Source organism: Hoplias malabaricus, chromosome 14, assembly GCF_029633855.1.
Source record: "Hoplias malabaricus isolate fHopMal1 chromosome 14, fHopMal1.hap1, whole genome shotgun sequence".
NCBI lineage: Eukaryota > Metazoa > Chordata > Actinopteri > Characiformes > Erythrinidae > Hoplias > Hoplias malabaricus.
In genome coordinates, this window is record NC_089813.1 from 33,959,317 (window position 1) to 34,031,405 (window position 72,089).

The window sequence follows — 72,089 nt, forward strand, 5'->3', positions numbered from 1 at the left end:
TATTGTACATTGAAGCTGGACATCATTCTTACAGACTTAAAATAGTAAGCTGCAGTGACTCAGCATTTTGTCTTGGTTTGCTAGTCTATTTGTCCTCGAACCTATATCTGCACAAGTTAAAACAGTGATATAGCAGACTTCACAATGAGGACTAAATCATGATGGAGCTGGAGGGTTATTTAATGAGTATTTGGATGTATAAAAGGAATATGTTTTACTGACTTGCTCTTGTAAAAATGGTCTTGGAATGCTGTAACATGCCTCCAGGTTTAGGGTTATGTTGAGTACAAAAGTTGCACAATACTTCAGGTGCAAACAATGGAACACAAACTCTCTGTTAGTAGACTATATTTACATCACAGGCATAGTTAGTTTAAAAGCTGCATGGACTTGGAATCCAGATCTTCTTGTTTCTTTAACAAGATTTTCTTGTTTCTTGTTTTTTTTAATCAACCTTTTCCCTTTATCTGCTGATCTGTCACTAATCAACACATTCCATCATTTTGTACTCTCATTATCAGTTACTGACGCAGTGTGCACAGCCTCTTTTACCCATTACAAAAGACTGTATGGTTCAGATGTTAATCTTGAGCTTACACTTAAGTCATTACCGCAAATGATTCAGCAAATACTATTAAATTAACAAGGTTGATATTTTTGACATTAATGAACAGAAGTGAGGATCTGTATATGAACACTTGCAAATTAAACTGATCTAAACCTGTGGTCTTATTATTCAGCTATTCCTATTAATATAGAACTCAAATTTTGTATAATCTATGGTCCTACAAATTTGGTGCAGCAGGTAGTGTTGCAGTCACACAGCTCCAGGGGCCTGGAGGTTGTGGGTTCGATTCCCGCTCCGGGTGACTGTCTGTGAGGAGTTGGTGTGTTCTCCCCATGTCCGCGTGGGTTTCCTCTGGGTGCTCCGGTTTCCTCCTACAGTCCAAAAACACATGTTGGTAGGTCAATTGGAGACTCAAAAGTGTCTGTAGGTGTAAGTGTGTGAGTGAATGTGTGTGTGTTGCCCTGTGAAGGACTGGCGCCCCCTCCAGGGTGTATACCCGCCTTGCGCCCATTGATTCCAGATAGGCTCTCGATCCACTGCGACCCTGAACTGGATAAGGGTTACAGATAATTAATGAAATTAATAATAATCAGTGAAATAGATATGATTCACAATACTTAATAAAATATTAATTTCCATGAAGTCATTTTTTCCTGTAATTTTAAGAGATTGTGACAGCTACAAATAAGTGATTTAACTTAACTGTTTTGGAGATGCTTGTTGTTTTTGGAGAGTGATCAAGTGTGTGACCTCTTGAGAATGAAGATGCACGGTGATAATCTCCACAGCTGATCACACCCTTCTTTTCTGGGAGACGTGCCTGCCCAGTCAAACATTCATATATAAATAGGAAACATGACTTCAGTTTGGAGCTTGTGGGGAAAGTTAAACCTAATGAAGCATCCGATCGAATAGCAGGAGAGGCTGTCAGAGTAAGACTTTTCAAATGTTTACACTTTATCAACAAATAGGTCTTCAACATATGAAATATATTGGTATTTCTATATTTTAGAAAACTGTTAGACCGCAACGTATTGAAAAATCAAGTCAGATATTGACTGTTAAAAAATGACGTAGCAAACAAATATTTGTAGCATGTTTATCCCACAGATGGAACTGTAATGAATGTGAAAATTGCAGAATATCATAACAGCAAATTTGTTGTTTTAATAATTACTGTTAGACTTATTGATTATGGAACAATCTAACCATCTACCTGAGGCAATAGAGATGTTCAATCAAATAATGTTTATTTAAAATAAAAAATACAGGGGCATGTGGTAGTCAGTTAAAGTAATAGTCATCTTAATTTCATTCATTGCTCTTTGATATTATTAGAAGTTGTCATTTTCACAACACTGAGTCGGAGTAGAACTCATGAATACGTACTTTCTTCAGACTTATATATCAGACTCAGTATATCACCTGATGGTTTATTTGTGGCTGGTGTTTGATTCTTTGTTTCAGCTTCTTTGTCTAGGAGGAGAAATGCTGGAGTTTCAGCTGGTGATGCAGAGTAGAGTATAAATTTCATCAGAAGGTCTCCTTAGGGTGAAATTTAAATTTGAGGTTCTAAACATTTATCAACTCTTCTGAACTCAGAGCAGCAGTGACTAAAGAAACTTTGGCATGAACACCACAGCCAAGATGACTTGCAGCTTGAAGATTTTAGTTTTTGCTGCTATGCTCTCCCTACATTTTGAACTGTGTTTTTGTGAGTGTTCCAAGTCTTCACATGAAGAAGATGGAGACTGTTGCCCCACGTGTGATACTGGTAAGCCAAAATCTGATCCTTACAGGAGATATGGAATGGGATATTAGAACTGTGAATTTGTAGAAGTGAGGAGTGTTAAATACAAAATCGTAATCTATTTACAAATTCAAAGTTGCCACAGCTAGGTAAAAACATGAAGGAATTTCCAAAGCCGTGAGTTTAGACTACACGTTAAATGGATGGCTTTTGTTATTTTAACATCAGTTGAAACCATGTGTTGCTTTTACAAACTGGTAAAATTTCATAAAATACAGACAAAAAAAGTAAGTCTCTAATAATATATTATAGTAAAAAGGATGATGTTTCTACCAACAGAGATTTTAACTAGAACACGTAGGCTTTGACGTCCTAAGCCTCAGAGATGCAATTCAGATGCATTCTCCTCTCATGTTGTGTATGAAACTGGTGCATGAGCCTAAAGGCATAGTTTATGGAGTAACTCTTCACTGGCATGAAAATCATGCAAGAAATTTGTGGAAATATTACAGATTCTGCTTTATCTATTAATCTTTGAATAACATTGCCCTCTTTTGGAGAACCTTTGTCATATAACATGTGTAGGTAAGTGCACCAGTGAGTGTGTGAGATATATGCCAGTTCCGTGACTTTCAGACTTCAGAAGCTGATTTCTTTCACTGTACATGCAAAGTTTGAAGTTGTCATATAAAAATAAAATGTTGTGTAAAGAAAATACAATATTTGGAAAAATAAAAAAATAAATTGGAAAAATGTGTGTGTTCCATTATCTTAACAATACAGATGCCTTAAAATTGTATTTTTTCTGGTAGCTTATTTTTGGCATATTTCTAGGACACCGTGTTCATAGTCACTGCAGTGAGGATTCAAGAACTAGCTGTGTTCCATGTCCTAAATTGACATACATGGTAGAACCCAATGGTCTCAAAGAATGTGCAAAATGTACAGTGTGTGACCGTGGAAGGTCTGTCGTTTGTAGGGTTTTTGTATTTTGTGTAATTGAAACTACATTCATTCACACACTTCACTTCACTGAATGTGATGGACTTATATCAGGAAGCTACATGTTTTCAATATTATGTGTTTTGCACAGTTCAGGGTTTAAAAGTAAAGATTTCCTGTACACAGTCATCCAACACAGTGTGTGAACCTCTAAATGGACACTACTGCACTGACCATTTCGAGGGTAATTGTGTACATGCTTCAGAATATACAAAATGCCTCCCTGGACAATACATAAAGCAAAGAGGTTGGTGTAATATATTTCTCTTTTACTACAAACATTTGATTATCTCATTTTTATTAGTGGTTTATAGGTGGTTTGTATATTTGCAGGAACACAATTTACAGACCATGAATGTGCTGACTGTCCAAAGGCTACTTATTCAGATGGTTCCTTTTCAACTTGTAAACCATATACAAAGTAAGTCTTGTGTTACTAGTTTAATATAATATAATTATAGATCATTTGCTAATCATATTATGACATATGGCTGACGCTCTTATCCAGAGCAACTTGCTCATTTAACAGAGACTGGCCAATATAGTATTAGAAATCTTGCACAAGGATTCTTACTCACCCAGACCAGGATTCAACCGCCGTCTCCCACATGGTGTGGTGCCATACTAGAAAATAGAAAAGCTGTCTGTTGCATCACACCAAACACCAAATTAGTCCACCGCTAGATTCTAACTCAGCCCATCCAGTTTCATTGTCAACCACCACCTGATCACTCCACTTGTGGCACAGCAGTTGAGTAAATCATGATTTGACCAATGATGATTGGACCAATAGAAATGTTGCAAGATTACTTGGAATCATTTTCTCTACATTAACTTAAACAGAAAGTTAAACCAGTTTATTCTTTCTGCTGTGAAGTTACTATTTTGGAGGTGCAGTTTTTTTTGTCAGATATATATGTCACAAGAGTTTGTATTAGAGGGCAAAAATACACCTGAAAATATAATTTCACTTTTATCATGTGTTTCTTTCATGTATTTGATTTCACTCTCACAGCTGTACAGCTCTGGGACGAAAAGAAATAAAGCCAGGCACACCATCCTCTGACGCTGAATGCAACACTCCAGTAGCTCTGATCGTTGGAATTGTAGTTGGTTCAGTTTTGTTTGTGGCTATATTAGTGGCTATAGTGGTAGTAAGCATTATTATGTGCCTCAGAGTGAAACAAAAGTCTGTCCAAAATGCAGGTGAGATATTAAATTTATTTATATATTTAAAAAAATATGAAGCATTTGTATATATTTGTCTGTTAAAAATGTTATTTTGTTTTCAGCTGCTGTACCTGAGAATGATCAGACACAAGTAAGAATAATTTTCATTGGTTTTATTGTGATTAATAATAATATTTACTTCATAAATTTATTTGGATAAAATTAGCATTAGCATTATTACCAAGATTAGCATTGTTGTTTTCATGATACGTATGTTTTGTATTTATTGAATTTTAGATGTGATTAATACTTGTAAATATTTCTCACACTGTATATCCAAATGTTTCTAGGCAAATGTATAATTAGAAAATGTAGATAATATACTATGTGCCCACTGTGGTTGTCTATGGAAGGAGGAATCTGCAGCAGTTGCACATGAGCCTAATGTCAGGAGACTCAATGCCAGGTGTTGGCAGGAATGGTATAAAGTCCTACAGCATTAGGCTGTGGAGCAGTGGCAACTGCTTTTTCTGTAATGATGGAGCTCAGTCCTGTAACACTAGGATATGTCTTGTGGATGAATGCAATCTACTTATCACAACAATGTTCCAGACACTGCCCCAGAAGTACAGGACATGTTACTGCAGCAAATTGGGGCAAACTACCTATTAATTGTTGACAAATATCTGGTATCATAGTGTGTATATATCACAGTAAATGAAGTCCAGTTACAAATGTTCTGTTCATGTCCTGATCCAGGGACTGCAAAATAGGGGTTAGATGCATTTTCACAAAAAATAAGTTTAAAGTAACCCAAAATGTTAAAGCTTCTTAAGAACAATAATAGCCTTTCTTCTCTTTCAGTGGAAAACCGAAAGCAGTTTTTCGTGGCATGTGATCAAGGTCTTCATTCAGAAATACATTAATAAACCGGACTGTGATGATACTTTGAAAAGTGTAGAGAACTGAAGAGTGTAAAATGGATGGAGTGCCCTGCCTAGTGTGTTCTGCCAGTAAGAACACATTCTTATCTGACAGTTATTTAATCACTTTTTATGCAAAACAGTGTAAGACGATGAATGAAAGGTAGTTTTGTACAACTGTACATTAAGGCTGTGCTGTACAACAGTGTGAGAAATTTACTTTGACTGTGTAATGTAATGGAAACTATTATCCACTGTGGACACATAAGATGACTTAGTGAATTAATAAATAAATATTAAGTGTTTGTGATTAATGTGAACACATACGGAGTTCATTTTATTACAAAAATATTTTCAATATAATATATATAGTTACATTTATAGAGAAAAAATACTTAAACATGTCTGGAAAGATTTTGAATTTGTTTGTCTTTGAATCCTCTACTTGATGAAGAACACTGGCAGTTTTATACTTTGACATGGCTTACATAAGCTGTGTGCATACTGAGTATGGTCTGTGTTCTATACTACATGTGTGTGTTCACTTGTTTGTTGTGGAAAAAACTTCTTTACTGACAAGAGAGGAAAGAAAATAAACAGCTGGTTATTTTAAATTAATATTTATTCATTTATTCATTGTCTGTAACCGCTCATACAGTTCAGGGTCGTGGATGGTCTGGAGCCTACCTGGAATCACTGGTGCAGGGCAGAAACATGCCCTGGAGGGGACGCCAGTCCTTCACATACACACACATTCACACTCACAACTATGGACACTTTTTGAGTCACCAATCCACCTACCAACGTGTGTTTTTGGACCATGGGAGTAAACTGAAGCAACTCCTCACAGACAGTCACCCAGAGCAGGACTTCAACCCACAACCTCCAGGTCCCTGGCGCCACCGCGCCGCCCTTGAAATTAATATTATTTACACATTTTTGCCTCGTTGCTTCAGTTATTTCAAAATGTACTGCCTTTCTTGTACTTTTCCATTAGTCCTGCAGTTGGACAACAGAATAAATAGTGACCACAATAAAAGGACAGTTAGAGCTTGGTGAAACTGAATAGTCCCTTACTCAACAGCTGGGTATGAGCCAGTTAGGTTCCTCAAGAACTACATTTTTCATAAATTATGTTTGATATATTTTGATGGACAAAAAGTACTGACTGCTCCTTTAACAATGTGCTAAGTATCTCAAGTGGTTGTGAGAGCCAAGTACTGAAAATGAGTCGGGTCAGTTCTTTGAAACTGAACAAGTAGTGGTCTATGTCCTTAAAGGAACGCTAGGTAAGATTTTTTATTAATTTATTTTGCTCTAGGGGCTCCCTGGTGTAATTCCTTTTTACAGCACTGTACTAAAACCAATGGGAATAGGGAGGGAGGAGGGTATTTTCCTACCCTCCTCCAAAAGTTATATAGTGCAGTTTCAGGTTCAGGTCAGTGAAACACCACAAGGATTAATCTCATTTTATGGTGAAAATATTGCATAGTGTTCCTTTAAGAGGATGCTTGTGAGCCACTGTGTGGAATCCAGTTTTTGACCTTCACCATTACACTATAATGTTCAGTGCCATTCTTTTCATTCTTTTTTATTCATTCATTGTCTGTAACCACTTATCCAGTTCAGGGCCACACTGGGTCTGAGGAAAAGTGGGGAAAAAATCAAACAGACATCATGCACTGTACACTTGGGTTAAGTCTTACATGTACATGGTGTGAAAAAGTGTTTGCTTCCTTCGTGATGTCTTACTTTTCTCGCATGTTTATCACTATTAAATGTTTCAGATTATCAAACTAATTCAAATATTGGTCAAAGACAACAGAAGTAAACACAAAATGCAGTTTTTAAAAGTGAAGTTTAAAAAAGTTAAGGTTTTTATTATTAAGGAAAAAAAAAAAACCTACATGGCCCTGTGTGAAAAAGTGTTTGAGTTAAAACATAACTTATCTGTGGTTTATAACACCTGAGTTCAATGTCCCTAGCCACACCCAGGCCTGATTACAGCCACAACTGTTCACTTAAATAGGACCTGCCTGACAAAGCGAAGTAGACCAAATGATCCTCGAAGGCTAAACATCATGCCAAGATCCAGAGAAATTGAGGAACAAATGAGAAAGAAAGTAATTGAGATCCATGTCTGGAAAAGGTTATAAAGCCATTCTAAAATTTTGGGACTCCAGCGAACCACAGTGAGAGCCATTATCCACAAATGGTGAAAACGTGGAATAGTGGTGAACCTTCCCAGGAGTGGCCGGCCGACCAAAATTACCCCAAGAGGGCAGCAACTACTCATCCAAGAGTTCACAAAAGACACCACAACAACATCCAAAGAACTGCAGGCCTCACTTACCTCAGTTAAGGTCAACATTCATGACTCCACCATAAGAAAGAGACTGGATGAAATGGCCTGCATGGCAGAATGCCAACACGGAAACCACTGCTGAGCAAAAAGAACATTAAGTCTCGTCTCAATTTTGCCAGAAAACATCTTGAAGATCCGCAAGACTTTTGGGAAAATACTCTTTGAACTGATGAAACTAAAGATTTTGGAAGATGTGTGTCCTATTACATCTGGTGTGAAAGTAACACCGCATTTCAGAAAAAGAACATCATACCCGCAGTAAAACTCAGGACCTGGAAGACTGTGATAAATGGAACCATGAATTCCGCTGTCTACGAAAATATCCTGAAGGAGAATGTCCGGCACCTGTTCGTGATCTCAAGCTGAAACAAACTTGAGTTCTGCAGCAGGACAATGATCCAAAACACACCAACAAGTCCACCTCTGAATGGCTGAGAAACAACAAAGTGAAAATTTTGGAGGGACCTAGTCAATATCCTGTCCTGAATCCTACTGAGATGCTGTGGCAAGACCTTAAAAAGGCCATTCATGCTCAAAAACCCTCCAATGTGGCTGAATTACAACAATTCTGCAAAGAAGAGTGGGCCATAATTCCTCCACAGCTCTGTGAAAGACTCATTGTAAGTTACTGCAAACACTTGATTGCAGTTGTTGCTGCTAAGGGCGGCCCAACCAGTTAAGTTCAGGGGCAAACACTCTTTCACACAGGGCTATGTAGGATTGTATTTTTTTTCCCTCCCTTAATGATAACCTTCATTTAAAAAAACTGCATATTGTGTGTACTTGTGTTGTCTTTGACTAATATTTAAATTAGTTTGATGAATTGAAACATTTAAGAATGACACACGCAAAAAATAAAAAGGGGCAAACACTTTCCCACCACTGTATAAATGTATGTAAACTAATGGGGTTTTGTGTTGTGAAAGAAAGACATTGCAGACAATTATCCACCAGGTGACGAAAATGTCACGGAAAACCAAGTAAACAACTTCATACATGAAAAAACTAATCTCATTGTCTTTTAACTGCTGTAAAAGCGGAGTGAGTTACATATACACAACGTTATCTGAATCTGATAAATATCAGACAGTTTCTACTTTGACTGTGTTTTCGAAGCTTCTAACAAACAGTGAAATATTGTTTTACACTTAGTTTACATTATTTGCTGTTTTATCACAGCAGGAGAAAAAACTTCTTTAAAAGAAGTTTTTTTTTTTTTTTTGCTAATACAAAATGCTGTATATGAGCAGCAGAAACACTCTTAAATTATACCTACATTCAGTGGTTCATTTAAAAGAATATAAACAGGAAACACCTTTTAGTTTGGCACAATATCACAAACGCATAGCAGCTGCAAGTAATTGTTTGCCAAACCCACAGCCTTTGTATTTTTTTTTTTTTTTTTTTTTTGACTGCGTGCCTTTGTATTTTTGGTATGTTTACAGGTGGTGGCCTAGCTGCTATATTTCATAATGCTATGAATGTCAAACAGTTGGACTTTCATGTTGTTAAAACCTTTGAATAATTACCTCTGAAAGTTATTTCATTAATTCTACTATTGTAATTTATTTAACGCCCTCCCAAATCATCTGCTAATAATTTTATATCATAACTGAGTGAATTACTTATCACTACTATAGTTACATCTATGTCTCTGGTTATCATGTTGCTGGGTGACTTTAATTTTCATGTAGACTCCAGCTGTGTATTATCCACTGAACTGAATGTTTTTTAATGTTTAGGTCTCACTCAGCATGTTGACTTCCCTACTCATATTCATGGTCATACACTTGACCTGCTTTGTACTTGTGGCTTAAATGATGTTTCAGTGCTTGGTTCAGCTATTGGCGTCTGTGACCATAAGTTCATTGAGTGTTGTCTTGTAACTCCTCCTCTCAAATCTTGTGAGAAAGTGACAATTACCTGTTGTAGTCTTCTTTTCCTACTCATAACTTTTCTAGTCTTCTCCAGACCTCTGTATTATCCCCTGTCATCCCCTGAAGATTTAGTTATACTCTATAATAATAGTCTCTTTTATATTCAATACTCTTGAACCTCTTAGGACCAGATTAGTTCCTGCTAATCATACGTCTCCATGGTACACATCAGAGCTTAGACTTATAAAAGTTAAAGTCAGGTGTTAGGAAGTCTGTAAAAGAAAACTGGTCTCTCTGTCCATTTTTCTCTTTTTACAGAGCAAGTTTCCAAATATAAAAAAAATGTATATATAAACTCTGGTAGTCACAGGCCTAAAACTCTTTTTCATACTATTAACAGACTTCCTCAACCTACTTCTCCACCAATCACTAATACATCTGTTCAGTGTCGAGCATTTATGGAAACAAGGAATCGAAATATTAAACAAGGCTAAACATTAAACAAGGACTATACAGAACTAAGGGGCTAAAAACAGAGCAAGGCTAAGGACCGGCGACATCAATCAGAGAACGCAAACATACGTACAATGACCCACAAACCACTGACAAGGATTAGACCTGGTGTTTGGCGACTTCAATAGACTTCAGAGTCGCCGAGCAGCTGAATAGGGGAAACGAATGCCCGACGCGTTCTGCTGTTCAAACACCAGTCCAAGCTTCAGTTGATGTTGCTTTATTTTATCAAATCTTCAACGTTCAAACATTAAAGTATCAATGAATCGGTCCACAGAAATCCACGATCGACAACGGTATAAAATTCAATTCAATCAGTTCACAGGCAAAAAATATTTACATCGGCCAAGGTTACAGCGTTTTGGACGGTCAGCAAAAAGTAGGCTTCCCCCATCACCCACTCACTTCCCCTCATCTAACGAGTGAACAGGTGATATTACAGACCATTACCGCCACCAACACCACGTGACCCAGTTAGCGCACGTCATCCCTTAGGTGCACACAAACCCAAAAAAAAACCCAAGCCTATGCCTGTCCTCAACATTCCGGCCCCTAATTATTACATTACCACGCAGTAATAATTATACATCTAACACCACAATCAAACACACAAAAAACACATTACATCACAGATTCTCAATGAAAAGGAAGAGAATCATAATAATAATAATAATAATAATAATACAATGCACTTAAAAATCCATCCAAGTTATTTCTTTTCTTCTTCTTCTTGTCAGTCAGTCATAGGCCAGAGGTTACCAGCACTTAGCCTAAATATCAAGTCAGTTTGTGACATATATCTGTAGTGTTGTCAACATCAAGTCATATTGTAGTCCTATCAAGTTGGTTCCAATATGTTGTCATAAGTCAGAAGCCTCCTGAAGAAGGCATAGCTTCGTGATCGGTCTACGTACAAGGCTGGTTGAGGTCTTAACCCAGACCTGACGTACAAGTCCTTTCTTGTCTGGTGCAACTGCCGTGACTCTGCCAATTATCCAGGAACCACGAGGGGCAGAGTCATCCACTATGAGAACCACATCTCCAGGAGTAAAGTTGCGTTTATTCTGTGCCCATTTCTGGCGCTGTTGAAGTTGTGGCAAATATTCTTTAACCCATCTTTTCCAGAAGAGGTCAGATATGTATTGGACCTGTCTCCATCTCTTACGTGCATAAAGATCATTTTTCTGGAACAGACCAGGTGGTAAGCATGGATTAGACTTGAGAAGGAGGAGGTGATTTGGTGTTAAAGCTTCCAAATCATTTGGATCATTGGATTCCTGTGTAATGGGCCTACTATTCAGGATTGACTCCACTTCACACAGAACAGTTTGAAGGCCCTCCTCATCCAAATACTGTGTCTGCAAGGTGGAGTTGAGAACCTTTCTGATGGAGCGAATCAACCGCTCCCATGCTCCTCCATGATGCGATCCAGTTGGAGGGTTAAAATTCCATTTAACCCCCTTCAAGGCCAATGCATCAGCAATCCTTTCCTGATTCCACTCTTCCATAGCTTGTCTCAGCTCATGCTCTGCCCCCACAAAGTTGGTACCATTGTCGGAATGCAGTTCTTGAACCTGGCCTCGTCTCGCAATGAAACGGCGTAAAGCGTTAATAAAAGAGTCAGTATCAAGAGATGAGGCAACCTCAATATGTACAGCTCTAATCGCCAAACACGTAAAGATGGCTCCATAACGCTTCACAATACTTCTCCCACGCTTTATTTCAAATGGGCCAAAATAATCCACTCCAACAAAACTAAAGGGAGGTTTCTCAGGGGTCACTCTACTTTCAGGCAAGTCAGCCATTTGCTGCTGGCCTAAGGATCCATGAAGCCGTCTGCAGACCACACACCTTGACATGATGCTTCTTATCAAGGTGCCCGCACCAGGAATCCAATATTTCTGATACAGCCTTGAGAGAATATGGTTCCTACCATTATGACCCACCTCTTTATGGATATGCTGTAAAATGAGATTAGAAATATGAAGATCCTTAGCGATTATGGCAGGATGTTTGGAATTTTCTGACATAACAGCCCTACTAAGACGTCCGCCAACTCTGAGCACACCATCCTCCAAAACAGGATTCAGTTTATAGATGTGGCTGCTTCGTTTCACGCTCTCTCCCCTTTGGAGGCAGGAGATTTCTTCAGCATACCTTTTCCACTGACAGAACTTTATTATTTGCATCTCAGCATCCTTAATCTCTTCCAATGAGAGAAAGTCGTTACGGAACTCCACCTTGCGATGAGCATCCTTACGCTGAGCTGCATCCGATAAAGGCTGAAAACGTGCCTTGTCCTTTCCATAATGCAAAAACAATGTCTTAAACCTCAGGATCCAACCCATCACCCTAACAAGGCGTATCCAAGAAGAGGTACGACTAATTAAATCAGTCAATGGGCCACCATCATCATCTGCTTGCAAAACATTAATAGCGGCAGACACTTTGACTTCAGGATCTTCATGTGGAAGTTCCTGCATGTTCTCTGGGTTTACAGGCCATTCTTTCTCTGGCTGCATAAGAAATGCGGGACCAGATATCCATTCAGTGTTAATTAAAAAGGGCTCTGCCCTCATACCTCTGGAAACAAGGTCTGCCGGGTTGTGTGTTGTGTTCACATATCTCCACTGGGAGGCCCTGGAAACCTTTAAAATCTCGGACACTCGGTTCGCTACAAAAACACGAAACCTAGATGTCTCATTATTAATATATTTCAACACCGAGGTACTATCTGTCCAAAACACTGAATCTAAGAGAGATAGCCTTAGCTCCCTCCTCCACAGTATATCCATACGAGCTGCCACCACAGCTGCCGTCAATTCCATACGAGGAATCGTTACTAGTTTTAGGGGTGCCACCCTGGACTTCCCCATTATAAAGGAACTGTGGGTGCGTGAGCAACTGTTACGCAGGAGCAGGTAAGTAACAGCACCATACCCCTTCTCACTTGCATCTGCAAAGTGATGTAACTGAGCAGTGGTCACCTCTCCAAAGTCAGGAGGTTTTAAACATCTTCTGATGCTAATGTTGTCCAACAGATGCAACTCTCCCACCCAGTCTTTCCATTCTTGGGAAACTGCGAGTGGTATAACGTCGTCCCATCCTATCCCCTTCTGGCACAGATCTTGAAGAATCTTCTTGGCTGTGAAAATAACGGGAGCAAGAAATCCCAGAGGGTCATAAAAGGAGCTCACTGTAGAAAGGATTCCTCTGCGGGTCATTGGCCTGTTTGGGATGGATATGCAGAACTTAAATGCATCTGACTGCACACACCACCGCACTCCCAACGCTCGCTCAACGGGTAAAAGATCACAGTCCAAGTCTAAGTTTTTAACTTCCTTTGCCCTTTCCTTCTCAGGTATCACGGCAAGAACACGGCGGCTATTACTTATCCACTTTGTCAGGCGGAAGCCGCCCTTAGCGCAGATGTCTCCAAGGTCCTTATAAAGGGATATGGCTTCCTCTTCTGAGGCTATTGAGGCGAGACAATCATCCACATAAAAACTGTATAGGATGGTGTCAATCACCTGCTGGCTAAACTGTGCTTTGTTATCTTCTGCACATTTCCGTAGAGCATAGTTAGCACAGCTGGGAGAAGAAGTCGCCCCAAACAAATGAACACCCATCCTATATTCTTGCATGCTCTGACTGAAATCGCCACCAGGCCACCAGAGAAATCTCAAAAGGTCAGCATCTTCCTCTGGCACACGCACTTGGTGAAACATGGCTTCAATATCAGACATCAACACAACTGGCTCCTTCCTAAACCTAGTCAACACACCAACCAATGCATTCGTCAAGTCAGGACCACTCAGAAGTTGTGCATTAAGAGAAACACCTTGAAATGATGCTGCACAGTCGAAGACAACCCGGAGTTTCCCTTTAAAAGGATGGTAAACCCCATGATGGGGAACATACCAAACCTTACCCTCACTGCACTCCAAGTCTTCGATTGGCACTCTTTGCGCGTACCCCCTGGATATAAGATCTTCCATGAAAGCGGTGTAAACCTCGTGAAAGTCTTTATCTCTGATGAACCTTCTCTTCAAACTTAAGGTGCGTTGTTCCACAATCGCACGGTTGTCAGGCATTCTCATATCTCTGTCCTTCAGAGGCAGGGCAATACTGTAGTGCCCATCACTCAGAATCGTGGTCTCACTAACCAACTTCAAGAACTTGGAATCTTCCCTTGATAGTCCCAGCTGCTCATCCTGGCTGCTCTCAGGGAAGTCCATCTTAAACTGCTGTTTCCATAACTTGTCAAGCGTAACAGCAGAAATTCTGTTGGCGGTGACTGTTGACGAACATCCTGGCCTTCCACAGCACTCCCTGCCAAGTGGCCCGTTTACCGTCCAACCAAGCACAGTCTTAATGGCAAAAGGTCCATCATCTACACTCTGGACGACCTCCAGAGGTTCCAACGCTCTGGGCATGTTCATGCCAATCAAAAGCTCCACTTGTGCCTCAATTTCTGGCAAATAAACATGCTTCAAGTGTGGCCAGTCATCCAGATCTTGTTGTCTTGGGATGTTACACACATTAACTGGCATTCTATGTTGAGTGAAGAGAGCAGGCATTTCACAGTAAACATCACTCTCCAACCCAGCAACTTCTAATCCAGTCACAACGAAACTTTCCACTACTTTCTCTTGTCCCATGGTACGCAAGAGAATCTTGGTCTTTCTTCCAGCAAGATTCAGTTTGTCCAGAAGACCCACTGTACAAAATGACGCTGAACTTCCCTGGTCCAAGAAGGCATACGTTTCCACTGTTCTTCGGCCTTTCTTTGATTTTACTTTAACTGGTACAATGGCAAGCTTACAGTCTTGTTCACCGGCCCCAGTAAGACCACTAGTCTGAACTGTAACGGGAATGTTATCTGCTTCAGTGTCAGACTCGACCTCTTTTTCCTCCTCGTGATGGATATGAAGGATACTTGGATGTCTGAAACCACAAATTTTACATAAAAGGCGTTTTCTACATTCTTTGCTGATGTGCCCAATACACAAACAGCCAAAACAAATACCATTCCTTTTAAGAAAGGAAATCTTTTCATTTTGAGGTTTCTTATCAAGCAGAGAGCATGACTCCAGCATATGTCCACCCTTACAGAACAAACAAATCTCCACAGAAGTGTGATGATCTTGGGCCTCTGTTTGATTTTTTCTCCCAAATGCAATAGCAGTTGTACCAAAGCTACTTCCTTTAACTCTTGGATAAGAACGTTTCCCTCCATCACTATCTTTTACTGTTAAATGTGTTGGAGGAGTGTCGCATAGACTTCCGAAGACAGGATCTGTTGCAATTTTAACTTGACGCTCAAGAAAGAAAACAATATCAACGAATGTAGCTCTGCGATGCTGCCTCTCCTGGACATCACACGCTACTGTTCGCCATTTGTCTTTCAACTTATATGGTAACCTTTTAATCACAGCAAGCATATTGGCAGGCGTGTTCAATTCAGAGAGGCCATGAACCTCTTCCATCGCATTGCAACACCCACGTAGAAACAAACAGTATGCTTGAAGAGCCTTTCCATCCTCTGATCTGATTAATGGCCATGAGTGGACCTTGTTCAGATAAGCAGATGCAATTACATGTTCATTTCCAAAATGATCATACAGCAGTGTCTTCGCCTTTATATATCCAGTACCATCAGACATATGTTGACAGCTCTTGACGAGTTCATTGGGCTGCCCCCTGGTATACTGTGCGAGGTAATGCAGGCAATCGTCAGCATTGCCTGTTTTTGCTTCTATGACCTGTTCAAACGAACGCATGAAGGCATGGAAGTGCAGAGGATTGCCATCAAAGACTGGAATTTCTCTTTTAGGCAGTAATGAAAGACTTTGTTGATAGACCAGCATACTAGTTAATTCACTTTGTTTCTCCATAATGGAAAAAAGATTTTCACTGGTTGCTGGGCGAACGGTTGGCTGCAGTGGCAAACCTGGGATTGCGCTACATGGTCTTAAAGGATCAGAAGGCCCCCTTAAGAGAGGTGCAGGCTTATCCCTTTTCATGCTTTGCTGCACTGGCTTAACCATAGGCTTCACATTTCTAATAGTTGTATTTCCTTTTAAATTAATTGTCTGTGGAAAAAAGGTCTCTGCATCAGTATTGAGGATTTCAAAAATTTTTTCCTTCATTTCAAAATATGATTCCATTCCATTGGATTTCCGTGAAGCTGTACTACGCGCAGTGGATCCAATTCTCAGCACATTGACCTTTGCAACAGTTGCGGCGATGTCTGCTTCAAGTTGAAGTTGTTCTTTCTTTCTCCTCAATTTCTCCTCCTGTTCTTCAATTGCATGTTTTTCCTTGAGCATACGTTGACGTGCGAGCAAGGCAGCCATTTCTGCTTCTGCCTTGAGATGTGCAGACGTAGCTGACGATACCTTTGAGCTTAACTTGCTGCCTTGATTTGATACACTATCGGATGGCAACACATCATCATAGATGTCATGCTGAAGATTAGGAAACAATTGAGGTTCCTTTTCAGCGTGGTCTTGAAAACCCATTTCCCCCTCTAATGGGGTTTCTTGGGATGGCACAGTGTCAAAAAATGGCCTGCTTGAACATTTATCGACCTCAGAAAGCCATATTTTAACATCCTCAATAAACCCTTTATTGTACTTTATGATGCTTGAAAACCATGCATTTTGCTTATCTTTCTCATCAGATGGAATTAAAGGCAGCAAGGATTCATGCAGTGCACTGGCATCCTCAAACAGATGCATTAATTCATCAAGCTGTGATTTAACCTGTGAATCATTTTTATCATCCTTCATTAGCTCTTTAAGAGACAGAATTACCCTTTTCATTTTATTCACATGCCTTTTTCTTCCTGTCTGAATTATTTCAATTTTATTTGCAATGGCTTTCCCAGTAAGAACAACTGATCTTTTATCCTGTTCAGTTTTCCCAACGACAGATGCAGCTTGTGATCCGCTCATTTTTAGCATTCAAACAAAGAACATGCAAAACCAGCTTAAAGGCGCCTTCAGTATCAGTAGCAATTTCTTAACAGCTCGCTAAGCACACGCAAAGCCACAACACACATGCCAAATTCCCAATGAACTTCAGGCCTACACACAGCTCTAAACGGCAATAGCCACAGTCCAACAACACAGCGACAAGCCCGTCACAACGTCTTCTCCTGGAAGTAACCAAACTGCGTTCAAACAAGCAATAGCCAAAAAAACAGCACAAGCACTGGTTACATACCACCGTTGTCTTCCCGACTCTCTCGGGCGGGCCGCTTTCGTTGGTTTAATGGCAGTGGTGTGTGGGCTCGCGTCAGCGTTCAGGCTGTGCACTGAATCCGGAAGCCTCCGTTGCCGTATTTTTTGCTGACAAATGTTTGGCGACTTCAATAGACTTCAGAGTCGCCGAGCAGCTGAATAGGGGAAACGAATGCCCGACGCGTTCTGCTGTTCAAACACCAGTCCAAGCTTCAGTTGATGTTGCTTTATTTTATCAAATCTTCAACGTTCAAACATTAAAGTATCAATGAATCGGTCCACAGAAATCCACGATCGACAACGGTATAAAATTCAATTCAATCAGTTCACAGGCAAAAAATATTTACATCGGCCAAGGTTACAGCGTTTTGGACGGTCAGCAAAAAGTAGGCTTCCCCCATCACCCACTCACTTCCCCTCATCTAACGAGTGAACAGGTGATATTACAGACCATTACCGCCACCAACACCACGTGACCCAGTTAGCGCACGTCATCCCTTAGGTGCACACAAACCCAAAAAAAAACCCAAGCCTATGCCTGTCCTCAACACCTGGGTACTAATTAAGACACATGGCACTAGAAACACAAGGGAAGGGTATCACATGACCAGGGAACAAGCAGGAAGCAGACACAAGACAGGGGGAACAGTCACATGACAAGGGGAGCACAAACAAGAAACAAAAACAGAACTAAACACGTAACATTTCCACTTTTTCTGAGATTATTTCTCCTTATTTAGCTCATCTGATAAATTGAGGCAGTAATTCCTGTACTGAGGAAACCTGGGTTGGATCCAGGTTCATTGGTCAATTACTGATCCATCTCTAATCTCCCTTTTTTAGCTAAAGTTATGGAAAGTGTGGTAGCCTCTCAGCTACAAGACTTACTGCTAATAACCTTGTAATAAATCTAGTTTGTTCAGTAGGTTTTCTCCATTTAGGGAAAATTCCTAAGGTTTTATATGCGACCGCGATTCAGGACTACGGGCAAAGGTGTGGTCATGAGGCAGGAAACAATACTTCAAGTGCTCAGCTGTTTTATTCTTAATAATCACCGAAAAAGGGGAACAACAACTGAATTAAACGGAAAGGACATTACAAGGATTTGTTGCGTGATCTCCTTTCTCACACTCACTCACTGTTAAAGGCATCTTTAACAGTGAGCATCTTGGGAGGTATTAATTAAGTCGCGGGGCAGGGCTTCAGTGATAAGACCTATAAGAACTAGTGAAGCATGTCCTCAAGGAGGCTTGAGGGAGACTTGAGTTTGTCCAAGAACGAAAGCAGCTGTTGGATGCTTGTAACAGTTGTGTTTTCTTTACATTTTCTATCTCACACCTGTAGGTGGATCCGCTCCACAGGATTAAGCCGTCCTATTCCTTTTACCTCTATTTTTGTCCCTGTTGGACCCCAGCAATAGTAATTAAAGGTAAGTGTATAAAGCTATGACATACCCTTACTTAACTGTAATTGCTTTACTTATTCATATTGGTGATGTGCTACTTTGCCCCATCACAAACTTATATGAGACTTTCCAGTCTGGCTTTCATACTTTTCACAGCACAAAGTCTGCCCTTGTTAAAGTTGTGAATGACTTGCTGATGTCTACAGATACTGGATTTCTTAACATCTTGGTTCTCCTTGACCTAACGGCAGCCTTTGACACTGTCAACCATGAACGTCTTATTTCTACATTACTGTCCGTTGGCATTACAGTCTTAGCCCTCCGGTGGTTAAGGTCATATCTTGTTGATAGATGCCAATAAAAAAACCATTGGCCATCATAATTCTTCTATTGCTCCAGCTGATCGTGGTGTGCCCCAGGGATCTGTTTTAGGGCCTCTCCTCTTTATCATGTATATTCTACCACTTGGTCAGGTCATTCATAACCATGGTTTTAAATTTCACTGCGATGCTGATGATATTCAGATCTATGTCAACACAACTTCTACCTCTGTCTCTGCCCAGGCTCTGTGCTCATGCACCTCAGATCTTAAAGTATGGCTGCATAATAATTATAAAAAAAATAATCCAGATAAAACTGAAGGTGTGTTAGTTGGACCAAAATCTGCAGTTCCCCGAGTAACAAACTTTTCTATTGACATAGAAGGTGTTGGTATCAAGCCAGCCCAAGTCATTAAGAATCTTGGGTGCCTTCTTGACCCAACACTTTCTTTCGAGTCACACATTAAGTTAATCAGCAAAACTGCATTTTACCATCTGCGTAATATTGTAATATGCCATTTCCTGAAAGATAATGATGCCAAAATGTTGATTAACGCCTTCATCTTTTCCCGTATTGACTATTGTAACTTTTTTTATGATCTACCAGTTAAACTGATCAGTCGTCTCCAGTATATCCAGAATTCAGCAGCCAGGGCTCTTACTTTAACCAAGCGTAGAGCTCATATCACTCCTGTACTTCATCAATTGAACTGGCTTCCTGTAGAGTCTAGGATTAAATATAAAATTCTTCTTTTAACCTTTAAGGCTCTACACGGTCTGGCTCCTACATATCTCTCTGATCTTATTTTTTCAAATTGTCCCTCTCGCTGTCTTAGATCTTCTAACTCTGGACTTCTTACTGTGCCTTCATTTAGACTTTCTACTCTAGGTGGTAGGTCTTTCAGTGTCACTGCCCCCAAGCTCTGGAACTTCTGGAACTTTCTTCCTCGTGACCTTCGCAATTGTTCAACTCTGTCTCACTTCAAATCTCTGCTCAAAACATTTCTCTTCTCTTCTCTGTGTCATTAATCATTGTGTAATTATGTTTTTGTATATATATATATATATATATATATATATATATATATATATATAGTTGTAAAGTGTCCTTGGGTTTGAGAATGGCACTATATAATTTGAACTAATTATTATCTTTTGCCACATACACTCTTTTACATTTTCCCCTCAACATTTCTACAATTTTTCAACTGTGGCATTTATCTGCCAGGACTTGCAGAACAGAACTATTTTAGAGATATTTTGTCCCACCATCCTCCTTGTTAACTTTTGCCTCATCCAACAATGTGTTTCAAATTTGACTTTTTAAAAAGTGCTTTGTCAGCAGGTTATAGGGCATATGATGTTAATGGTCCTAATATGTAGAAGTTCAGGTTTAGAACTGGCTGAGTGAGGTGGAAAAGCCATCACATGACCATTTTTCACTTTCATGTGTCTTGGATGGGTGTAGGGAAACTAACAGATGAACTTCTGTAATGTAGAGAGTGAAACTTTGTCAGCACTAAAAGAAATGTTTGGTTAAGCAAATGTGTTAAACAACATGTGCTGTGCTAACAAAAAAAAGTGCACTAAATTGTATGTTTATTGACTTGTCAGGGACACAGCAGTAGCCATTTAATTAGTAAATCTCGGACAATGCCCGAATTCAAATATTAACAGGCCTATTACATGACCTAGCCAATTTACCACATGCCTTCATTAAAGGTATTAGTATGTAATCAAAATAAGTCTTTAGATGATACGTAGATGATTAGTGCTCCCAGGTATTCAGTTTCATAAGCTCTGCTTGTGGACGATATATATATATATATATATATATATATATATAGTTTGTTACCATACAAGGGGGTATCTCACAAAGCAGCATTTCTAAGTAACATAAGCCTAATGTCAAATATTTGCAGAGAGAAAAGAGCAGCAGGAGAGCAGGCAGAATTATTATTGTACAGGCCTCAGGGTTTCACATAAGGTATCTGGCCTACTTACAAAGCCTGCTTTGTGGAATACCTTCCAGGGTTTTAATGAGACAAAGGAGAATACATTTTGCTCAACCACACAGCCTTGATATTATTTTAAGATGTACAACATAAGCATGATCATGGCAAATATCAAAATAAATACCATTAACTACTCAAATAAGTCTGTTCAGCAGTGCACAATGTACAAGGTAACTGCCTGCATTCTGTAAAACAATATTAATGTCATGGCTTGTTGTTTAGACCACAACGTGAAAAGCTGACAAAGTTAGGTTTTATCTAAAAATAATTGAATTAATAATTTCAGGGTGGATGGGTAGAACATTATTAATTTGCCAGCAAATATGTGATACAATTTTTTAAATCCTTTGGGCTGGGCAGTATCTGGGATGCACCTCTGCACAGTGCCAGATAATTCTGATTCTAGAGGAGTCGACAGTGCTCCTACACATGGCCAACAAAAGTCTTCGTTTTTGACACAGTGAAGTTTTAACTGGATGTTACTATTAATTGTAGCCTCTTAATAATGGTTTCTCAAAGTAATCCCAAGCCCATGTGGTTATATTACTTGAATTGTAATTCTTGGTGCAGGGCCATTGTAACAAGGAACGGAAAGCCCAAAATACATACCCTTGTTATTGGAAGCTTTGGTGCTTCATATCAATGTCTTTGTTTACATGTGGTTTTTATTATGTGATTGTGTTTTACAGAAAATATGGAGGGCAGGACTAATAAACGCAGAAATGAAAAAAGGAGCACAAAGTTGTGTTCATAATATATAACACTGGCATCAGTGTTTTTCATGTTCATTTTATTTAAAAATCAATACATGTCACAACTGCTCGCAAAACTCAGGGATCAGGCGCACAAAATTGAGAAAGCACGCGAAAAAGTCATGGAGCACAAACGTTTTGTTTGCAAGTTATAAGTTTTTTGTTTGAGATTATTTTTTTGTGTGATTCTTTTTGGCACAAATCTGATTCCATAGTTTTCCTCCAATCCAATAAGAGAGGAGCTGGATTTCAGCAAGATTTCAGGTTCTGCATTCCCGTTCTTTATAAGTGAAACTAAAAATAAAATTCCTGAGACTAGTTGTAGAGAAGTTTATGTTGTTTGTGTCCCCACAGGTTTGAAAATGATAAAACGTTTATCCGAGTCTTTCGGGAAGAATTAGGAATGCAGGCACAATGTACCGCGGCTGTTTTTCCAGAGCAAAACACGGACTTTTAAACCTGTTAAGAACAAGGACATGGAGACTTTGGAGGGAAGCAGAACTCTCAGCGTCTCGCAACAGTCTTGTCGGTGAAAAACGACCAAAGTAAGAATTATTAAACCTTCTGTTTTATGGTAGACCTTCAAAGCCTGATAAACCGTCGAGTGTTACACTCTGGTAAAGTTGGTTTCATATTCGCATATTCAGATTTCTTTCTTCAATAGCTCTCAAGCGGTGCCTACAAATGAGTTAATACTTGCAAAGTATTGTTTTTGAGATCCACGACAAGTACAACTACAACTCAGTTTATGTCAGAAATGTTTGCCATTTAAAAAACACGAAATATATTGGTTTCTACGGGCTGCCGCCAGCTCCGCGACATCTAAGGCAGTGGTCCCCAACCTTTTTTGCGCCACGGACCAATTTCATCTAAGACAATATTTTCACGGACCGGCCTTTATATGCTCAGGCCTACATCTGCTCGTTAATGACGTAATCTAATAATAAATCATCCGTAGTGGCCTTATGCCAAATGCAAACATCAACAGACAATAAACAACCTTTTGTTCATAAATTAATAAACAGCAACATCTCTGTAAACGAAAATATTTATTTTACAACGAAAATTTTTTCTAATAAGAAATAATAAAAAACTAAACTCGATTCAAGTGACAATACTGGCCATTTCTATATAAAAGGGTGAACAAGTCAATCAAATAATAATAATGTCAATTAGTGAGAGCCCTGAGCTTGTTTCTCTGCAACGAGCCGGTCCCATCTCGGGGTAATGGGAGACAGTGACACCCGAAGTGTGTTCCGTACTTTACGCATGTATGCATCTGTGCGTCTTTTTTTTTTTTAAAGAAAAATTTAAACGTTCTGTGCGGCCCGGTACCTAATGCCCGGGTCGCGTCTCGGTGGTTGGGGACCGCTGATCTAAGGAACCGTTTACAAACTACACTACACAGTAAAAACGGAGGTGACGAACCACGCACATGATTTATACTACATCTCTTACGTTGATAAATTTAACCATTACTGACCCGTAGTGATGTGTTTTTGAGAATAAATTTCAATAGTATTTTATACTTTGATGATATTTTATTTAAAAAAGTTGTATTTGATCAAGTACAACCCACATGACATACTACACCTCTTATTTAGGTCAATTTAACCATTACTGGCCCATGGTGATAGATTATTCATTATAAATTTCAATAGCTTTTGAACAATTGATAATAATGTTTCTAAACAAGTTGTGCCAGAGGTGTACATACAGTAGGTGTATACAAAAGGTTGGTGTATCCATAGTATACATTTAAAGAAAACCAGAGGAGTGTCAGGAACGAGGGGCGGATTGAGGGAGGCGGACGCATTCGCTAAAACACGGGATAATTTAATATAAACAAAACAACGATACTTAAACAGGACACAAACAAACAAGGAGCCAAACAAGCTAAATAAAACAAAGGAAACTGGACAGGGAGAACAGGACGGACGGACGAAAAGCGACACGACGAAAAAGGAGAAGAAACGGGGAAACTCTAGAGACAGACAGACAGACTAAATAGCGTGACCAACTAAACACAGGATAAAGGGGAAATGTACGACAAACGGATGAGAGACAAGAGGGCTTAAATACTCACACAAACGAGACACACCTGGACAGATAACGAGGACGGGTAACACATGACACGGACGAGGAGGCGGAACAAAGGCGGAGACTCGAACATAAACAAAACAGAGCCATGTGCAAATAAAGCACATGGCAGGGACAACAGACTGACAGGACGAAGGCGTGACAAGGAGATATTCCCAGAAAGCAGAGGCTACCTTATTTAACGCATAAGATCAGATATGTTGCTACTTGTTTTGGATAATGTCCTAGGTCCACAATGGCCCTTTACAGACACACTTGCTTTATGCTCACACTGCTTACGCTTTTAGTTTTCTTAACAATACAAATTAAGAGAAAGAGGAACATTCTGGAACGTATCATGTTTACTGAATTAACTGTGATTGAAAATGAAAGAGACAAAGTTATTAGCATCGGTTTAAATGTGAAACGAGTTGGGTCCTGCACGACTTGCTTGGTTTTGTGTGGTTGTTAGCAGAAAGTTTCACATAACACTCCACACATTACACGTTCAGGAGATTTTATGAAATGCTCTGGCAGTTAATGCTGGAGAAGTACTGTTGATGGCAAAAGAAAAAATAACGCCTTGTGCTCTTAAGAAGCTTTACCTCCCTAATTGCCACTGGGCTTCGATCAAAGAAAACTGGCAGAATCTAGAGCATTAACTATAAACATGACAGGACAACAAACCAACAGGTGACAGGACTCAGGACAGGACGGGAACCGACACAGGAGCTGGGGACACGACAGGACCGAATATACGAGACGGGACTTGGGACATGACAGGAGACTGACAAAGGGGGGCAGCAAGAGACGAGAACGGACTGGACAGGACAGGAGTGGACACATGGGACTTGACAGAGTTTTTGACATTGGACATGACACTGGATGGAAACAGGGACTGGACAGAAGACGGGACAGGTGACAGAACTTGGTGCTGGGACTGGACGGGAGCAGAGACTGGTGACAAGACGCTGGACAGGATAGGAACATTAGACTGGACAGGGGTATGTGACTGGACAGAAGACAGGACAGGTGACATGACAGGGGACTGGAACGGAGACAGGACAGAGGGTTGAAACGGTGACTGGACAGGTGACGAGACTTGAGACTGGACAGGTGACGAGACTTGAGACTGGACAGGGGTTTGAAACATAGACTGGACAGGGCTGACAGGGGACTGGAATGGAGACGGGACTGATGACAGGACTGGGTGCTGGGAATGGACGGGAGCAGAGACTGGTGACGAGACAGGGGACAAGACACTGGACAGGATAGGAACATAAGACTGGACATTGGACAGATACGGAGACTGGACATGACTAACAGGGGACTGAACATGAGACAGGACAGGGGGTTGAAACAGGGACTGGACAGGACTGACAGGGGACTGGACAGGAGACGGGACTTGAGACAGGACCGAGGGTTGGAACGGGGACTGGACAGGAGACGGGACTTGAGACTGGACAGGGGTCTGAAACAGAGACTGGACAGGGCTGACAGGAGACTGGACTGGACTTGGTAGGGGAACAGGTACAAGGACATTTACAGGGACTGACACAAACACAGTGACCGGGACAGGGACAGAGACAAAGGCAGACACGGGTACAGGGACAAGGACAGAGACGGGAACCAGGACAGGGACTGACAAGGGGACCAAAATAACAGGGGGGTGCCCAGGACTGGCTAATGTCTGTGTGGCAGTCTGAGGAACCAGCCTAGGCACAGTTCTGGGGATCGGCCCTGAAGTCCTTCGGGCCGACCTACGGACATGGGCAGGGGAGGCCGTAGCCACCGTCACGGGGACAGGAGAGGCCGTAGCCACCGTCACGGGGACAGGAGAGGCCGTAGCCACCGTCACGGGGACAGGAGAGGCCGTAGCCACCGTCACGGGGACAGGAGAGGCCGTAGCCGCCGTCACGGGGACAGGAGAGGCCGTAGCCGCCGTCACGGACACTGGAGCGGCCGATGCCGCCGTCACGGACACTGGAGCGGCGGGTGCCGCCATCAACGGGACAGGAGCGGCGGGTGCCGCCATCACCGGGACAGGAGCGGCGGGTGCCGCCATCACGGACACTGGAGCGGCGGGTGCCGCCATCACGGACACTGGAGCGGCGGGTGCCGCCATCACGGACACTGGAGCGGCGGGTGCCGCCATCACGGACACTGGAGCGGCGGGTGCCGCCATCACGGACACTGGAGCGGCGGGTGCCGCCATCACGGACACTGGAGCGGCGGGTGCCGCCATCACGGACACTGGAGCGGCGGGTGCCGCCATCAACGGGACAGGAGCGGCGGGTGCCGCCATCAACGGGACAGGAGCGGCGGGTGCCGCCATCAACGGGACAGGAGCGGCGGGTGCCGCCATCAACGGGACAGGAGCGGCGGGTGCCGCCATCAACGGGACAGGAGCGGCGGGTGCCGCCATCAACGGGACAGGAGCGGCGGGTGCCGCCATCACCGGGACAGGAGCGGCGGGTGCCGCCATCACCGAGACAGGAAGCCCTGCGACGTCGTCCACGGAGGCAGGGGAACCTCCGACGTCGTCCACGGAGGCAGGGGGGCCTGCGACGTCGTCCAAGGAGGCAGGGGGGCCTGCGACGACGTCCAAGGAGGCAGGGGGGCCTGCGACGACGTCCAAGGAGGCAGGGGGGCCTGCGACGACGTCCAAGGAGGCAGGGGGGCCTGCGACGACGTCCAAGGAGGCAGGGGGGCCTGCGATGACGTCCAAGGAGGCAGGGGGGCCTGCGACGACGTCCAAGGAGGCAGGGGGGCCTGCGACGACGTCCAAGGAGGCAGGAGACAGTGCGACGACGTCCACGGAGGCAGAGGAATCTGCGCCGTCGTCCACGAAGACTGGGGAACGTGCGACGACGTCCACGGAGGCAGAGGAGTCTGCGCCGTCGTCCACGAAGACTGGGGAACGTGCGACGACGTCCACGGAGGCAGAGGAGTCTGCGACGTCGTCCACGAAGACTGGGGAACGTGCGACGACGTCCACGGAGGCAGAGGAATCTACGTCGTCGTCCACGAAGACTGGAGAGGCGCGCGTCGCGCTCACGAAGACAGGAGAGGCGCGCGCGCTCACGAAGACAGGAGAGGCGCGCGCCGCGCTCTCGAGGACAGGCGCGGCTGGAGGCGCCGCGTTAACGAAGACAGGGGCTTGTGCTGCTCGCCGGGCTCGCGCTGGAGCTGTAAAGGGTTTAGGGGGTTTCACAGGCGCACCCATTAGATCACCTCGAGGTGCGCCCCTGTTAGCCTCAGACCTCAGAGCTCCGGAGGTGAGGCTAACAGCCCCTACCCTTAACGCCCCCCCAAAAATTTCCCCGGACCTGAGGGGGTAATCCTCCAGCGAGGGGGGAACTCCAGCACGCTTCTTCCGCCGGCTCTTTCGACTCCCGCTGGCGCAACTACTCGATTCCCGAGTCGACTCTTCCGCTATAGGATCCGGAACAGCGCCAGGCAGGAGCTGGAGCCGGCGACTCCATTCCGAGGCCGCTTTCAAAGCCTCCTCCACAGGATCTTTGGGGCCTGTGCGGAATGGAGTCCGGCGAACGGCACACCCCTTAAGGTAATAGTCCGTGCTAGCTGCGTCCTGTGGGTCGTACATTCTGTCAGGAACGAGGGGCGGATTGAGGGAGGCGGACGCATTCGCTAAAACACGGGATAATTTAATATAAACAAAACAACGATACTTAAACAGGACACAAACAAACAAGGAGCCAAACAAGCTAAATAAAACAAAGGAAACTGGACAGGGAGAACAGGACGGACGGACGAAAAGCGACACGACGAAAAAGGAGAAGAAACGGGGAAACTCTAGAGACAGACAGACAGACTAAATAGCGTGACCAACTAAACACAGGATAAAGGGGAAATGTACGACAAACGGATGAGAGACAAGAGGGCTTAAATACTCACACAAACGAGACACACCTGGACAGATAACGAGGACGGGTAACACATGACACGGACGAGGAGGCGGAACAAAGGCGGAGACTCGAACATAAACAAAACAGAGCCATGTGCAAATAAAGCACATGGCAGGGACAACAGACTGACAGGACGAAGGCGTGACAAGGAGATATTCCCAGAAAGCAGAGGCTACCTTATTTAACGCATAAGATCAGATATGTTGCTACTTGTTTTGGATAATGTCCTAGGTCCACAATGGCCCTTTACAGACACACTTGCTTTATGCTCACACTGCTTACGCTTTTAGTTTTCTTAACAATACAAATTAAGAGAAAGAGGAACATTCTGGAACGTATCATGTTTACTGAATTAACTGTGATTGAAAATGAAAGAGACAAAGTTATTAGCATCGGTTTAAATGTGAAACGAGTTGGGTCCTGCACGACTTGCTTGGTTTTGTGTGGTTGTTAGCAGAAAGTTTCACATAACACTCCACACATTACACGTTCAGGAGATTTTATGAAATGCTCTGGCAGTTAATGCTGGAGAAGTACTGTTGATGGCAAAAGAAAAAATAACGCCTTGTGCTCTTAAGAAGCTTTACCTCCCTAATTGCCACTGGGCTTCGATCAAAGAAAACTGGCAGAATCTAGAGCATTAACTATAACAATGTTTGCAAATGGGACAAAATATATACGGACATATTTCTGCAAAACAGCAAAAATAAGTTAATATTACCGACCCATTGAGCAGGAATATAGCAGCATCATTATTATTCATATTTAATGCCATTCAACATTTCAAATCAAAATCAAATCAAGAGGTTTGTGACATCACAAAACACAACTGTTAGAAGAGTGAAAAACTTGTGTGCATAGTCCCCCACAGTACAAAAAGTATGTACACAGCTTAACTTATATTTATTACTTGTTAAAGTCATTCTACATGTACTATATGCACAATATTGCACTTTTGATATATACAAGTGTTTTTATGTATAACTAGGAAATAATTAAGTGTATGTGTTAACAATTAACCCATGAGCGTTGGGGTATAGGTTGAAAAGCACCCAAAAGTTATTGTGACAAAAAAAAAAGACCTGGAGGGTGCAAATATGACACAGTTCCAGTCGTAAAAGTGCAGGTGCAGAGTGAGTTTGTAAGATGAATGGACTGTAATGAAGGTGGACCAGATCACTGTTCTATTGGCTGTTCAGCATTCAGAGGGCATTGGGAAATACGCTGTCCAGAACCAGCCACTAGGCAGCGGTGATAACAGACAGTGGATTGGGTGGGTGGAGTCTTTTGTGATTCTCCTGGGAGGTATGTATACACCATATGTACATTTTATATATATATATATATATATATATATATATATATATATATATATATATACCCCGTGATGTGCTGGGATGTGCGCAGTATGCACTCGAGAGCGGGATGCAGTTCCCATACAAGGTGGTGACACAGCCTTTCAGAACGCTCTCCACAGTGCACGTGTAGAATGTTCTGAGGATGCAGAGTTCATACCGAACCTTCTCTGCCGTCTGGGATAGAAGAGGTACGGTTGTATTGTCTTCACCACCCATTTGATGTGTTCTGTCCATGTGAAGTCCTCTGTGATGTGAACATGGAGGAACCCGAAGCTGCTGACCCTCTTCACTGCAGTTCCACTGATGAAAATAGGAATGTGCACTCGCTCCTTCTTCCTGAAGTCCATCATTTACTTGGTCTTCTTGACATTTAGAGAAAGGTGGTTTACCTGGCACCAGTGGGTCAGGAAGCTCACCTCCTTCTTTATAGGCTGCCTTGTCACTCTTGGAGATCAAGCCGACGATAGTCGTGTCATCAGCATATATGATGACATTGGAGCTCTGTCTGGCTGTGTAGTCATAGGTGTACAGGGAGTACAGAAGTGGACTGAGCACACAGCCCTGAGGAGCACCAGTGCTGAGGGTCAGTGCTGAGGACGTGGTGCTGCCCACCTTTACCACCTGCCTTCGGTCCGTCATGAAGTTCAAGATTCAACTGCACAGGTGACTGTTCAGACCCAGATCCCAGAGCTAGATGTCAAGCCTCGTGGGGAATGATGGTGTTGAATGCAGAGCTAAAATCCACAAAGAGCATTCTCACATACGTGTCCTTCTTTTCAAGGTGGGAGAGGGCAGTGTACAATGTCATTGCATCATCAGTAGATTTATTCTGCCTACACACTGTTCATAAATGGTAGCAACAGTCCATTGTATTTGTTCTGTGCTCAAGGCTAACAGTTCCCTGAAACCCGCTGATGGATTTGATGTGCTAAGGTTCATGTGACGATGGCTAGAGATGTATTCATTAGATTTTAGACTTTATTTTGCTTTGGGTAAGTGTTATAAGGACATTGTAATTTCCCATTTACAGCAGGACATCATTTTCAGCAAATGATAAAGAAAAGTATCAGGAATTGCAAATCATTCCTCAAATTAATTTTAACATTTATCCTTGCCCCCTCAATGGGTTTTTATAAAATGCTTTGTTCAAAAGAACTTTCAGAGAATGAATTGTATACAGCACGGCTGGTGGTTCGAAAAAACACTGTGGCCAACACTTTATACAAACTCATCAAAATTTCACAACAACTTCTCTAAAAGCTCTAAACACTTCTCTAAACACTTTCCTCAGAGAAAGCTATTAGTGTTGTAGCTTAAAAAGTATGGCTTAAATATATATCATCTTTATCCAATTCTCCATTTTGGTTGAATTCTAGTTTACTATATCATTTAAATGCAACAGCTCTCCTTCATGATAAATTTCATGATGACTGGGCCAATAGAAATTCTCCAAAATAATTAGGAATACAATCTTTTTACACTGACTTCCATTGAAAGTTGAGGTTTTTTCTTTCCTCCATAAAGTTACTGTTTTGGGAGATGCATGTTTTTAATTGGTCAGTGATGTTATTTACAATGATTTTTCATATGCATTTTTAAACATGCTCTAATAAATTGTGACAGGAGTAATTTATACAAAGCATATCCCAGGGCTTGTCTTATTGAATGTTTTTGTAACCAAATGTAAATTGTAATTGTCTCTATTTTCTCTTAATTCCTGACTGTCATTTGAGCTTTTCTAAAACATTTACATTTGCTTTTCAGCCTTTAATTAAGTTATATGGCAACACTAGACAAGGACTCCAAACATCTAATGGATATGAAGCTTTGGAAACTAATAATTGATGAACTGCCTTCAGAACAGAGCACACGTGTTTAAGCCGATGTTTTGAAAGAGGGACACTATAACTAATGAAGTGTGCCGGAGAAACGTTTATCAGTTGCAAAGCATTTTATGAAACAGGTTTGTAACTCACTCATTCACATTCATATTCATTCACATTCAGGAATAAAAAGGTGCTATCCAATGATTTGCATCAAAAATGTCTACTTGTTTTTTCTTTATTAAAGGACAGTACGCCCGCACCTTTAAGATCAGCTTCAGCTTGAAGAGATTTTTACTTTCTGCTGCTATTTTCTCCCTGACTCTTGACCTGTGTTTTTGTGCATGTGCTCGCGCTGAGTATGAGATAAATGGAGAATGTTGTCCTATGTGTGCACCTGGTAAGTCAAAAGCTGATAACCTCATTTACATATATAAATTGTGTTATTTCAGTAGGAGATTACCACCAGGGTTGGCCTTCATATCAGGGTGTATTTCAGTTCTGTCATGGAGAGCTGAGTTTATACAAACACACCCAGCATGTAACCATGCATTGATTTTATATATAAATATGTAGACACTGTTCACAGAAATATTTTCTCTATTCCAAGAGACCATGAAATCTAGTGGGAATTCACTAATCACATAAACAAAGTTATTCATGCCACTACAGATTTGTGTGTTACCTACTGACCCCTACAGCAGTGCTTCAGAAGTATAAGTTGAATGACAGCATTGTTATGAAGAAGTCCTAAAGTTCATCTACATTCACTGAAAGTCAGATTGGAGAAAACAATTTAAAATAAGGCTGATGTGGAAGTAAAGGTCTGTAAAATTCCCTGGGGTAAGCCACTCTACTTTTTGTATAGAGCAGAGTACAACTACAATACACATTATACTAAACCTGTTCAGACATTGAAGATCCAAATTTGGCTGTAAACAGCCTTCCTCCTTCAATAAATCAATGTACACAGAATAAAAGCAGGCCTGACGTTTTTGAGGATCCACCTTTTCTATGGCACCTCTGGCCAAATAGAATCAGTCTTTTGGGGAAGTCTTGCATGAGTTTTTCCACTGTGGTGACAGCTGAATGAGAACCGAGAGGCAGCCAGTAATAGAACTGTAATCTGTAGCCCTGGGACATTGTACAGAGGACCCATGGGTCCTGTAATATGCTGCCCAAATATACCAAATACTGAGCAGAAAGAAGCATTTGTTGCCATCAGAAGCCCATCAGCTGTCAGCAGTGAAAAGATCTGCAAGCCACTTCAAAGGTTGAGGATGCTGATGTAGTATCATGGATGAGTTTGAAGGGTAGGTCACACTGTCATGAAGTTTCCCCACCTCTGAGAGTAGAGCAGCCTTCTTAAGCATGGGTCTGAGGAGGACACTGGATGTCAGTGAGAGGTTCATTGTGGTGGTCTGCACAGAGGGAAAGAGAGAAATTCATCCGTTTTTATTAAGCTAATTTGTGTCGATCACAGCAATAAAAAAAAGCTCAAGAGGTCAGAAAAAATCTAAAGGGATATGTACTCTGCTGATCCGCAGTGAGCGAAACAAGGTAGGCATTCAGTGTGTGTCAAGATATTTATTTATTTTTTATCACATGCTGGGTCATGAGAGTGACTTTGTTGGTATACACTGTGTTTGCCATTGCCACAACACAGATCCATACTCTTTTGAAGCACATGTTTTGTATCCACATTTTGCTTCTTTATTTCATACTGGAATTCATACTGTAATGCTGCCTTTAAACCATAAAAGTTTATACTTACCCAGTCGCCGCTCTAAAACAAGTGAAAATGTTTCTCCACCTAAAACCAATAATACTAAAGGCAGGCTTTGTTTTCATCAGTCATCAGTAACTACTTTTCATTCATATACACGGTTTACGGATCTGTAGATGTCAAAAATCACTCACCGCTGGTGAGAGTCAGTTGGAGATTTATTAAACACAGTATGTGAAGGAAGGTCAAAACCAGAAGAAATATTCCACAACCCAAAAAAGTACAGAGATAAACAAAAAAAACTTATACCAGACAAGTCAGGATAACAAAACTGCAGCCTTTTTTTAAAAAAAAACATGTCTCAGAACTGCAGAAATTGCTCAAACTATACTCTGCAACTGTGTAGACCAAAAAGGGCATTATTTTACTTTAAAATATATATATATATATATATATATTATGCACAAGTGTTGCTCTGCAATTACACTGCCAAACCACTAGGGCTGAATTTCAAGCATCTTCTTCAACCCAATGTAGTGGTATTATGGTGCTTTTCCACTGCATGGAACCTGCATGATTTAGCATGTATCTATTGCTTTTCCACTGGCCAGATCTGGTACCTGGTGTCTGGAACCGGGTAAGTTTTCAGTCCCAGCTCCCTCTAACTTCTAACTGAGCCGAGTAGGTACTAAATAGTGACGTGTAAACCCTACAGAGCGCTGACTGGTCAGAGCTCATTCAAATCCAGCGCAAAGTCCCTGCTTGTAAAAGCTCTTAAGACAGCTGCTTTCACATTTATTTTTAACAGACTCACAATGGCAGCTCATAAATTTACCTCGAGGTATTTTGAAGAGGTTATATGCTCATTGGGCCGAGGGCCAATGAAAATTTCCAGTGAAAGTGGAACGTGCAACAAGTGAAACTGGTCTTTGATGGTCTAAGAACTGGGGTGACAAGCTGAGTTGTGTAGAGCCGAACCCATGAGGTGAAAAAGCACCATTAGTTTTATGAATCTTTAATGTGCACTATTTAGGGAGTGTAGTGTAGAGGAGTCATTATTTCTGGACCAAATTGACCTAATTCATTGTATTTAATCTTTGGCCATTTCTGCTGTGTTCATCCATGTCAGACTATTTAATGACAGTCTATTTAAAGGCTGAGGAACGAAGAGTGAAACTAGAGCAGGCGTGGGAAATCCAAAGGGCCGGTTTGGCTGCTGGATTTTATGACATTAGAGCCATAATACGTCATGGCACTTTTACTTTTTATACTTAAGTACATTTGAAGGTAAATAATTTTGTACTTTTACTCAAGTGGAGATCTACAATGAGGATCTACAACTATTGGCAATTTTAGTTACATTTACTTCATAGCTTCACACAAATTGGCTGAATTCAATACATCTCATACAAGTGGAAATTTGTAAATATCTTTTCTTAAAAGTTCACCTCTTTTTTACTGCTCATGTTTGATATACATTTTAATGCTCATGTTTGAAATATATATATATTTTTTAGGTAATCGTGTGTTTACTCACTGCACTATTGAAACCTCCACCACTTGTGTTCCTTGTCCTGAGTCAACTTACACAGATGCACCCAATGGCCTTATAGACTGCCTTGCCTGTTCAGTGTGTGATGATGGTAGGTATTTGTATGTATTTAAAGCATCAACTGAAAGTAAAGTGGTTCTTTAGAGTCATATTAACCTGGACAGTGTTGGCTGTGTTTTTCACAGGTCAGGGTTTAGAAATAAAGTCTGCCTGTATTCGCTCATCAAACACAGTATGTGAGCCGCTTGATGGATACTACTGTATTGATCAACTCGGAGGAAACTGTTTACAAGCTACAGAACACAAAGAATGCAGCCCTGGACAATACATAAAGCAAAGAGGTTAGTTTATTACACACAATATTATGTAAACGTACTTATTGTTTATTAAATTACCAGTCAAATTATTCATGGATACAGAGATTTAAAAAAAAATTCAGACACTTCTTAAAATATGTAGAAAAACTTGTACTCCTAATAATCTTGAAAAGCCTTGCAGACCACCACACCTCTCATCGTCAGCCTTTTTTCAGAGACAATTAAGCTCCAGTCTTAACTGTTGTTAACAGTTGTCTCTATTTATATTTTAACATGAGAGGACAACTCAGCATTATATGTCTGAGAGTATGTGTAGCTGCCAAGGAACCACTGGTGTACCCTGTCAACATCAGTGAATATGTTTGGGACATTTAGAATAAGAAAATACAATAAACATCACAGAAAGACATTGTGTGGAAATAATTCTAAAAGCTAAAACAGAATGCAAGTTGTATTAAAAGCAAAGGTAGATACATTAAACACTGTTTTTTGAGACTTCTGAACAGCCTTGTCATTAACAAGAAATGAGTAAAAATGACATGTTTTACAGGAACACTATTTACAGACACTGAATGTGCTGACTGTTCAGATTATACCTTCTCAAATGGCTCTCTTCAGATTTGTCAACCACATACAGGGTGAGTCCTCACTTCCTCATGGTCACTGAAACTATTCTGATCCGGCATTTTTTTTAGGCAGATAGAGAATTTAGTTTTTTGGTCATATCACCCAGCCCTAAATTAGGGATGCACAGATACCACTTTTTACCTTCTGATACCGATATTTCATGTTCAAGTATTTGTCGATACAAAGTACCGATACCAACTCTATCTATCTTAATTACTGGATAGGTGGCTATAAATCCAGATATTTATACTGCAGTACATATTTTATTTTGTTAAAGCTGTGTTCTGTATCACTAATAAGATATAGTTAGCTTGAATGAACAACATTTGCTTTTTATTAACTGCACATTAAAAATTGTATAGAGTCAGAGCCATGTATAATAAATATTTCCATAATGCAGTAACAGGTACATTTAAAGCAGCAGGCGCAACATAAATAGAAAGACATAATCTAGCCTGACTGAACAGCTTTTTACACTGTCATAAGGATATTTGTCATGACTGTGAAATGCACTATAAGACTGCTGCTGACCTGTTAGTGTGCTTGTTTGTGATTGCTTGAATGAAGTGAGTGTTCTTTGGCATGCGTTAAGCTGGGGTTACACTACACGACTTTTAACCAATTTCTAAATATTTTTGAATTGAAATCATGTTTCAGACCAGTCGTAGCGTATCAAATGTTTGATTTTTTCTACCTGACTTTGGCCATAGAACAGAAAATAAACAGCCGCATGCAATGAAGCTTTACAGCAGAGGACAGATAAAACTTTGAAAAACTACAATATATTACATAGTGCTGAATGCACATGTAATATATTGTATATATTACATAATTATTAATGAGTATTATCTGTAGGAGAACATAGTGAGACTTAAACACGCGTCTCAGTCATAAATTATATTTCTCTCTTTGACAGATGTGAAGATCTGGGGCTTAAAGAAATAAAGGCAGGGACCAATTCTACTGATGCTGAATGTGGAAATAAAACATCCTCTGGTCTGATAGCTGGAGCCGCATTTTCAACTTTTATAATTGTGGCTGTAGTGGCAGCAGCAGCAGTTATGTTTCATAAAAAAAAATGTACATTTGAAGGTTTAATATTTATTTAACTATTGAGACCAAAATGTTGTATTAATTTTTACATTTTATTTAAAACGGCTGTGCTTTCTTAGCAGCTCTGAAAAATGACAACATGGAATTAGAAATGGCACCTGTAAGTATTTCTTTTTTAATTCAATTAACTAAATATTGTGTGTAAGTGGCATTTTAATGTCTTCTCTTTTAGAATTCCAACAAAAGAAATGAAACAGAGAAAGAAAAATAAACAGAATATTATTCTGAATATGCCTGAAATTATTAATTATATATTTATATATTTTTTCCCATTCCAAGGTAGCACCCTCCTCACAGACACCTATGTTGCCATAAAGCAGGTAAGACACAATGGAAAGTGATAAATGTTTTTGAATTAAAATAATGCAGTCAGGATTAAACAAAATATTATTTCTGGTTGGTTTTCTAATCTTTTTTTGTTTAGCTTTTTTCTGATGGGCTTATTCTACAGTATGTTAACTTGTACAGCCAGCTTAATATTCAAAGCAATAAGGCACAAGAAGCCATGTGGTTCTGCTACTTTGTGGAGGTTTTTGGCATGGCAAAAGCCAAATTCATAATTTTATACTTATTAAAGATTGATTTTAGGTTTCATTAGTCTAGTCCAGGGGTAATCATTTAAAATTAATTTAGGTCTAGTTAGAGAAAATTTTCTCAAACCAAGGTCCAGAACATAATGTATAACCTGCATTATGACCAGTGCCTTATCCTGCATATTGAAGTAGCCTTGCAGTTATAGCAAAGTTTTATGTAGTTAACTGAATGTTAAATCAAATTCCAATAAATTGAGTACAAAAAGCCAGGCACAAATAGAACCTCATCTAGATTTCTCAGAAGAGAGCAGCCTGAGAATCCGGAACAATATGTTCCTGTTGGTCTGGCTGCATAAATGGTATTATATGAATGTTAAAGCACAGAGAGGATACTTTGGAATTCCCCTCTTGTCCAGAAAAGTGAAAGTACTTTAATGAGCATTTAACATAGCAGTATATTAGTTTGTTCACTTGTGTGTGGCTGTATTTTTTTAAATTATGATTGTTAAATAGACAATTACCTTATATAGAGCACATTTCATTGGAATCTAGCTTTATCAGGTGTAACAGTAGAGAGGAGTATGAACTCAAGAAAATAGCGACTTCTTTGATTGATGTACAATAAACAAATTTGAAAACAGTTTCTGTAATTGAGAGATTGTAGTGGACTTTAGAAAGCTCTAAAAAGAGAACTTGTAAGTATGTGTCTTTTTACCAGTCTGTTTTGCTATTAATATTTTCTGTGCTGTTGTGTGCTGGGGAAACAGCATTAACAAACAAGTTCTGAAAAAAGTGAACAAATCGATAAGAAAGGCTGATGCTGTTGTAGGAATCAAGCTGGACTCTCAGAAAGTTTCATATGGAAAGTACATTACATCCCCTGCACATAACAGTGGAAAAACAGAGAAGCATATTCAGTGGAAGGTTGATACAGATTTTTTAACAAATGTTTGTAATGGCAGACTGCATGGCTAGGTGCTTGATTTTAAAGACCTGTGTCAATGGAACTGAATGAAATGGGTCTGTTTTGGTTCCTGGATGTATTCCCCTGGTCATGTGACCTTCCTGCGCTTGTGTTGCCCTGGTCATTTGATCATCCTTTCCTTGTGTCACATTTTTAAATTTGGTTCCAGGTGTATCTTGTGTTGTTCCTTACAACACACCCCAATCATGATATCAGTTATTAGTGTGTCCTAATACTTTCATCCATATAATGAATGTTTAAGTCACATAACTTACACAAAATGCGTGATGCCCTGTGATGGACTGATGCCCTGTTCAGGGCTTGTTTATTCCTTATACTTTCTGATTCCCATGTAGACTCCAGACCCACTAGGACCCTGGCATGAATGAAACAATTACAGAAAATGAAGGAATAAATAAATGAATAAAAATGATACTCTGAAGCACATATTGTGGACAAACTATGCTAATATATATTCATTGATTTCCCCACATTACTTTCAGGTTCTGTTCTTGAGTTTCAGGAATCTCTTTTTCAGCATGTGTTATGCTTCATGAGAAAGTACCAGAAAGGTTCAAATGTTGTGTTACAATTTATTTATATAAATATGTAATATTAAGATAATTTATTTAATTTAATTAAATAAAATGAATTTAATGTTGATTGTAATCTTTGGTACATTGATAATTCTCATCAACTCGGTTGTTATAAGCTGAATATTCATTTCCTTAAAAAAATGATTTCTGCTTTCTGAAATATTTTCTCTATTTTTTCAGCAAACTATGGATTATGATTTTTCAAGAGAACACTGGGCTACTCGCAACACTGAGAATTAAACTGATTTTTGTAGTTTATCTACCAATCATAAACATTTCATCAGCAGGAAATGAACCATGAGATGGATTTAATTCTGAAATGATCTGAAGCCAAACAGAGGAACAGATGAAATTTTTTTGTTCATCTTTGGTTTCTTTGGAAACATTTATATGTCTTTCACTATTACTACAGACTGTACAAGCACATAAATCATGACTAAATTGGACATATTTTTTATTATTGCTGCTGTTTTCTTTCTGAATTTTGGACTGAAACACTGTATAGTTTTATCCAGTATGGTAAAAACTGGAAGTAAATGTATTTAAAAAATACATATATTTGTTACAGAGTTACACTCTCAGGAAGAAAAAAGTGCAGTGGAGATTCATTATTGTGACTAAAATTTTTTTTAGAGCCCAGTTGTGTTCCCTAAAGGTACATTACATTCTCTTTTTCCAGAATGAAAGGTAAACTTTCATTATAGAGCAGTGTAATTTCATAACTTAATCCTAGAGAAGAAGTGGGGCATATTAAATCAACACAATTTTAAAATCTACAATTAGAATAAGGTACAATTATGCTCCCAAATTAAAAGGTACATGTACTCTTGAAGGACAATTTCTCTGACAGTTTACAAAGCACAAAGAAGCGGAGGTAAATGCAGAAATATTTTATTAATGAAGAATGAACAAGAAAATTGAAGAATGATACTGAACTAAAAAAAGAAAAAGACTAAACATACTGAACTAAAGTTTAAGAGAACTAAGAGATAAAACATTAAAGAATAAGGTCAGGACAAAATGAGAAACAAAAACCAAATGGACATAAGCTTGAATAACAAATAAGAGGGAACCAGAGACAGGAATTGCAGAAACTTAATTCTGGAGCATATTTACAGCACAAGCCTCCTCAGTGAATTATGAGGGCTCTATGAGGATTTTATTTAAATAGTACTTATGAATTCTTCATTATAATGAGATCAGGAAAGTTGTTATCTAGTAATACATTTTTCTTTCATATTTGTAATGGCAAATAGTTCACCACATTTGTCAAAAATTATAAAATCCCTTTACATTCACATATATAGTTTTGAATATTTTGGTTTCCATGTTAAAAATTAAAGAATGAGGCTTTATTATGTGATGACACATTTGAAACAGAACATCTTTCTTAAAAAATGACATTTTTCAAAACTAATTAGGACATGCTTTATAACAATGATATGTTTGTTTTTAGGTAACCGTGTTTCTAGGCATTGCACAGAGGATACCACCACAACTTGTGTTCCTTGTCTTGATTCCACTTATCTTGATGCACCCAATGGACTCTCAATCTGCTTTAACTGCACTGTGTGTGATCCTAGTAAGTCTGTCTATCATAAGTAGACTTCTATGTGGTTTGAATTTAATATTACACAAAACATTATTTACAGTATAGTTTGGCTCAGGATTCACAGTGACCCTGAACAGGTTGTGGTTACATAAAATATGAACTAATGAATAGTCTTTGTGTTTTTCACAGGTCAGGGTTTAAGAGTAAAGACTTCCTGCACTAGAGAGTCAGACACGGTGTTTGAGCCACTAGATGGACACTACTGCTTAGAAAAAAAGAGAATTAGCTGTTCTTTAGCTGCAAAACACACACCCTGTCTCCCAGGACAGTACATAAAACAAAGAGGTTGGTGAAATAATAATAGTAGACTTTCCAGCAATAACGTGTATAATACAGGATGAGTCAAAAGTCACAGGACACCCTTTTATTTCTTTGATATGTTACATGACCACCTTGGACTTGCACTTAATCCAATATGGCAGCTTTCAAGATGGTTTTCGGGACAGGCCACCTCACCCCTCATCCATCTTGTTGGAGTATTGAGGTAAAACAGTGTCCTGCATCTTCTGACTCACCCTGTAGTTTTCTCTTTAAATAATTGAGTCTGATTTTTTTTTTTACTGTAACTGAACAGAACTTGTATATTTTATAGGAACAGCTTTTACAGACACTAAATGTGCTGAATGTTCAGATGATACTTACTCAAATGGCTCTCTTCAAATTTGTCAAACACATACACAGTAAGTCTCCACTTTTTCAGTGACACAAGGGGTTATTCTGATCTTAATTAATATCATTAGGAGGAGATTTTCAAAAAAAAGATACGAATAATGACAATCTAAACACATAATTTCATAATAAAACCACATTTATAGATTTTATCTCTGTATGGTACTGCCCCACCAAAACAGCTACACACTTTTCACCAAGCTAGTCATTTCCATTTATTTACTCTGACAGCTGTGAAGATTCTGAATCTGGAATAACTATTAGTTAGTAGGGTTTTTCCTCATGACCTGTGAGAATAAAAGTGTTAAGAAATAAAACAGTGGAATAGGATAATGTTAGGAATAAGATTAGGGACATACTCCATCCACTCGGGGGTCTCCTTATATGAACCCACGTGAATAGGATGGCCCCAAATCACCAAGTTGACTACACTGAGCAACATTTTGGACCCTGACATGATGTTTCACAAGGTCAATACGTCACAACTTAAACCAGGATTGTTCTTTGCTCCATCCCAAAGGGGAGGAAACCAGTATTCTGATTAGACCAGAGTGGGCCGAAGGTGGTGCGTGGTCCTTAGAGCCCTCTCTTTAGGTTTGGCAGCAATTGGAACAAAGAAACTTAGTCAGAAACTGTGGCTGTATGTACCTCCAGTATCCGAGACTGGAATTAAGTTACTCGTAGTTTGATACATGGTTCTCTTGCGAGGGCGCAGTTGCTCTGCCAATTTACTCTAAAGCGTTTCTTTGTAAGAATTGAATGGTGTTCCAATCTGATTTTCATGTGAAGTCCCAAAACTTGGTTGAGATTTTTAATGTTGAACGTGCATAGTTTGATTTGATCAGAAAGACATAGGTTATTCTGATGGTCTTTGACAAAAAAAGAGATGTTTAGTGGTCTCTAGATTCTGACTCCCTGCAGATAATCGAGTTGTTAGGTGTGAAAAGGACACCTGTGTAGATTCTTTTATCATAAATTTTAACTACAAAGGCACCAGCTGCAATGCTGGGGGAGGGGGTCTGCCTGTTATGACTACGTCTTATCATTTACAGGTTTCTAGCACAGGATGATAATACTTGCTTAAAAGTTACCTGAACAAATAGAGAATTCTAGATGTACTACATAATAAAAGTGACCAAATGTTAAATGTCATCAAATATGTTTCTCTCTGACAGGTGTGAAGATCTGGGGCTTACAGAAATAAAGGCAGGAACCAATTCTACTGATGCTGAATGTGGAAATAAAACATCCCCTCATCTGATAGCTGGGGTTACAATTTCAATTTTTATAATTGTGGCTGTAGTAGCAGCAGTTATGTTTCACAAACAAAATGTTCATTTGTCCATTTGTTCAGGTAAGGGTTTAATACTTCTTTAACTATTGAGACCAAAATGTTGTATTAATCTTTTATATTTTATTTAAAACCGCTGTTTTCCTAGCAGCTCTGAAAAATGACAACATTGAATTAGGACTGGGACCTGTAAGTATTTTGTTTTTTTTTCTGTTAGCTAAATATTGTGTGTTAGGAGTATTTTAACGTGTTCCCTTTTACAATTACAACAAGAAATTTAAATTTAGAAAGAAAAATGAAGACCATTTGTTTGAAATTATTATTTATTTTTCCATTCCAAGGTAGCACCCTCTTCAGAGATACCTATGTTGATAAAAAGCAGGTGAGACACATTGGAAAGTGATACATGTTTTACTTTTTTTTTATTGAAACAATGCACTCAAGTCTAACCAGTCTATTTCTTTTTGTTTTTCAAATTAATTATTATTTTATTAATAATAATTAATAATAATTATTAAAGCAATAAACCACAAGAAACCATGTGGTTCTGTCATTTTATCATGTGGAAGTGTTAGGCATGCAAAAAGCCAAATTTGTAATTTTACGCTTCTTACAATTGATTAAGGATTAAGGATTGATAAGGATTAAGTTGAATTTTATTCTAATTACTATAGATTGTAAATGCTTATCTCTTAGCATTTGCAGATATTTACATTAAAAATATCAATATTGGTCTACAATTCCAATAGCGTTACCTTATCAATTTTTTTAGTTTCTTGTATCTGTATTTACCAAGAGCATCAATAGTTTTGTAGCTGAGTACACATAAGTAAAATAATCAACACCCTTTCCATTCCTTATCACTTGACTGGAAAAAAGCATGTATAACCTGGCTGTTTTAAGATACATTCTGTGACTGCAAGCTGAGACGTTTCAGGTCTTTCAAAATCAGACACCCTCACTTTCAGTTCCCGGCTTGCATCCCAGTAGCACTGGACCACAGACTTGTCCTCTTAATCCAAAGATTTCTTTTACACTTTAGTTTTTGTTTAGGGCCAAAGGTTAAATGGAAAAGAACAAGATTATCTGGCTAGAAAGGCATTTGTTAATTGTTTTGTTAGAATGGATCTGTTTATGTATTAATGTTCAACAACATATATATGCAACTATTTACATCAACTCCCTCTAACCAGACCTTAGACCCAGTGCAGGTTTTTGACCAAACCAAAATATTGCCACCCTATTGAACAACAAACTGAATAATTCAGGCACTGATCTGTTTTCAGTGAGAGACAAGGGACTGCTGTTTAAACTGCTTCAAAGAGACCTGGATGTCTGTTTTCTCTTCATCGCATGGACAGAACATGGGCCTCTCTGTGAAAAGCAAAGGAGGTGGTGTATTTATTTATTTTTTTTTCGATCAGCATTGCTTGGTGAGAGTCCACTTGATTGACAATAAAAAACTAAACCTGAGGAAAGTTTCTCCCAAGTACTTTCAGGATATCACATGCAGTACTGGGAAACATGCAAACTGAATCATTGCTACAACCCTTCTGAGACACGTACAAAGACCTCTCCATTTAGCATATTGGAGCACTCCTCTATCCTGCTCCTGCCCACCCTTAAGCTGAGGGTGAAATGGGAGCTGCACACCTTCAGGGCAATACTGCACTTCCTTACCAGGAAAATCACACTGTGCCCAAAGAGAGGGCCTCCACCACCGCTGAGACTGACCCTCCCACTGTCTCAGTAGCTGAGATTCACAGATCCATAGTCATCATTAAATTTGCTGATGACATGACGATCTCCAAAACAGGCTTGATCACCACCAACAACAAAGCAGCCTACAGAGGGGTGGCCAGGAAAACAAATGATCTATAAATGTAACGAGAAACCAAGGAGTAGGTAGTGGACTACAGGAAGCAGGAGAGAGTGCGCCCACCCATCTCCATCAAAAGAGTCACTGTGGAGGTCAGCAGCTTCAATTTCCTCACATCCAATAGAGCCGTGCATGGACAGATTATGTAAAAGTATGTAAAGTAATCTCAGCACCTCTGCTGATACTTAATGAATTTCCCAGTGGTGTCCTGTAAAGAGCCTGTACACCATTCAACAATTGAAACAGTGGATTGACACACATTTGTGCAAGGAAAACTACATATGGAACTAAATATGTATTGTAAAAAACATCATCATCATCTTTTCCATTTCAGGGTCGCGGTTTGTAAAAAACATTAAATATGTAATTCCAAAAACACTGTCATATTTCATAAAGACATGAAATATGAATTTGATTCCTCTTTTAATTAGTGTTTGTAAGAGTGCCTAATTTTCAAGCAAAATAAATTAAATTAATTCCTAAAATACGCCATCTGCATAAATACTTTTTTTTCTGCCAAAAATGTTAATAAACAATATATTTAAAAATAACGTCGTCGAAACAAAAAAGAAAACCTTTTAACCTTTACCCCAAACAGTAAATAAAGCCTTCTTTCACTCCATGTTCTGTTTTTTGGTTCACTCTCTGCGTACTTCGTGTTTTTGTTTGGACATTGTTTCACTTTGACATGGTTCATAGCGTAGCGTCTCCTGTCTCTCGCTCCAAATAGTTCCAGCAGAATCCAACTCTGAACTGAACAGAACAGCTTTCAGCGCGGAGGTGAGCACATTCAATTACTTTTTAAACCACGAACGTTCACCGTGTTTAGTTTTGGATGTGCTTCTCAAACTGTGAGTGAGACAATATTTAACTGATTCTGGAACTTACCCCTGTGTTAAACTGTAACTTAATGTGAAAAAACGATGAGAAAAACACTTCCTGTTTGTGCTGTCCTTATTTCATTGATTTTTCCCGGGATATTTTATATTTGAGAATATGTATGTGACAGCGAGCCGTTACTAAAATAAAAATGGAAAGAGTAGCCTGTGAAAATACAGATAAAAGAAACGAAAGCCAGTTACTGGCGATCACTATACAACTTGGGAAGAGCTGCTGGTAAAAATACAATCACGTAAATTTGAAATCATCCATTATCTGTAACCGCTCATCCAATTCAGGGTCGAGGTGGGTCCAGAGCCTACCTGGAATCATTGGGCGCAAGGCAGGAATACACCCTGGAGGGGGCGCCAGTCCTTCACAGGGCAACACAGACACACACATTCACTCACACCTACGGACACTTTTGAGTCATCAATCCACCTACCAATGTGTGTTTTTGGACTGTGGGAGGAAACCGGAGCACCCGGAAGAAACCCACGTGGACACGAGGAGAACACACCAACTCCTCACAGACAGTCACCCAGAGCGGGAATCAAACCCACAACCTCCAGGCTCCTGGAGCTGTCTGACTGCGACACAACCTGCTGCGCCACCGTGCTGCCCAATTTGAAATCATCAACGTTTTAATATGAAAATTGTGAATAAAAAACAAACCTCTACATCGTGTGGAAGGGAAAAAAATAAAAGTAAAGTAAAATTGAAATTCAAATATGATGCTGGTAAATTACAGGAAAAAATTGGTTGTTGCTCACTTTTTTGCCTTTTGCTGTGGTAGGTAGATATTGTAGTGAAATTATGTACACTTTTCTGTGTAAACAGTTTGAATATAGGACATACTGATGCTCATTCAATCTCCACAACCTGGCAACCATTATGACTTTGCGTCTGTGTAGGAGAGGAATGGGGTCAGAGAACTCTATCCGGTGTTTTGGATTGGGACTGCTGTAGCCATTTTAAATACGTTCTTTCAGTATTACAGATTGCTCCTTTAAGTGGTTATGAGTTTCATTGAAAAAAAGGAAAACAGAAATAATGATTTATTCATTAGACTACATTTAACATAATATAAGGAAAAGACACCCATTATTGTTGCATTCCATAAAACAACATTAGGTTTTGTAGGTGCATATGACAGAAAAATCTTAAAACTGGAGTATTGCTCCACATTGTTAAAAAGTCAAAGTCTTGCAAGATATTTATTCCAATAAATCCAAGTGCAAAAAAGAGTAACAAACCAAGTAAAGGCTTTAGGTTTTTGCTAACTTCAGTGCTCATTTATACAGAAATATTTACATTTTTATATAAAATCTGATTGACACCACAGAGCTGTGTGTAATGGAGTTAAGTCCAGTCACAGTCTCATTTAATGAATATATTGACTAACCCACTCACTCTGGCTCTCTGGTGTCCTGCCTAGAGATTCCATCTGTTTTCGTGTCATTTTAAAGTTAAACAGGTTTTACAGATGTACTCCCCACACAGGCATTAACAATCAGATGTGTCCACGGTATTTTAAGTGTATTTATTATTTTTCTTTTAAAATGTATTTTATATTATATTTGTATTTGTTGTGCTGCCTTGTATTTATATGGCTTGTCTTTGACTTTTTTCCCTCTCTGTTTCTGGCACTGTCATCGTCAGAATAAAAATATGTTCCTATTGGTCTGGCTGCATAAATGGTATTACATGAATGTGAATGCACAGAGAGGATCCTTATGTAGGGGACATTTCACTGGAATATCACTTCGTCAGCTATAACAGGAGATGGGAGTGTGAAAACTGAAATAATGACTTTTACTGTAAAATAAATCAATAAAATGACAATTAAACAACAAACTCATTCATTGTTTGAAACTGCTTATCCAGTTCAGGGTCGCGGTGGGTCCGGAGCCTACCCAGAACACACCCAGGAGGGGGTGCTAGTCCTTCAGGGTGACACACACTCACACATTCATTCACACCTATGGACACTTGAGTCACCAATCCACTTACCAATGTCTTTTTGGACCATGGGAGGAAACAGGAGCACCCGGAGGAAACCCATGCGGTTGTAGAGAATGCGGAGGTCACTGGTACATACGTGCACCTGAACAACAAACTGAACTGGAGTTGTAAGGCCTGTGCAGTTTTCAAGTAATGATAGAGCTGTTGGTTCTTAAACAGAAGTCATTTGGGCCAAGCACACATTCCCATGTACATCCTACTAATCTGTTTTTGCTAGTAATATTTTCTGTGCTGTTGTGTGCTGGGGAAACAGCATTAACAAACACGTTCTGAAAAAACTGAACAATCTTATAAGTAAAGCTGATGCTGTTGTATTAGTCAAGCTGGACTCTCAGAAAGCTGCACATAACAGTGGAAAAACAGAGAAGCATATTCAGTGGAAAGTTGATACTGATGGAGTGTGTTAAAGTGCACTCTGAGACTCAACTTTGCCTGAATGAAACTGATTGGTCCCTGTATTCCCCTGGTCATGTGATTTCCCTACTCGTGTTCTCTGGCCGTATGATGTTGTTGCCCTTGTGTTACCCTGGTCATGTGATCATCCCTGTGTTCTTTGTGTCACATTTTAATTTGGTTAAAACTTGTCTTGTGTTGCTCTTTACAACCAGGGCCCCAGTGTAGCGACCCCAGCCGAATAATGGTCTAACTCGATAACTGATGATTCACAGATTTATTTCCTTTAACTTCAGAATTCACCGTAAGAGCTAAATTAAACAAAGATAGTTCACAATTAGTCTGTACAGAAACAATACATAATACAACAGCATGTTTCAGTATAAAACTCAGTTTACTCTCACAGTTCACATTCTCCTAAATGAGAAACTCATAAATCCGGCTCCACACAAATGCCCTTAAGTATTTCAAACGGAGACAAAAGAGAAAACGAGTTTATCATATGAAACACCTTGGACTCTGAATAAACCATACATAAAATTACTTTGTTCGCCATTCAGCTAGGTGCTATTTTTGCCGCTTTTGAGAGCCTTCCAGCAGCCTTATGTCCACTACCAACTTTTCCTTTTCGCGGGCAGCAGCACTAGTGATTGGAGCAGCAGCGTAAGTGGTGAAGCAGCCCTCACCAAAATAAGAGTCTTTATTTTTTACAGGAATACCCCCAAAAAAATTAACTAAAGTTAAATAATTGAAATTGTTACATGTTTTATAATTAAAGGAAGAGTTGTCAAAGCTTCATTATTAATATATATATATATATATATATATATATATATATATATATATATATAATTATTTGAAATGTGCTTTTCTAAAATATTTGTTATTTTTTCAGCTCCTTCTCCAAAGAATGAAAACTGTCTTCCAGGAGAAAAACAAAAAGATTTTTGCCATTCTTATTTATAATCAACATGAACAGAACATGAAAAGGATCTAAATCTGAAATCTGAAATGATCTGAAACCAAACAGAGGAACAGATGAAATGTTCAGGGGAAACGTTTATTTTCATTTCTTTTGCTATTCCAAGAGACGTGAAGATGATCAATAACTTGGACATATTTTTTATCATTGCTGCTGTTTTCTTTCTGAATTTTGGACTGTGTTATGGTGTTTGTGCCAGAGCTGAGTATGAGATCGATGGAGAATGTTGTCCCATGTGTGCAGCTGGTAAGTCAAAATCTGAGACATAAAGTATGTTAAAACTGAACATAAATGTGTTTAAAGGGCACACATTATACATTTTCCCTAGATATGTAATATTTTTTCTTTTAGGTCCAAATCATTTATAATATATTTAAATGTATATTAACTCTAGTTTAATTGACTGCCCTGATTTGTACTTTATACAAAAAGCTATCACAGTCAAAGCACTCCCTATAAAAAGAGTTTCATTGGGCAGAGGTAAAAACAGATGTAGGTGAGAGAAGGTCTGAATTTCTTTTACTTTTTTTTGTCACATCACAGATTTTGTGAGTTTAAATAATTATCATATATGGGGGAAATGGACTTGAGTTGGCGATATGAGAAGAATTAAAATAAATAATTAGTACATTGTCACCACGATTACGATTAATGAACGATTATTGCGTTTTTGTATTTTTGACCCTTATAGTTCAGTTACAATATTCTCCAGTATTAAATGTGGGACATTTTTGCTAATGTCTCTGGGAGCGTGTTCCTCTTGTTTTTTGAGCACTGTTTATATTTGGTGTGTGATTGTGCTTTGGTCGTTAAAATTGTTTTTTTTTTTTCAGCTTTTACAGACGCTGTGATTTTCTTTGGTACGAGTTGCTCGAGTCGCTTGGTTGGCCTCTTCATTTAGGTTGCTTTCATGTGGCAGATAGGGGCAGAATCATGTGACTACAGCTTGGTAGTGTGGTTTTAAAGGAATAGTACATGAACACACTGGGGGAGACTTAGCAGAATAAAAAATAAATAAATATAATCAATATAGACAAGATTATGTTGATTAGAAGGTCTGAATCTCAATTTTGATTAATTGCCCAGCCTTAGAGTGAATAATTTATTTAGATTCTACTTATGTATTTTCGTTATAATGAAGTCAGTAAAGTTCTGTGGTATGTGACCTGTAATACATTTGTCTGAGCCTGTGATGTAAAAATAGCCACAATGCCCAGAGAAAATAATTGCACAAAGTAAAGAGTGTGATGAATGTTCCAATAGAATTTGTCCAAAATTATAAATTAAATCCCTTTGACATATTTAAATTGACATATTTAAAAAAGATTTGAACATTTTTGCTTCCCCATTAAAATTCTGGAGCAATGAGATTTTATTTTGAGTGATGACACACATTTGGTACAAAACATCCTCATTAAAAATGATATCTGTCCAAATTCAGTCATGGTTTATAACAATGACATGTTTGTTTTTAGGGTACCGTGTTTATAGGCATTGCAAAGAGGATACCGCCATAACCTGTGTTCCTTGTCTTGATTCCACGTATCTTGATGCACCCAGTGGCCTCTTACAATGTTTCAGCTGTGCAGTCTGTGATCCTGGTAAGTCTGTCCTTCATAAGAATATTTCTGTGTGCTTTGTATTTAATGTGATACAAAACATGTTCTTTAAAGTAAAACTGCAAATGCCTTCTCTTACAGTTACTTTGCTGGAGATAGTTTTCTTGTACAGATTCTAAAATGTGGAATTGTTTTTCCAGAACATATTTTCTCAGGTGTTCTTTACTTATGTGTAAAGCACAGTAAAATAAAGTGACAAAATTATGTCTTAAATATATCATTATGTTTGTGAGGTCAGAGATGAATTGAAGATTTTGATGTGTTCTCTCTGTGTCTGTGAGAGTTTCCTCTGCAGTCCAAAAATGATTTAGTAGGTGGATTGGCTATTTTAGAAAGTGTCCAGAGGGGTGTGTGTGAGTGAATGAGAGTGTGTGATGGGCCTGGTCAGGGGTGTGTTCCCGCCTTGCACCCAATTGAACCTGTTTCAGACCCACTGTGACACTGAACAGGATAATGTTGTTACATAAAAATTAATGAATAAATAGTATCTTGTTTTTCATAGGTCAGGGTTTAAGAGTAAAGACTCCCTGCACTCGATCATCAGACACAACTTGTGAGCCACTAGATGGACACTACTGCTTAGAAAAAAACAGAGGCAGCTGTTCTTTAGCCACAAAACACACAGCCTGTCTCCCAGGACAGTACATACAACAAAGAGGTTGGTGAAATTTTCTAGCAATACTTTTAAAGTATTTTACTACTTTACACAAGTGGGGTTCACTGTATTTAGCGTGACTGAAAACAGGATTTGTATGTTCTGCAGGAACAGCTTTTACAGATACTGAATGTGGAGAATGCTCAGATGGGACCTATTCAAACGGCTCACTTCACATTTGTTCAACATATACAAAGTAAGTGCTGTTTTTTCCAGTGGCACAATGAGTTATTCTCAACTGAAGATTATTGCCATTATCAGGAAATTTTTAAACGTAGATATGAATGCCATGTAAACATTATTTTACAATAATGTGTAGATTTTTAGTGTTGGACAGGCAACATGAGTGATTTAGTATAGTCTTATGAAAGTGCACTAGGAATGACAAGGAATGAGGAAGCAATTGCTGAAAAAAAAAAAAACTAAGGACAAAAATAACATGCTCAAAGTGACCAAAAAGAAGAAGAGAGACAAACAACCAAAACAGACCAAAAGAAATGAGACAGATCCAAAGAGATTAGAAAATGTCAATGAGACTAGTACACCCAAGGGGAGTAAAGAGCTAATTATACAAACAAACTTGGAATAAGCAAGAACGTGAAATAAGATAATCTTGAAACAAATGTCCCAAACTAAAGGAAACACATACCAGGGGAAAACACACCTTAAATACATACAAACAAAATGAACATAAACCAAGACTGAAAAATCCATGAGGGAGCAGATTATAGAGTAACACCACAACATGAGAGAGACACCATAAGGAAACATACAATGAAGAAAATCTAAAATAAAAAACATGTAGAGAAAGTCATCACAGGACAAAATGGAATGGCAGACAAAACTAAGCAAAAAAAAAGACCCAGGGTATTTAAACTACATACAATAAGGAACTGGTCATATGACAAGAGCTTCTGTAGTCATGACTGACAGTTTCTTGTCCTGCCTCCCATGGGACTTTTAACTCACGCAAAGACTGATCCGTGTCAAAGATGTAGTGTTGCCAGTCTCCTGGCCAAGACAAGGCACTAATCTGACACAGTGAAAGACAAAAATATTGTGTAGTCTGATCCCGGCATAAAACAAACAGTCCACTCTTAAAAAAGTTAAACACAAGGAAACCAAAGAGGAAAACAGAAAAAGAGATAAAAGAAAAAAGAGGCAGAACCAACTCTGACATACAGTTTTTTTTTTTGTTTGTTTCAGTTTTTTTAAACTCCAATGTATATTGGCAGATTTCCAGCTACAGTTATAATCCTTCTCCTCTGTAAATCTGTTTGGGAGAACTGATGATATATTGTTGAATATCCCTGTATAGTTTTGCTCCATTAGACCAACTATGTACTTTTCACCAAGTTACTCATTTCCATTGTTTCACTCTGATAGGTGTGAAGATTCAGGACTTACAGAAATAAAGCCAGGAACAAAGGTTTCTGATGTTGAATGTGGACATAAAATGTCTGCTGTTGTTATAGCTGTACCCCTGTTCCTTGTGGTTTTACTTTTGTCTGCAACAGTTTTTATCTTCTTTAAAAAGAAGGTCATCGTTAAACATTGTACAGGTAAGGGTCTCAATTATGGCTTGAAATGTAATATGTCTGTCTTATTTTTACATTTTAACACATTGTTTCTGTGTTTCTGAATCAGTTGAAGAAGACAGGCTTCCAAAACAAGAAAAAACATCTGAGGGAGTAAGTATTATCTTGGATTAACTGCTTTTAAACATTACAGTAGATTCAACTGTTTATTGCCTTAATGATACAATAACAACTAAAATTATTTTTATCATATGAATTTAACAGGTATTTTTAAAGACAGAAATTTCTTCAGTGAACCCTATAGTTCCTTAACATGAGTAAGTAACATGAAAAAAGACTTCTATTAGATACATGCCCTAAGCATTCCCAATAGATTATATGCCAAAATAAGGTCAGCTATAGCATATATACAGGGTGGGCCATTTATATAGATACACTCTAATAAAATGGGAATGGTTGGTGATATTAACTTCCTGTTTGTGATACATTAGTATATGGGAGGGGGGAAACTATTCAAAATGGGTGGTGACCATGACCATTTTGAAGTCGGCCATTTTGGATACAACTTTTTTTTCAATGGGAAGTGGGTCATGTGACACATCAAACTTATTGGGAATTTCACAAGAAAAACAATGGTGTGCTTGGTTTTAATAACTTTTTTCTTTCATGAGTTATTTATTCCTTCATGAAAACACAGTAATAGTACTCACAACGGAAAAAATGGCAATGTCCTACAATAATACAAAATTACAACATACAACATTTTCACATTATTAAAAAAAATACCATTTACATAAAATTAATAAAAAGTAACTTGAAAAGTAATAATGTATGGGATTACATGCACAAGTACATAGAAAAACAAGCTTTAGCAGTGTTACGTGCAGGTATGTGTTTTTTTTTTCTTTGTTTCTCTGCTGCCACCCTTCACTATAGATGCTGGGTGTACCAATTAGGAGGTGCCATGATCTGCACTACACCAGTCCGGAGTGACTGCTGTGTAGCATTAGGAGGCAGGTCTTGGAACATAAAAAGGCCAGTTGGGAAGGAGCTGGGTGTGGAGGAGCACTATATTTTGATTGAGACTTTGTATGCCGGTTGTGATTAATAGGAACTGTGTTTTCATATGTATCTTTCTGTGATGTTTTCTCGGTGTGCTCCCCACCATTATCTCTCTCTCTCTCTCTCTCTCTCTGTGTATGCTCCAGCCATGTAGCCATGTGAAGAGTGGACAGGCAAGCTCTGGGGGTATATATACTTATATAATGTTTAGATTCAATAGGTAAGGGGTGGGTGCCACTTGTGTATTTATGTTAGGTTTAGTTTTGGCCCAGGAAGATTACTTGTTTTGTTGTTTTTCTTCTTTGCCATCATCCAATGTCCACCTTTACTATTACCGTTTTCCATAATTGTGTTTAACAATATAAGCTGTTTACATACACCAAATACTATTATCTTATTTTTCTTTTACTTCTCTCTATATGTATTTGGATCATACCATCTGTCTTCCCATAACTAAGTAAACTGGTGTTTTCTTTATATTCATTTATTGCTGTGGTGTTTTTCCCTTTCGCCATACACGGGTTACAATATAGGTGTTGCCTCCTCATTATCCCTAGCTATTTCACCTTGAGGAGCGTAACAAAATAAACCAGCTTCAAAAAACAGAAAAATTATAAATTGGCTACACTTAAAGCATAGTCACCCACAATATGTATCACTCTATGCAAACAGAACAATTTTGTATATGGGTTACTTTCAGGCCATTCAAAAGTTAATATGCTCACAGTTTAAGTGCTGCAAAATGGTAATGTTTTAATGGTAATGCTTTGTAGTACTATGTACTTGTGGAACCGCTGGCTAAATTCTCACATTATGGAACATCTATTAAACTTTTCAGTATAAAGTATTGTTTCTTCTTTTTATTCTTAAATTGGTTGCAAGAAGAACAGACCCATTGGAAAGGCCAGGGGCAAATATAACAAAAATGGGTGACATATTAAATTACAGCCTGCTAATTACTGGGTAAGTACAGAGTAAGTATCTGTTAAGTAAAACGGTAGTGGGCTGTTGGACAAAATCCCATTCAGATAAATTGCCAACGCTCGCATAGTTGGCGCAAGGGATTGTAAAATGGGATCCCATGGGCCACTTAAATACATTGGCAACAGACACTGAGTGCTTACCATGTTCTAAATTGATTACCAAGGGCAATAGCTGGTTCACGGGACTCACTTGAGGCGCCCTTGATCTATCCATGAACTCGTGGGGATGAGGGCGTTTGAAAACTTTTACATCCCACTTCCAATCTATTTGAATTGAAGTGATAAATTGGAACTGGGCAACATACAATCTTTACATTGTATTCCCCTGCAAAGGTCAAAAAGCTTTTGTTACCCCTCTGCCAATGTATTTGAATGGATGTCATAGACTGAAAGTGGGAAGTCGGACACAGAACTGACCGATCCCACTCCCAATCTATTTGGATTGAAGTCTGTTATGGCAATTGTCTAAGTGCAACCAGGAAGGAAGACCGATTCTCAGGCCTGAGGAGAAATCAGAGGAATAAAGATACAGAGTCAAGTATTCACTCCAATCTCTAGTTTATTCAAACATTTGTTGCAGTATATATAGGACCCCAGTCACATACACCCCACTGTCATGTGCCCCTTCTTCACGTATACCAAGCATCATGTGTACCGTTCAGACATTATTACATGTCTCATTTCACAAACCAAGACATTCCCTTAATTGGCATGTATCTGTTATCTTCTATTACACTTCTGACAGCAAAATGATTGCAGATGGTTAGGTCAAGTTCAGGCTGTAGTCTGGATGTTCTTCAACTTGTTGATTGGACTTCTCACTTCTACTCCAAATATATCTAGGGACCTCACTTCCCTATTCTAATCTCAGAATCTCCAACCTACCTTCCCTATTCTAATCTCTGTTCCCTCCTCCAACAGTTTCTCCTGGGTCGTGCCCTGAGGACACAATGTAATAAGCCCTTTAAGGTCACAAGCTTAAGCACAATTTGTTCTATACTTCAATCAGGATATATATATCAGTGGCGGATGCTCGTCTTTCAAGGAGGGGAAGCTCAATTTCGGCCTTCATCATAAAATGTGTCAGTTTATTTATACATAAATTCTACCCTCCGTTCCTTTTCAAGAAAATGATCTGTGACCCTGTCGTACCAACAAGGCGTCTTTTCCAGTAAATTAATAGTGTCCTCTCAATGGCCAGCAGAGCTAGGCTTAAACGGCCTTGGCCCATGTGAAGTGTGTCTGCCTGTGAGTGCTTTGTGACGGTGGAGGGGCTCAGCAGCACGCGCTGGACAGAAACTGCGATAGAAGTCAGAAAGAGTGATAGAAGTCAGTCTCCAAACACAAGCAGCTACAAAAAACCCCACCAGAAACAGAAGCTCGATTTGTCACTAGTCGTTTTTAACAAAGAAAATGCCGCTAAGAGGATTAAGAAAGTCTGGTTCAACTCAGAACAGAATGAAAATGTAATGCTCCCACGGATCTTTAAACCAAAGGATCGCTGATTTGCTCATTTTGCTGTCAATCTAAAAGGGATTCAGCCTCAGACAGATCGTCCAATCATCATGCAGAAGCTGAGCGTCCGGGCCAGCCGAGGCCAGCCCACTGCCCCATAGACCCCCAGAGATGCTGAGATGATGGGTGGGACAAAGCCCAGCATTTATCCAATCACTCGTCTGGTTTCGCTGCACTTCGCTGCTTCGCTGTGAACTCTGTGGATACTCAGCGTCCACACTGTTTAAAACACTGTCTTTACCAGTGATAAGAAGCTGATTCTGAACAAAATTTGAGCGCGTTGTAGTGCATATTTATTCAATGACATGTACACACAACAGTATATATTTGATCACTTATTTTTTGACATTTTAGGGGAAGCTGAGCTTCGCTTGCAGTCTTAGAGCAATCGTCACTGATATATATATACCTGCCGTCCTCAAGCAGAGCTTATACAACTGAATATCTGAGAGCACTAATCATCTGTGAATCATCTAAAGAATGATTTTGATTGCATACTAATACCCTTTTTGAAGACAAGTGGTAAGTGACATGTGGACACAGTTTCAGCCTATAAATTACAGAAGTCCATCTATTAGATTCGTTACACCCATCTAAGACACATGAAAGTGAAAAATGTTCATGTGATGGCTTTTCCACCTCACTCAGCCAGTTCTAAACCTGAACGTGTACATATTAGGACCATGAACAACATATGCCCTATAACCTGCCGACAAAGCACTTTTTAAAAAGTCAAATTTGAAACACAAATTTTTGGATGAGGCAAAAGTTAACAAGGCAGATGACAAGACAAAAAATCTCTAAAATAGTTCAGCTTTGCAAGTCCTAGCAGATAAATGCCACAGTTGAAAAATGGTAGAAAATTTGAGGGGAAAATGTATGTGGCAAAAGATAATAATAATAATTAGTTCAAATTATATAGCGCCATTCACAAACCCAAGGACACTTTACAATTATATAAAAAATTAATTAAAGACACAGAGAAGAGAAATGTTTTGAAGGTCAGGAGGAAGAAAGTTCCAGAGCTTGGGGGCAGTGACACTGAAAGACCTACCACCCAGAGTAGAAAGTCTAAAAGAAGGCACAGTAAGAAGTCCAGAGTTAGAAGATCTAAGACAGCGAGAGGGACGATATGAAAAAATAAGATCAGAGAGCTATGTAGGAGCCAGACCGTGTAGAGCTTTAAAGGTTAAAAGAAGAATTTTATATTTAATCCTAGACTCTACAGGAAGCCAGTTCAATTGATGAAGTACAGGAGTGATATGAGCTTTACGCTTGGTTAAAGTAAGAGCCCTGCCTACTGAATTCTGGATACACTTGGAGACGACTGATCAGTTTAACTCATAAACAGAACGTACATCATAAAAAAAAGAGAGTTACAATAGTCAATATGGGAAAAGATAAAGATTAATCAACATTTTGGCATCACTATCTTTAAGGAAAAGGCATAATATTACAGTATTACGCAGATGGTAAAATGCAGTTTTGCTGATTAACTTAATGTGTGACTCAAAAGAAAGTGTTGGGTCAAGAAGGCACCCAAGACTTTTAATGACTTGGGCTGGCTTGATAGCAACACCTTCTATGTCAATAGAAACGTTTGTTACTTGGGGAAGTGCAAATTTTGGTCCAACTAACAAACCTTCAGTTTTATCTGGATTATTTTTTAGATAATTATTATGCAGCCATACTTTAAGATCTGAGGTGCATGAGCACAGAACCTGGGCAGAGACAGAGGTTAAAGTAGTGCTGACATAGATCTGAATATCATCAGCATCGCAGTGAAATTTAAAACCATGGTTACGAATGATCTGACCAAGTGGTAAAATATACATGATAAAGAGGAGAGGCCCTAAAACAGATCCCTGGGGCACACCACGATCAGCTGGAGCAATAGAAGAATTATGATGGCCAGTGGTTTTGTATTGGCATCTATCAACAAGATATGACTTTAGCCACCGGAGGGCTAAGACTGTAATGCCAACAGACAGTAATCTAGAAATAAGACGTTCATGGTTGACAGTGTCAAAGGCTGCCATTAGGTCAAGGAGAACCAAGATGTTAAGAAATCCAGTATCTGTAGACATCAGCAAGTCATTCACAACTTTAACAAGGGCAGACTTTGTGCTGTGAAAAGTATGAAAGCCAGACTGGAAAGGCTCATATAAGTTTGTGATGGGGCAAAGTAGCACATCACCAATATGAATAAGTAAAGCAATTACAGTTAAGTAAAAGTATGTCATAGATTTATATACTTAACTTTGATTACTATTGTTGGGGTCTAACAGGGACAGAAATGGAGGTAAAAGGAATTAGGTATTACAAGTCCCCCCTCTTCCTGCCCTCCAGAACAACGAGCTCCTTGTTTTGAAAACGATGAAAACAGAGTATGATGGGTCACAGTCTTGATCTGGGGCCCGGCTTGGGTGCCAGGCTGCGATGTGCATGATCCAGCTCCGGTGCCGTGGGAAAAGTGTCGTGACCAAACATGTCCAGTAGTAGCTTTGCAAAAAAAAAGACTGGGTTGTGGGCCTTCCATACCTTCAGATATTCGTACCAGCCAGTCATTACTCCTTCTGCCTCTCCCCTCCAGCTCAGTTAGCCTAGCCTTAAGCTTCTCGTTGTCCGCTTGTAGACTCGCATGACTGCTCTCCACGTTCTCCAAACACTGATGAAGAGATTCAGCATTTTCCTCCAGCGATGTCAAATGCAGATCGTGGTTGACCGCAGTCTCTTGGATTACATCCAGTTTGTCGTTAACCTCTTTGAACCATGTTTTCAGCTAGGAGATTAGCGCAGACCTATGCTCAGCTAATGAGGCTATAAGGTCAGCTTTGCTGATGGCAGCTTCAGACTCAACATTTTCGCCTGTTTTGGGAGGTTTTGGCGGCATATTCAAGTTAAAGGGTTACTACATATAAGTAGCAAACACTTCAACGGCAGATGTCAGACTAGAAAAAAAGCAGGCAGGATTGTAAGGATGGAACTGGAGAGCTAGAAGATGGCATGTCTTACTCCATACTCGTTAAACCGGAAGTCGGTAAAAGGAATTAGGGTGGCTTAATCCTGTGGGGTGGATCCACCTACAGGGGGGAGTTGGTCCTCCATATCCTCGAGGGTAAATCCTGCAAATAAAGAATAAATAAAAGCAACTTACTGTTAATGCATAAGAAAGATTCCATGGTAAATTTATTTTGATAGTGCTATCTATATATGTATATGTGTGTGAATGTATGTGTAATGTATCTGTATTTAAATGTCATCATGTTATCTCAACCCTCTTGGGAGGTACTGGTTTAGTCGTGGGGCGGGGCTTCCATGATAAGAGTGAAGCATGTCCAGAAGGAGGCATGTGAGTTTGTCCAAGAACGAGAAGCAGCTGTTAGATGCCTGTAACAGTGAGCGAGTGTGAGAAAGGAGACAATGCGACAAATCCTTGTATTGTCCTTTGTGTTTTCTTTCCGTTTAATTCAGTTTTTGTTACCCTTTTTCAGTGATTATTAAGAATAAAACACCTGAGCACTTGAAGTATTGTTTCCTGCCTCCTTATAACCACACCTACACCCGTAGTGCTGCATCGCGGTCGCATATAAAACCTTAGGAATTTTCCCTAAATGGAGAAAACCTACTGAACAAACTAGATTTATTACAAAGTTATTAGCAGTAAGTCTTGTACCTGAGAGGCTACAACCCTTTCCATAACTTTAGCTGAAAAAGGGAGATTAGAGAGAGGTTATTAATTGACCAATGAAGATGGATCCAACCCAGGTTTCTTCAGTATAGGAATGACTGCCGCTATTTTGAGAGAAGGACGAACAGTACCTAAAGAAAAACAGATTTATCAGATGATCTAAATATAGAGAAATAACAGTTGCAACTGACTTAAGGATATTAGTAGGAACTGGATCTAGTTGAGATGTACAAAGTGATTGTAAATCCATCCATCCATCCATTATCCACCGCTTATCCGGGTCGCGGGGGAAGCAGTCGGAGCAAAGAAACCCAGACCTCCCTCTCCCCAGCCACCGACGCCAGCTCCTCCGGGGGTATACCGAGGCGTTTCCAGGCCAGTCGAGACATATAGTCTCTCCAGCGTGTTCTTGGTCTGCCCCGGGGCCTCCTCCCCGTTGGACATGCCCGGAACACCTCTCCAGGAAGGCGTCCAGGAGGCATCCGAACCAGATGCCCGAACCACCTCAACTGGCTCCTCTCGACGTGGAGGAGCAGCGGCTCCACTCCGAGTCTCTCCCGGATGTCCGAGCTCCTAACCCTGTCTCTAAGGGAGAGTCCAGACATCCTGCGGAGAAAACTCATTTCAGCCGCTTGTACCCGCGATCTCGTTCTTTCGGTCACTACCCAAAGCTCGTGACCATAGGTGAGGGTTGGGACGTAGATTGAACGGTAAATCGAGAGCTTTGCTTTTCTGCTCAGCTCTTTCTTCACCACAACGGACCGGTACAGAGCCCGCATTACTGCTGACGCTGCACCGATCCGCCTGTCAATCTCACGCTCCATTTTTCCCTCACTCGTGAACAAGACCCCGAGGTATTTAAACTCCTCCACTTGAGGCAGGATCTCACTTCCAACCTGGAGAGAGCACTCCACCCTTTTCCGACTGAGTACCATGGACTCGGACTTGGAGGTACTGATCCTCATCCCTACCGCTTCACACTCGGCTGCAAACTGGTCCAGCAAGAGCTGGAGGTCCCGGCTCGATGAAGCCAACAAGACCACATCATCTGCAAAAAGCAGACATGGGATCCTGAGACCACCAAACCGGACACCCTCCGCCACTTGGCTACGCCGAGAAATTCTGTCCATAAAAATTGTGAACAGAACCGGTGACAATGGGCAGCCCTGACGGAGTCCAACTCCAGCCATACGAACCAGACTCCTGCTCTGTTTGTACAGGGACTGGATAGCTCGTAACAAAGAGCCCAGTACCCCATACTCCCTGAGCACCCCCCACAGAATACCCCGAGGGACACGGTCGAATGCCTTCTCCAGATCCACAAAACACATGTAGACTGGTTGAGCAAACTCCCATGCACCCTCCAGGATCCTAGCGAGGGTAAAGAGCTGGTCCTGTGTTCCACGACCGGGGCAGAATCCGCATTGTTCCTCCTGGATCCGAGGTTCAACTATCGGTCGGACTCTCTTCTCCAGTACCCCCGCATAGACCTTACCGGGGAGGCTGAGGAGTGTGATCCCCGTATAGTTGGAACACACCCTCCGATCCCCCTTTTTAAAAAGGGGAACCACCACCCCAGTCTGCCAGTCCAGAGGCACTGCCCCCGATGGCCACGCGATGTTGCAAAGACGTGTCAACCAGGACAGCCCCACAACATCCAGAGTCTTGAGGAACCCGGGGTGAACCTCATCCACCCCCGGGGCCCTACCGCCAAGGAGTTTCACTACCACCTTGGCCACTTCAGCCCCAGTGATAGACGAGCCCCCCCCCAGGGTCCCCAAGCTCTGCTTCCTCTGCGGAAGACGTGCTGGTGGGATTGAGAAGATCCTCGAAGTATTCCTTCCACCGTCTGGTGACGTCCCCAGTCGAGGTCAACAGTTCCCCACCCCCACCATATACACTGTTGGTGGAAAACTGCTTTCCCCTCCTGAGTCGCCTGACGGTTTGCCAGAAACTTCTCGGAGCCGACCGAAAGTCATTTTCCATGTTCTCACCGAACTCCTCCCACAGCCGAGTTTTTGCCTCAGCGACTGCCGAGGCTGCGAGCCGCTTGGCTCCTCGGTACCTGTCGGCTGCCTCCGGAGTCCCCTGAGCCAACCAGGCTCGATAGGACTCTTTCTTCAGCTTGACAACCCCGCTCACCCGGGGTGTCCACCACCGAGTGCGGGGATTGCCACCCCGACAGGCACCGACAACCTTGCAGCCACAGCTCCGTTCAGCCGCCTCAACAATGGAGGTCCGGAACATGGCCCACTCGGACTCAATGTCACCGGCCTCCCCCGGGATGCAGTCGAAGCTCTGCCGGATGTGGGAGTTGAAGATCTTTCTGACAGGTTCCTCTGCCAATTGTTCCCAGCAAACCCTCAGCACACGTTTGGGCCTGCCAGGTCTGTCCGGCATCCTCCCCTGCCATCTGATCCAACACACCACAAGGTGGTGATCAGTTGACAGCTCAGCGCCTCTCTTCACCCGAGTGTCCAGAACATATGGCCGCAGGTCAGATGATACGACTATAAAATCGATCATCGAAATGCGGCCTAGGGTGTCCTGATGCCAGGTGTACTTGTGGACACCCTTATGTTCGAACATGGTGTTCGTAATGGACAAACTGTGACGAGCACAGAAATCCAATAACTGAACACCACTCGGGTTCAGATCAGCGGGGCCGTTCCTCCCAATCACGCCCCTCCAGGTCTCACTGTCATTACCCACGTGAGCGTTGAAGTCCCCCAGCAGAACAATGGAGTCCCCAGAATGAGTGTTCTCCAGCACTCCCTCTAGGGTCCCCAAGAAGGCATGGTACTCTGAACTGCTGTTCGGTGCATAAGCACAAACAACAGTCAGAGCCCATTCCTCAACCCGAAGGCGCAGGGAAATTACTCTCTCGTCCACTGGGGTAAACCACAACGTACAGGCGCTAAGCCGGGGGGCTATGAGTAAGCCCACACCTGCCTTACGCCTCTCACCCTGGGCAACTCCAGAGTGAAAGAGCATCCAGCCCCTCTCGAGGAGATTGGTTCCAGAGCCCATACTGTGTGTCGAGGTGAGCCCAACTATATCTAGTCGGTACCTCTCAACCTCGCGCACCAGCTCAGGCTCTTTTCCCACCATGATTGTAATCAATGATTGTAAATCATTCTAACAAATGATTGTTTATGCTGTGTGCTATAACGGAAGCCGTACTTGCTGAAAGTGCGCATGCTCAGTAACTAGTTAATTGTATCTCACGTTTACGTGTTGTTCCCGCCAGTATGTCTATGTTCGGTTGTGATTAAAGCCACTAAACCACAGTATGGTCTCCTCATGCATTTCGACATGGTGTGAGAAGGTGACACGGATCTGTCGCCTGTGAAATTTTTTTTGTAATTTTCCTCGTTTTACAAGGAGAGGTTATACGTTACAAATAGCGAACGAACAAGCAGAAACATGGCGGAGGGCTTTCGCAGACCAGACCCGCTTGTTTTCAACGGGGACCTTGCCGAAAATTGGCGGATATTCGAAAGGGAGTATGGCATCTTCATCGAGGCGGCCCACTCCAATAAACCTGCCAAAACGAAAGCATATATCCTCCTCAATCTAGCAGGAGCAGAAGCAATAGAACGGGAGCGTTCCTTTGTCTACGCCGCAGAAGTTAGGGCGCCGACAGGAGAGAATGAAGCAGCCGGAGCCATCATCCATGCAGCCGAGTCGAGAGAAGACCCCGACTGTCTGAAGAAGAAATTTCGAGAAATGTGCAACCCACAACATAACAAAATAATGGAAAGACACAAATTTCATTCACGAAATCAAAAGCAAGGTGAGACAATTGAATCTTTCATCAGTGACTTGAGAATTAAAGCTAAAAGTTGTCACTTTGGAGATTTAACAGATGAGCTAGTCTGTGACAAGATTGTATGTGGCATAAACAACGACAGCATAAGAAAGGCCCTGCTACGTGATAGTGATTTAACCCTTTCCAAAGCCATTTCTATCTGTCGTGTTTACGAGATGACTGAGGAGAATACAAGAGCTCTCGCAAAACAGCCAGCCACCACAGTGGATGCACTGCAGCCAGGCTCCACTGGAGGGCACCACAGGACAAGATATAAGCTAACAAATAGACGTGACGCAAAGCCCATCACAAATTGCAACAATTGTGGAGGCAACCACGTTGCACAGAGAGACAAATGCCCTGCATTTGGCCAGCAATGCCACAAATGTAAGAAGTGAAACCATTACAAGAAATGCTGCAAGTCCAAGCCATACAACCAAGGTCCTGATAAGACGAGCTTTGTAAAGAAGCAATATAGCAGAAGACCTGTACATCAACTAGAATTGGAGCTGCCAGACCACAACACTACGGATGACACTTTCTATGTAGATGGTGTCGAGCCCATTGTATCTGTGGACACTATCAACACCCAAGCAGAAGACAGAGACGAAGGATTTGTCACTCTGCATATTAAAGACAAGCCGATTGAAATGAAAATTGTCACAGGAGCAAAATGCAATGTAATGGCAAAAGACACCTTTCAGCAGCTTTCTGTGGGGAAAATTTTGAAATGCAATAAAACTACCAACTTGGTGGCGTACGGAGGCAGCAAAATTGAAACAGCTGGTTTTGCTACACTGCCCCTCTCCCTAGATGGACAACAACACACCTTACCATTTTTCCTGGTGGATCGTAAAGTAGTACCACTGCTGGGATTTTGAGCATGCGTGTGCCTAGGACTAGTCACTCTAAGCCCCCATGTTCACCAGGTCAGTACAGAGATTAACAATGACTTGATCAAAAATATCCGTGATCAGTATAGCGATGTGTTTAGTGATGAACTTGGTGATCTCCCAATAACATACTCCATGACTCTGGATCCTGCCATACAACCAGTCATCCAACCGGCACACCGCATTCCATTGGCTATGCAAGCAAGAGTTAAGACGGAACTCGACAATATGACAAACAAAGGGGTCATTACCACTGTCTCGGAGCCAACAGACTGTGTTTCGTCGATGGTTGTGGCACACAAAAAGGACAGAGAGGAAATAAGGCTGTGCATCAATCCTAAAGATTTGAACACTGCTTTAAAAGAGACCCCACTACCCAATGCGCAGCGTTGAAGAAGTTGCCACCCAAATGTCAGGTGCATCAGTGTTCTCAGTACTCGATGCAAAGAGTTCATTTTGACAAATAAAGCTTGATCACAAGTCTTCACTGCTGACCACATTCAGCACACCCTTCGGGCGCTATAGGTTTTTGCGCATGCCATTTGGCATCAACTCAGCAAGTGAAGTATTCCAACGCTCAATGGAACAACTATTTGCCGGCTACCCTTGTGCTATCATAGTCGATGACATTATTGTGGGAGGTCGTGATGCTACAGAACATGACACTAATCTGAAAAAAGTGCTGGATCGCGCACGAGAGATTAAGCTCAGACTTAACCCCCACAAGTGTAAATTTCGCCTCGATCAAGTTTGCTACGTGGGACACATATTTACAAAAGAAGGCCTCAGGGCTGACCCTACAAAGACTGAAGCTATCACAAACATGCCAGTCCCTCAAGACCCCCTTGCCATACAACGTTTTCTTGGCATGGTGAACTATCTCGGGAAGTTTATCCCAAACCTCAGCAATATTGCAGCACCGCTCAGACAGCTAACCCACAAGGACATTGCCTGGTGTTGGCTCACACAACACCAACAAGCGTTTGACCAACTGAAATCATGCTTATCCAGCTCACCAGTCCTATCATACTTCGATATAAAAAGGCCAGTAACATTAACCTGTGATGCATCACGTTATGGACTGGGTGCCGCTTGCTTACAGAACGAAAAGCCAGTTGCATATGCATCCCGCATGCTTACAGACACAGAAACGCGTTATGCTCAGATCGAAAAAGAACTGTTGGCAGTAGTGTTTGCGTGCACTAAGTTCAGAGATTACATTTATGGAAAGCCTACAGTGATGGAGACAGACCATCAGCCCCTTGTAACCATCCTACAAAAGCCTATTCACACTGCCCCTGCTCGTTTACAGAGAATGTTACTGCGGTTACAAGCTTATGACATTACTCTTGTATACAAAAAGGGTAAACACATGTACCTTGCTGATACCCTGTCACGAGCCCCTAGCAACGACGTTTCCCAAACAAAAAGTGCAAACGACAACTTTGAAGTAATGTCTGTCAGCTATATCTCAACTGCAAGGAGGAGCTTCGAATCCACACAGCAAAGGACCAAACCCTCCAGACTCTCAGCACAGTGATTTCTAACGGTTGGCCCAACAAAGAATGTCAAGTTCCCATCCCTGTTCGTCCATTTTTCCCGTACAGAGATGAGTTAGTAGTGGAGGATGGCATTGTAATTAAAGGTCACAGAACTGTCATTCCAGATTCCCTACAACAAGAATACATCAACATCATGCACAGAGGCCACCCAGGTATAGAATCAACAAAGAGCAGAGCCAGAAACACAATATTTTGGCCAACAATGAACAAAGACATTACACAAGAACTGCTGTCCTGCTCACTATGTAACAGCATCCGGCCGCACCAACAGAAGGAACCCCTACAACCATACCCAGTTCCTACTCTGCCCTGGTCTACAGTCGCCACAGACATGTTTGAGTGGCACGGACAACAATACATGGTGCTAGTCGACTCTTATTCAGGGTGGTTTTAAATCGATCCTCTCCGGGACATGTCTTCAGCTGCTGTAATCACGAAACTAAAGAGACATTTTTCAGTCCATGGAGCACCTCACACCCTGATCTCTGACAATGTGAGACAATACACCAGTCAGCATTTCAAAGAGTTCGCCAAGCAGTGGGACTTTGTTCATGTAACTAGCAGCCCCGAATACCCACAGTCAAACGGACTAGCTGAACGAGCAGTCCGCAGCACCAAACAACTAATGGAAAAGTCTCATAGAGACAGGACTGATGTTTTCCTCAACCTCCTAAACATCAGAAATGTCCCTCGTGACAAAAGGTTAGGATCACCTGCTGAACGCCTAATGTCCAGACAGACACGTTCAACTTTTCCTATCAACACCACACTGCTAGCGCCAGCCCCAAAAAACGCTATGCAGATCTCCATGCATCTCAAGAGGAAAAGACTCATTCAGAAGCAGCACTATGACATGACAAGTCGCCCACTTAAGCCGCTTGCAGAAGGACAAGTCGTCAGGTTGCAGACAACCAAGGCACATGACCGCCTTGGCACGGTAAGGCAGATATGCAAAGAGCCACGTTCCTACATTGTCGAATCCGACGGTGGCATCTACAGAAGAAATCGTCGCCATATTCTGCAGGTTGCCGAACCACCATCCCAATGAATTGACCCTGCAGAACTCAGTTTCCAGTCAACCGACCCAGCCACGCCGGACACTCTTCTTTCCACACCACAGCTCCAACAGGTACCACGACCAACTCAAGTGCCTTCTCAGCATACAAGCAAGCAGCAAATTCTTACACCTTCCTCCTTCACTAAGATATCGCATGATAATGCCCCTTATGTGACACGCTCAGGTCGCATCTGTAAGCCCAATCCAAAATACAACGTTTGAACTATGGACTTAAGGGACTCAGAACTTTAAAAAAAAAAAAAAAAAAGAGAAGGAAAATTATGTATTAATACACTGGACTCTTGCCTTAATGGTCTAGCATTTTTTATTTTCAATATTGATTAACAAATTTTGTGTTTACAGGTATTTTGAGTTTTATTTTGTAAAGCTAAGGAAAGGCATATTTTGGTTTCCAATTGAGTCATTCATTTAGATAACAACATGTTATACATAAATATATTGTTGCTTTGTTGCAGATCAACGTTTGAGACATCTGCTGATTTATACTGCCTTAAGTCATTTGTGATACTAAGTTATTGTGTCATAAATTTTATCCATGTGGCATATTTTGGTTTTATAGGATGCACGAGCTATAAGGAGAGGATGTAAATCATTCTAACAAATGATTGTTTATGCTGTGTGCTATAACGGAAGCCGTACTTGCTGAAGGTGCGCATGCTCAGTAACTAGTTAATTGTATCTTACGTTTACGTGTTGTTCCCGCCAGTATGTCTATGTTCGGTTGTGATTAAAGCCACTAAACCACAGTATGGTCTCCTCATGCATTTCGACAGTGATGATTTAGAAATGATCTCAGAAACAGTGTAAAAGTTCACTAGGGTAAAGGCAGAGAAAGGATTATGAACTTATATGACAGTGGCATGAGCAAACAGAGTTCTCAGAGGGAAATACCTTAGTGTGCAAAGAGAATTGTGAATAGATGTTATTGATTTTCTCCTGACAGTAATCCATAACACTTGACACTGAACAGATGTATTAGTGATTAGTGAAGAAGTAGGTTGAGGAAGTCTGTTAATAGTATGAAAAAGTGTTCTAGGCCTGTGACTACCAGAGTTTTTAAGATTAGAATAGAAGAATGAGCGAGCAGTATTTATATTGCTTTTTTTATATTTGAAAAGTTGCTCTGTAAAAAGAGAAAAATGGACAGAGAGACCAGTTTTCTTATAGAGATGTTCCTAACAACTGACTTTAACTTTTATAATTCTAAGCTCTGATGTGTACCATGGAGACGTATGATTAGCAGGAACTAATCTGGTCCTAAGAGGTTCAAGAGTATTGAATATAAAAGAGACTATTATTATAGAGTATAACTAAATCTTCAGGGGATGACAACTGAGTGATCAGATAATACAGAGGTCTGGAGAAGACTAGAAAAGTTATGAGTAAGAAAAGAAGACTACAACAGGTAATTGTCACTTTCTCACAAGATTTGAGAGGTGGAGTTACAAGACAACACTCAATGAACTTATGGTCAGAGAAGCCAATAGCAGAACCAGGCATTGAAACATCATTTAAACCACAAGTACAAAGCAGGTCAAGTGTATGACCATGAATATGAGTAGGGAAGTCAACATGCTGAGTGAGACCTAAACATTAAAAACATTGCAGAGTTCAGTGGATAATACACAGCTGGAGTCTACGTGAATATTAAAGTCACCCAGCAACACGATAACCAGAGACATAGATGTAACTATAAGGAATTCACTCAGATCTGATATAAAATTATTAGCAGATGATTTGGGAGGGCGATAAATAACAATAGTAGATTTAATGAAATAACTTTCAGAGTTAATTATTCAAAGGTTTTAACAACATGAAAGTCCAACTGTTGAAATATAGCAGCTAGGCCACCTCCTGTACCTATAAACATGAGTGTTAAAGCTGTTTAGTTCCGTTGCTGAAAACATACCAAAAATACAAAGGCACGCAGTCAAAAAAAAAAAAAATACAAAGGCTGTGGATTTGGCAAACAATTACTTGCAGCTGCTATGCGTTTGTGATATTGTGCCAAACTAAAAGGTGTTTCCTGTTTATATTCTTTTAAATGAACCACTGAATGTAGGTATAATTTAAGGGTATTTCTGCCGCTCATATACAGCATTTTGTATTAGCAAAAAAAAAAGTAACTTCTTTTAAAGACAGCTTTTCCTGCTGTGATAAAACAGCAAATAATGTAAACTAAGTGTAAAACAATATTTCACTGTTTGTTAGAAGCTTCGAAAACACAGTCAAAGTAGAAACTGTCTGATATTTATCAGATTCCGATAACGTTGTGTATATGTAACTCACTCCGCTTTTACAGGAGTTAAAAGACAATGAGATTAGTTTTTTCATGTATGAAGTTGTTTACTTGGTTTTCCGTGACATTTTCGCCACCTGGTGGATAATTGTCTGCAATGTCTTTCTTTCACAACACAAAACCCCATTATTTTACATACATTTATACAGTGGTGGGAAAGTGTTTGCCCCCTTCATGATTTTTTTTTTTGCGTGTGTCACTCTTAAATGTTTCAATTCATCAAACTAATTTAAATATTAGTCAAAGACAACACAAGTAAACACAATATGCAGTTTTTTTAAAATTAAGGTTATTATTAAGGGAGAAAAAAAAAATACAAACCTACATGGCCCTGTGTGAAAGAGTGTTTGCCCCTGAACTTAACTGGTTGGGCCGCCCTTAGCAGCAACAACTGCAATCAAGTGTTTGCAGTAACTTACAATGAGTCTTTCACAGAGCTGTGGAGGAATTATGGCCCACTCTTCTTTACAGAATTGTTGTAATTCAGCCACATTGGAGGGTTTTTGAGTATGAATGGCCTTTTTAAGGTCTTGCCACAGCATCTCAGTAGGTTTTAGGTCAGGATTTTGACTAGGTCCCTCCAAAGCCTTCACTTTGGTTTTCTTTGGCCATTCAGAGGTGGACTTGTTGGTGTGTTTTGGATCATTGTCCTGCTGCAGAACTCAAGTTTGTTTCAGCTTGAGATCACGAACAGGTGCCGGACATTCTCCTTCAGGATTTTTTCGTAAACAGCGGAATTCATGGTTCCATTTATCACAGTCTTCCAGGTCCTGAGTTTTACTGCAGGTATGATGTTCTTTTTCTGAAATGTGGTGTTACTTTTACACCAGATGTAATAGGACACACACCTTCCAAAAACTTTAGTCTCATCAGTCCAAAGAGTATTTTCCCAAAAGTCTTGGGGATCTTCAAGATGTTTTCTGGCAAATTTGAGACAAGACTTAATGTTCTTTTTGCTCAGCAGTGGTTTCCATCTTGGCACTCTGCCATGCAGGCCATTTTGTCCAGTCCCTTTCTTATGGTGGAGTCATGAATGTTGACCTTAACTGAGGCAAATGAAGCCTGCAGTTCTTTGGATGTTGTTGTGGAGTCTTTTGTGAACTCTTGGATGAGTAGTTGCTGCCCTCTTGGGGTAATTTTGGTCGGCCGGCCACTCCTGGGAAGGTTCACTACTATTCCACGTTTTCACCATTTGTGAATAATGGCTCTCACTGTGGTTCGCTGGAGTCCCAAAATTTTAGAAATGGCTTTATAACCTTTTCCAGACATGGATCTCAATTACTTTCTTTCTCATTTGTTCCTCAATTTCTTTGGATCTTGGCATGATGTCTAGCCTTTGAGGATCTTTTATTCTACTTTGCTTTATCAGGCAGGTCCTATTTAAGTGAACAGTTGTGGCTGTAATCAGGCCTGGGTGTGGCTAGGGACATTGAACTCAGGTGTTATAAACCACAGATAAGTTATGTTTTAACTCAAACACTTTTTCACACAGGGCCATGTAGGTTTTTTTTTCCCCTTAATAATAAAAACCTTCATTTTTTTAAACTTCACTTTTAAAAACTGCATTTTGTGTTTACTTCTGTTGTCTTTGACCAATATTTAAATTTGTTTGATGATCTGAAACATTTAAGAGTGATAAACATGCGAGAAAAATAAGACATCACGAAGGAAGCAAACACTTTTTCACACCATTGTACATGTAAGACTTAACCCAAGTGTACAGAGCATGATGTCTGTTTGATTTTTCTCCATTTTTCCCGGGACCCAGTGTGGCCCTGAACTGGATAAGTGGTTACAGACAATGAATGAATAAATTTCCCAGATCTACATCAGGTTTGAAAAGAATGGCACTGAACATTATAGTGTAATGTTGAAGGTCAACCACTGGATTCCACACAGTGGCTCACAAGCATCATCTTAAAGGAACACTATGCAATATTTTCACCTTAAAATGAGATTAATCTTTGTGGTGTTTCACTGACCTGAACCTCTGTCAGAAACTGCACTATATAACTTTTGGAGGAGGGTAGGAAAATACCCTCCTCCCTCCCTATTCCCATTGGTTTAGTACAGGAATTACACCAGGGATCCCCTAGAGCAAAATAAATAAATAATAAAAAAATCTTACCTAGCGTTCCTTTAAGGACATAGACCACTACTTGTTCAGTTTCAAAGAACTGACCCGACTCATTTTCAGTACTTGGCTCTCACAACCACTTGAGATACTTAGCACATTGTTAAAGGAGCAGTCAGTACTTTTTGTCCATCAAAATATATCAGACATAATTTATGAAAAAATGTATTTCTTGAGGAACCTAACTGGCTCATACCCAGCTGTTGAGTAAGGGACTATTCAGTTTCACCAAGCTCTTACTGTCCTTTTATTGTGGTCACTATTTATTCTGTTGTCCAACTGCAGGACTAATGGAAAAGTACAAGAAAGGCAGTACATTTTGAAATAACTGAAGCAACGAGGCAAAAATGTGTAAATAATATTAATTTCAAGGGCGGCGCGGTGGCGCCAGGGACCTGGAGGTTGTGGGTTGAAGTCCTGCTCTGGGTGACTGTCTGTGAGGAGTTGCTTCAGTTTACTCCCACGGTCCAAAAACACACGTTGGTAGGTGGATTGGTGACTCAAAAATTGTCCATAGTTGTGAGTGTGAATGTGTGTGTAGCCCTGTGAAGGACTGGCGCTATGGAAGCAAATCTGTCTCATCAGACTTTGAAATATTACCACCTTCGAATCTGTAGCACTGATTTTTTTTGCACTGAAATTATGCATCTGAATATAATTGCTCTTGAACTCGTGAATTTTCAAGAACACGTTTTTACTGTTATTATTCAAGGTTAATAAATTCAGATAAAAAAATATGAGTTCAAAAAAATTCAAACAATATATTTTGAAGTTGCTCAAATTCGGTAAACGAAATTCAGATACCAAACTACCATTAAGATTTTCTCTTTCACCTTAAATGCTGCAGTAGTTGCATTCTGTCGCCGCTAGATACGAACACAACTTCCATACCGTGGAAAAACTACATGTTTAGCTTCCTTCCGCGGATATTATCTCTTTATTTACAAACTGTCTCAAAAATCTGAAAGTCTCACTAAAGACACAATATAACAGAT

The 72,089-nt window shown here is 40.4% G+C and overlaps 4 protein-coding genes across 8 annotated transcripts in view; 3 read left to right on the forward strand and 1 right to left on the reverse strand.

Moving 5' to 3' along the window:
• Nucleotides 1–1,403: 1,403 nt before the first annotated feature.
• LOC136666046 (tumor necrosis factor receptor superfamily member 14-like) lies at nt 1,404–6,458 on the forward strand. Its single transcript, XM_066644013.1, has 7 exons — nt 1,404–1,500; nt 2,036–2,342; nt 3,412–3,567; nt 3,654–3,741; nt 4,336–4,526; nt 4,613–4,641; nt 5,355–6,458. The coding sequence occupies exons 2-7, from the start codon at nt 2,198–2,200 to the stop codon at nt 5,457–5,459; spliced, it is 714 nt and encodes a 237-aa protein (XP_066500110.1). The 5' UTR covers nt 1,404–1,500; nt 2,036–2,197; the 3' UTR covers nt 5,460–6,458.
• Nucleotides 6,459–18,664: 12,206 nt separating this feature from the next.
• LOC136666251 (tumor necrosis factor receptor superfamily member 14-like) lies at nt 18,665–48,482 on the forward strand. Of its 5 annotated transcripts, XR_010795348.1 has the most exons (18): nt 18,665–18,844; nt 22,262–22,452; nt 31,038–31,236; nt 31,344–31,496; nt 34,340–34,465; nt 34,560–34,715; nt 35,242–35,329; nt 36,235–36,398; nt 36,491–36,531; nt 36,715–36,751; nt 39,981–40,106; nt 40,266–40,421; nt 40,729–40,816; nt 41,981–42,159; nt 42,248–42,285; nt 42,438–42,478; nt 43,383–44,755; nt 48,168–48,482. XR_010795348.1 is itself a non-coding variant. In XM_066644339.1 (17 exons), exons 3-17 carry the CDS (start codon nt 31,185–31,187, stop codon nt 43,405–43,407), a joined length of 1,470 nt encoding a protein of 489 aa, XP_066500436.1. In that variant the 5' UTR covers nt 18,665–18,844; nt 22,262–22,452; nt 31,038–31,184; the 3' UTR covers nt 43,408–46,966. The 5 variants fall into 5 exon arrangements, 4 of the variants coding, with proteins under 4 accessions (XP_066500436.1, XP_066500438.1, XP_066500437.1 ...); XM_066644339.1 differs by lacking the exon at nt 48,168–48,482 and having other exon boundaries at nt 43,383–46,966; XM_066644341.1 differs by lacking the exon at nt 48,168–48,482 and having other exon boundaries at nt 36,494–36,531; nt 43,383–46,966.
• A 29-nt stretch (nt 48,483–48,511) lies between these two features.
• Nucleotides 48,512–53,945, forward strand: LOC136666258 (tumor necrosis factor receptor superfamily member 14-like). The gene is made up of 7 exons (XM_066644356.1): nt 48,512–49,114; nt 49,730–49,855; nt 50,376–50,531; nt 50,637–50,724; nt 51,915–52,090; nt 52,176–52,219; nt 52,331–53,945. Exons 1-7 carry the CDS (start codon nt 48,973–48,975, stop codon nt 52,376–52,378), a joined length of 780 nt encoding a protein of 259 aa, XP_066500453.1. The 5' UTR covers nt 48,512–48,972; the 3' UTR covers nt 52,379–53,945.
• Nucleotides 53,946–69,917: 15,972 nt separating this feature from the next.
• LOC136665619 (tumor necrosis factor receptor superfamily member 14-like) overlaps nt 69,918–72,089 on the reverse strand; it is a 10,068-nt gene continuing 7,896 nt past the window's right edge. Inside the window, exon 7 of the mRNA XM_066643267.1 lies at nt 69,918–70,116. Within this exon, the coding sequence (XP_066499364.1) occupies nt 69,918–70,116 (199 nt within the window). The remainder of the gene's footprint in view (nt 70,117–72,089) is intronic.

Excerpts from the sequence above, each read along its gene's own strand:
- LOC136666251 (XM_066644339.1), top strand. The coding sequence starts at position 31,185 with ATGAAGTGTGCCGGAGAAACGTTTATCAGTTGCAAAGCATTTTATGAA. Across the intron at positions 34,716-35,241 it reads ACAATACATAAAGCAAAGAG|GAACACTATTTACAGACACT; the intron begins GTTAGTTTATTA and ends CATGTTTTACAG. Across the intron at positions 35,330-36,234 it reads ATTTGTCAACCACATACAGG|ATGTGAAGATCTGGGGCTTA; the intron begins GTGAGTCCTCAC and ends TCTCTTTGACAG.
- LOC136666046 (XM_066644013.1), top strand. The coding sequence starts at position 2,198 with ATGAACACCACAGCCAAGATGACTTGCAGCTTGAAGATTTTAGTTTTT. Across the intron at positions 2,343-3,411 it reads TTGCCCCACGTGTGATACTG|TTCAGGGTTTAAAAGTAAAG; the intron begins GTAAGCCAAAAT and ends TGTTTTGCACAG. Across the intron at positions 3,742-4,335 it reads ACTTGTAAACCATATACAAA|CTGTACAGCTCTGGGACGAA; the intron begins GTAAGTCTTGTG and ends TCACTCTCACAG.
- LOC136666258 (XM_066644356.1), top strand. The coding sequence starts at position 48,973 with ATGTGGGACATTTTTGCTAATGTCTCTGGGAGCGTGTTCCTCTTGTTT. Across the intron at positions 50,725-51,914 it reads ATTTGTTCAACATATACAAA|GTGTGAAGATTCAGGACTTA; the intron begins GTAAGTGCTGTT and ends TCACTCTGATAG. Across the intron at positions 52,091-52,175 it reads CATCGTTAAACATTGTACAG|TTGAAGAAGACAGGCTTCCA; the intron begins GTAAGGGTCTCA and ends TTTCTGAATCAG.